This window comes from Mirounga leonina, unplaced genomic scaffold (assembly GCF_011800145.1).
Source record: "Mirounga leonina isolate KUSES-001 unplaced genomic scaffold, KU_Mleo_1.0 Mir_101609, whole genome shotgun sequence".
NCBI classification, from domain to species: Eukaryota; Metazoa; Chordata; class Mammalia; order Carnivora; family Phocidae; genus Mirounga; species Mirounga leonina.
In genome coordinates this window covers 10,725,209-10,797,021 of record NW_023270164.1, presented here as the reverse complement: position 1 = coordinate 10,797,021, position 71,813 = coordinate 10,725,209, and the positions used below count along the sequence as shown (strand labels likewise).

The 71,813-nt window shown below is 43.3% G+C and overlaps 1 protein-coding gene and 1 long non-coding RNA gene across 9 annotated transcripts; one reads left to right on the top strand and one right to left on the bottom strand.

The window, feature by feature from the left end:
• The first annotated feature begins 28,090 nt into the window (after positions 1-28,090).
• ZNF674 (zinc finger protein 674) lies at positions 28,091-57,882 on the top strand. 8 transcript variants are annotated; one of them, XM_035003609.1, is made up of 6 exons: positions 28,091-28,314; positions 29,095-29,198; positions 30,982-31,026; positions 34,868-34,994; positions 35,305-35,400; positions 55,814-57,882. In XM_035003609.1, the coding sequence occupies exons 3-6, from the start codon at positions 31,012-31,014 to the stop codon at positions 57,304-57,306; spliced, it is 1,731 nt and encodes a 576-aa protein (XP_034859500.1). In that variant the 5' UTR covers positions 28,091-28,314; positions 29,095-29,198; positions 30,982-31,011; the 3' UTR covers positions 57,307-57,882. The 8 variants fall into 8 exon arrangements, with proteins under 8 accessions (XP_034859500.1, XP_034859492.1, XP_034859478.1 ...); XM_035003601.1 differs by having other exon boundaries at positions 28,091-28,321; XM_035003587.1 differs by having other exon boundaries at positions 28,091-28,330.
• Positions 57,883-68,285: 10,403 nt separating this feature from the next.
• Positions 68,286-70,864, bottom strand: LOC118009507. The gene is made up of 2 exons (XR_004678953.1): positions 69,985-70,864; positions 68,286-68,544 (listed from the first exon to the last, which is right to left on the bottom strand). It is a non-coding gene; the product is annotated as an uncharacterized LOC118009507 (long non-coding RNA).
• Positions 70,865-71,813: the final 949 nt, after the last annotated feature.

The following is a 71,813-nucleotide window of genomic DNA, read 5'->3' as shown; positions in this document are numbered from 1 at the left end:
GTTTATCAATCTTGTTAATTCTTTCAAAGAACCAGCTCCTAGTTTCGTTGATCTGTTCTACTGTTCTTTTAGTTTCTATTTCATTGATTTCTGCTCTGATCTTTATTATTTCTCTTCTCCTACTGGGTTTAGGCTTTATTTGCTATTCTTTCTCCAGCTCCTTTAGGTGTAGGGTTAGGTTGTGTACTTGAGACCTTTCTTGTTTCTTGAGAAAGGCTTGTATTGCTATATACTTTCCTCTTAGGACTGCCTTTGCTGCACCCCAAAGATTTTGAATAGTTGTGTTTTCATTTTCATTGGTTTCCATGAATTTTTTAAATTCTTCTTTAATTTCCTGGTTGACCCATTCATTCTTTAGTAGGATGCTCTTTAACCTCCATGTATTTGAGTTCTTTCCAACTTTCCTCTTGTGATTGAGTTCTAGTTTCAAAGCATTGTGGTCTGAAAATAGGCAGGGAATGATCCCAATCTTTTGGTACCGGTTGAGACCTGATTTATGACCTAGGATGTGATCGATTCTGGAGAATGTTCCATGGGCACTAGAGAAGAATGTGTATTCCGTTGCTTTGTGATGGACTGTTCTGAATATGTCTGTGAAGTCCATTTGGTCCAGTGTGTCATTTAAAGTCTTTATTTCCTTGTTGATCTTTTGCTTAGACGATCTGTCCATTTCAGTGAGGGGGGTGTTAAAGTCCCCCACTATTATTGTATTGTTGTCGATGTGTTTCTTTGCTTTTGTTATTAATTGCCTTATATAATTGGCTGCTCCCATGTTAGGGGCATAGATATTTACAATTGTTAGATCTTGTTGGATAGACCCTTTAAGTAGGATATAGTGTCCTTCTTCATCTCTTATTACAGTCTTTGGTTTAAAATCTAATTTGTCTCATATGAGGATTGCCACCCCAGCTTTCTTTTGGTGTCCCTTAGCATGGTAAATGGTTTTCCACCCCCTCACTTTCAATCTGGGGGTGTCTTTGGGTCTAAAATGAGCCTCTTGCAGACAGCATATCGATGGGTCTTGTTTTTTAATCCAATCTGATAGGCTGTGTCTTTTGATTGGGGCATTTAGCCCATTTACATTCAGGGTAACTATTGAAAGATAGGAATTTAGTGCCATTGTATTGCCTGTGAGGTGACTGTTACTGTATATTGTCTGTGTTCCTTTCTGGTCTATGTTGCTTTTAGGCTCTCTCTTTGCTTAGAGGACCCCTTTCAAGATTTCTTGTAGGGCTGGTTTCGTGTTTGCAAATTCCTTTAGTTTTTGTTTGTCCTGGAAGCTTTTTATCTCTCCTTCTATTTTCAATGACAGCCTAGCTGGATAAAGTATTCTTGGCTGCATATTTTTCTCCTTTAGTGCTCTGAATATATCCTGCCAGTCCTTTCTGGCCTGCCAGGTCTCTGTGGATAGGTCTGTTGCCAATCTAATGTTTCTACCACTGTAGGTTACAGATCTCTTCTCCCGAGCTGCTTTCAGGATTTTCTCTTTGTCTCTGAGACTCGTAAGTTTTACTATTAGATGTCTGGGTGTTGACCTATTTTTATTGATTTTGAGAGGGGTTCTCTGTGCTTCCTGGATTTTGATGCCTGTTTCCTTCCCCAAATTAGGGAAGTTCTCTGCTATAATCTGCTCCATTATACCTTCTGCCCCTCTCTCTCTTTCTTCTTCTTCTGGGATCCCAATTATTCTAATGTTGTTTCGTCTTATGGTATCGCTTATCTCTCGAATTCTGCCCTCGTGATCCAGTAGTTGTTTATCTCTCTTTTTCTCAGCTTCTTTATTTTCCATCATTTGGTCTTCTATATCACTGATTCTCTTTTCTGCCTCATTTATCCTAGCAGTTAGCGCCCCCATATTTGATTGCACCTCATTAATAGCCTTTTTGATTTCTACTTGGTTAGATTTTAGTTCTTTTACTTCTCCAGAAAGGGTTTCTCTAATAACTTCCATTCTTTTTTCAAGCCCAGCTAGTATCTTTAAAGTGATGATTCTGAATTCCAGATCTGACATCGTACTAATGTCTGTATTGAGTAGGTCCCTGGCAGTCGGTACTACCTCTTGTTCTTTTTGTTGAAGTGATTTTTTCCATCTTGTCACTTTGTCCAGAGGAGAATAGATTAATGAGAGAACAAAATGCTAACAGGGTAACAACGTTCCCAGAAAATATACTCTAAACAAATCAGAAAAGACCTGAAGCAGTGGGAAAAGAAAGGGAAAGAGAGAAAAAAGAAAAAAAAAAAAAAGGAAAAGAAAAAGATAAAGATAAAAACAAACAAAAACAGAACAAAACGAAACAAAAAAACAGAATGTGATCAAATATGGTCAGGCTGGTATATAGATCAGTGCCACACACCAGATTTTGGGTGTATTTGGTCTGTTAGAAGAAAGTGCCTCCCAAAATTTTAAAGAAAGAAAAACTTATATATGTACAAAAATAAGGGTTGATATGATGAAGGGATGGAATATGACTGTAAAGATGGAAATTATAAAAAATTTTATAAAAGGAATTGATAAGTTGTTTGAAAAAAGAAAGAAGAAGATTTTTTTAAAAAGAGAGAAAAAAAAAGGGAGAGAATGTGATCAGGCAGGGGAGTAGAACAAAACCATACAATAGAGATTTAGGGTATATTTTGATCTGTTAGAAGAAACTATCTCAAAATTTTAAAGAGAGAACAACTTATATATATATGCCAAAAATACAGGTAACTACTATGAAGGGATAGAATATGACTCTAAAAATGAAAAATAAAAAAATTTTTTTTAAAAAAAGGGATTGATAAGATGTTGGTTGAAAAAGGGAAAAAGAAAAATAAAAAAAAAGACAGTTTAAAAAAAATTAACTTTGAAAGACTAAAGAATCATGGTAAAAAAGCCATGAATTCTATGTGCCGTAGTCCCCTAGCGCTGCAGTTCTGCCGTTCTCATTGATCGGTAAACTTGGTCTTGGCCGGCTGTTCTCGCTGATCTTCTGGGGAGGGGCCTGTTGCCGTGGTTTCCAAAGGTCTCTGCCGGAGGCGGAATTGCCCCGCCCTTGCCCCCTCCCGGCTAAGTCATCTGCTCGGGTTTGCTCTCCGGGGCTTTTGTTCCCTGAGAGCTTTCCGTACAGCTTTGGAGGCGGAGAGTGAAAATGGCGGCCTCCCAATCTCCGCCCCGGAGGAGCCGAGAACTCGGGGCCCGGCTCCTCAGTGAGCCCCCAGAGAAAAGCCGTCAGTCACTCCCGTCTCCCCGGTCTCCGGCCGCACTCTGTGCTCACCCGGCCTGTGACCGCGCGTTTCTATCTCTGGCACCCGACCCCGGGTGGAGTCTCCAAACCCAGCAGATCCCTGCGGTGCACTCCCGCGCGGCTCCTCCCGGGGGAGGAAGGGGAGTCTCCCCGGATCTGCCGCTTGTTGGGTCCCTGCTGGAGGAGCAGGGGCCCGACGGTGCCGCGGATCACGGTTTATGGCGACCCCGAGCTGAGAGCCCGCGCCTGGGCTCCGCCTCTGCAGCCGGCTTCCCCGCTCCGATCCCTGGGAGCTCTGCCGCACTCAGGCACCCCCGGTCTTTCTGTGACCCCGAGGGTCCTGAGACCACACTGTCCTGGAGGGTTCCACCCCCCGCTTAGCCACCAGAGTGACGTCCCTCGGCGGACCAGACTTTTAAAAGTTCCGATTTTGTGCTCCGCGGCTCCATCACTTGCCAGAAGCGGCCGACGGAGGCCCCTCCCCCGCCGTCTATCCTCCCAAATATCGCCGCAGATTCACTTCTCCGCACGTCCTACCTTCCAGAAAGTGGTCGCTTTTGTGATGAGAGAGTTGTTGCTCTTCTTTTCTTCGATCTCCTGTTGAGTTCGTAGGTGTTCAGAATGGTTTGATCCCTATCCAGCTGAATTCCTGAGAGGAGACGAAATCCAGGTCTCCTACTCCTCCGCCATCTTGCTCTGCCCCCCTCATTAAGAGTCTCTTATGGCTTGTTTCCCTCTCTCCTTTTTTTCTTTCCAACTTCCCATATGTTCATCTATTTTCTTTCTTAAATTCCACATGAGTGAGATCATATGGTATTCGTCTTTCTCTGACATATTTCACTTAGCATAATACACTCTAGCTATATCCATGTAATTGCAAATGGCAAGATTTCATTTTTCTGATGGCTGAGTAATATTCCATTGTATATATATACCACATCTTCTTTATCCATTCATCAGTCAACAGACATATGGGCTCTCTCCATAGTTTGGCTATTGTTAATGCTGCTATAAACATTAGGGTGCATGTGCCCCTTCAAATCTGTATTATTGTATCTTTGGGTAAATACCTAGTAGTGCAACTGCTGGACTGTAAGGTAGCTCTATTTTTAACTTCTTGAGGAACCTCCAAACTGTTTTCCAGAGGGGCTGCACCAGTTTGCATTCCCAGCAGTGCCAGAAGGTTCCCCTTTCTCTGCATCCTCGCCAACACCTGTTGTTTCTTGTGTGGTTAATTTTAGCCAATGACAGGTGTGAGGTGGCATCTCACTGTGGTTTTGATTTGTATTTCACTGATGCTGAGCAATGCTGAGCATCTTTTCTTGTGTCTGTTAGCTATGAGGATGTCTTCCTTAGAAAGGTGTCTATTCATGTCTTCTGCCCATTACTTAACTGGATTATTTGTTTTTTGGGTATTGAGTTTGATAAGTTCTTTATAGATTTTGGATACTAACCCTTTATCAGCTATGTCATTTGCAAATATCCTCTCCCATTTGCCTTTTGGTTTTGTTGATTGTTTCCTTCACTGTGCAGAAACTTTTTATCTTGATGAAGTCCCAGTAGTTCATTTTTGCTTTTGTTTCCCTTGCCTCTGGCAATGTGTCTAGTAAGAAAATGTTATGTCCAATGTCAAAGAGGTTTCTGCCCGTGTTCTCCTTTAGGGTTTTGATGGGCATTTAGGTCTTTGATCCATTTTGAATTTATTTTTGTGTATGGTGTAGGAAAGTGGTCCAGTTTCATTCTTCTGCATGTTGTTGTCCAGTTTTCCCAACACTATTTGTTGAAGAGACTGTCTTTTTCCATTGGATGTTCCTTCCTGCTTTGTTGAAGATTAGTTGGCCATATAGTTATGGGCCCATTTCTGGGCTCTCTATTCTGTTCCATTGATCTATGTGTCTGTTTTTGTGCCAGTACCATACTGTCTTGATGACTACAGCTTTGTAATATAGCTTGAAATCCGGAATTGTGATGCCTCCAGTTTTGTTTTTCTTTTTCAGAATTGCTTTGGCTATTCAGGTCTTTTGTGGTTTCATACAAATTTTAGGATTGTTTGTTCTAGCTCTGTGAAAAATGCTGGTGGTATTTTGATAGGGATTGCATTAAATGTGTAGATTGCTTTGGGTAGTACAGACATTTTAACAATGTTTGTTCTTTCAATCCATGAGCATGGAATGCTTTTACATTTATTTTTTTAAAAAGAGTTCTTTATTTATTTTAGAGAGAGGGAGCATGAGCAGAAGTGGTAGAGGGAGAGGGAGAGAGAATCTCAAGCAGAATCCATGCTGAGCACAGAGCCCAACCCAGGTCTCTATCTCCTGACCCTGAGATCACAACCTGAGCCAAAACCAAGAGTTGGATGCTTAACCAATTGTGCCACCCAGGCTCCCCTGCTATCCATTTCTTTGTGTCCTCTTCAATTTCTTTCATAAGTGTCCTATAGTTTTCAGAGTTCAGATCTTTTACCTCTTTGTTAGATTTATTCCTACATATCTTACTGTGTTTGGTGCAGTTGCAAATGGGATCAATTCCTTGATTTCTTTTTCTGCTGCTTCATTATTGGTATATGGAAATGCAATGGATTTCTGCAGATTGATTTTATATCCTGCAACTTTGCTGAATTCACGTATTAATTCTAGTTATTTTTTGGTGGAGTCTTCAAGTTTTCTATATAGAGTATCATGTCATCTGCAAATAGTAAAAGTTTAATTTCTTCCTTGCCAATTTGGATGCCTTTTATTTCTTTTTGTTGTCTGATTGCTGAAGCTAAGACTCCCAGTACTATGTTAAATATTAATGGTGAGAGTGGACATCCTTGTCTTGTTCCTGACCATAGGGGAAATGCTCTCAGTTTTTCCCCATTGAGGATGATATTAGCTGTGGGTCTTTCATATATAGCCTTTATGATTTTGAGGTATGTTCTATCTATCCACACTTTGTTGAGGGTTATTATCAGGAATGGACGTTGTACTTCATCAAATGCTTTTTCTGCATCTTGTGAGAGGATCATATGGTTCTTATCCTTTTATTAATGTGGTGTATCACGTTGATTGATTTGTGAATATTGACCCAAACTTGCAGCCCAGGAATAAATCCCACTTGATTGTGGTGAATAATTCCTTTAATGTACTGTTGAATTCAACTTGCTAGTATTTTATTAATAATTTTTGCATCCACGTTCATCAGGGATATTGGCCTGTAATTCTCCTTTTTTCTTAAGATTTTATTTATTTATTTGACAGAGAGAGACACAGCGAGAGAGGGAACACAAGCAGGGGGAGTGGGAGAGGGAGAAGCAGGCTTCCTGCTGAGCAGGGAGCCTGATGTAGGGTTCGATCCCAGGACCCTGGGATTATGACCTGAGCTGAAGGCAGACGCTTAACGACGGAGTCACCCAGGCACCCTGTAATTCTCATTTTTGTGGGGTCTTCGTCTGGTTTTGGAATAAAGGTAATCTGCCTTCATAGAATGAGTTTGGGAGTTTTCCTTACATTTCTATTTTTTGGGACAGTTTCAGAAGAACAGGTATTAACTCTTCTTTAAATGTCTGGTAGATTTCCCCTGGGAAGCCATCTGGCCCAGGACTTTTGTCTGTTGGGAGATTTTTGATTACTGATCCAATTTCTTTGCTGGTTATGGGTCCGTTTAAATTTTCTATTTCTTTCTGTTTCCGTTTTGGCTGTTTGTAGGTTTCTAGGAATTTGTCCATTTCTTCTAGGTTGCCCAGTTTGTTGGCATATAATTTTTCATAGTATTCTCTTATTTTTGTTTGAGTTTCTATGGTATTGGTTATGATCTCTCCTCTTTCATTCATGATTTTATTTATTTGGGTCCTTTCTGTTTTCTTTTTGATAAGTCTGGCTAGGGGTTTATCAATTTTATTAATTCTTTCAAAGAACCAGCTCTTAGTTTCGTTAATACATTCCACTGTGTTTTTTGTTTGTTTGTTTGTTTCTACATCATTTATTTCTGATCTAATCTTAATTATTTCCCTTCTTCTGTTGGCTTTAGGCTTTATTTGCTGTTCCTTTTCTAGCTCCTTTAGGTGTAAGGTTAGGTTGTGAATTTGAGAAATTTTTTGCTTCTGGAGGTAGGCCTGTACTGATATATACTTCCCTCTTAGAACTGCCTTTTATGCCTCCCAAAGGTTTTGGACTGTTGTGTTTTCATTTTCATTTGCTTCCATGTATGTTTTTGTTTCTTCTTTAATTTCCTGGCCAATCCGTTTATTCTTTACTAGGATGTTCTTTAACCTCCACGTATTTGTGGTCCTCCCAAAAATATTTTTAAAGATTTTATTTATTTATTTGACAGGGAGAGATAGCAAGAGCGGGAACACAAGCAGGGGGAGTGGGAGAGGGAGAAGCAGGCTTCCCGCCAAGCAGGGAGCTGGATGCAGGGCTTGATTCCAGGACCCTGAGATCATGACCTGAGCCAAAGGCAGACGCTTAACGACTGAACCAACCAGGCACCCCATTTCCAAATTTTTTCTTGTGGTTGACTTCAAGTTTCATAGTGTTGTGTTCTGAAAATATGCGTGGTATGATCTCCATCTTTTTGTACTTTTTGAGGGCTGATTTGTGACCCAGTATGTGATCTGTTCTGGAGAATGTTCCATGTGCATTTGAAAAGAATGTGTATTCTGCTGCTTTAGGATGAAGTGTTCTGAATATATCTATTAAGTCCATCTGGTCCAGTGTGTCATTCAAAGCCATTGTTTCCTTGTTTTCTGCTTAGATGATCTGTCCTTTGCTGTAAATAGGGTGTTAAAGTCGTCTACTATTATTATATTATTATCAGTGAGTTTCCTTATGTTTATTATTAATTGATTTATGTATTAGGGTGCTCCTAAGTTGGGGGCATAAATATTCATAATTGTCAGATATTCTTGATGGATAAACCCCTTAATTACGATATAATGCCCTTCATCTCTTGTTATAGTCTTTGTTTTAAAACCTAGTTTGTCTGAAATAAGTATGGCTACCTGGCTTTCTTTTTACCAGGCTTGCTTTTGATGTTCATTAGCATGATAGATGGTTCTCCATCCCCTCACTTTCAATCTGCAGGTGTTTTTAGGTCTAAAATGAATCTCTTGTCAGCTGGTTAACTTTTTTAAAGTGCAACACTAGTCTTGTCAATTTTTGCCATTCTAACTGGTGTAAGGTGGTAACTCAATGTGGTTTTGATTTTAATTTCCCTGATGGCTAATGATGTTGAACATTTTTACATGTGTCTCTTAACCATTTGTATGTCTTTGGAGAAGTGTCTGTTCATGTCCTCTGCCCATTTTTTGACTTGATTATGTTTTTTGGGTGTTGAGTTTGAGAAGTTCTTTATAAATCTTGGATACCAGCCCTTTATCTGTAGGATCATTTGCAAATATCTTCTCCCATTCTGTGGGTTGAAACAACAAATGTCAGAGAGGTCGTGGAGAAAGGGGAATCCTCTTACACTGTTGGTGGGAATGCAAGTTGGTACAGCCACTTTGGAAAACAGTATGGAGGTTACTCAAAAAGTTAAAAATAGAGCTACCCTATGACCCAGCAATTGCACTCCTGGGTATTTACCCCAAAGACACAGATGTAGTGAAAAGAAGGGCCATATGCACCCCAATGTTCATATCAGCAATGTCCACAATAGCCAAACTGTGGAAGGAGCTGAGATGTCCTTCAACAGATGAATGGATAAAGAAGATGTGGTCCATATATACAATGGAATATTACTCAGCCATCAGAAAGGATGAATACCCAACATTTGCATCAACATGGATGGAACTGGAGGAGATTATGCTAAATGAAATAAGTCAAGCAGAGAAAGGCAATTATCATATAGTTTCACTTATTTGTGGAACATAAGAAATAGTATGGAGGACATTAGGAGAAGGAAGGGAAAAATGAAGGGGGGGAAATCAGAGGGGGAGATGAACCATGAGAGACTATGGACTCCAGGAATCAAACTGAGGGTTTTAGAGGGGCAGGGGGTGGGGGGGATGGGTGAGCCCAATGAGGGTATTAAGGAGGGCATGTATTGCATGGAGCACTGGGTGTTATATGAAAACAGTGAATCATGGAACACTACATCAAAAACTAATGATGTACTGTATGGTGACTAACATAACATAATAAAAAAATTACTTAAAAAAAAAAGTGAAACACTCAATTTGGCCTGCCTCTCTCTTAATCCATTAGTTGTAGCCAATATCTTAAAACCAAAATCCAAGTTAGTCCAGCATTTAAGTACTGTCAAATCTGGCTGGTCAAAGCCATCTTTCCACCCTATTCCTTTGATACCCATTCCTTTGATACCAATTCAGTATTTCCTACACATATGCCCTTCATTCATTTTCTATCTCTGTACTTTATTCAAGCTATTTCCTTTGCCTGCAGTGCCCTTCCCTCCTCTTACCCTCGTTTCCATCTCTGCATGCTAAACCCTGGCCACCCTTCAATGACCTCCTCAAATGCCACTTCCTTTATGAAGCGTTTTCCAGTTTCAGTTGGAAATTCTCTCTTGTTCTTCTAAAGTCCCTGAAATGCATTTATTATCCTCCTGCTTATGTAGCATTGTTAAAATTAGGCCGGTTCCAGTCCCTCTGCTCTACTGGAAGCCTCTCTATGGCAAGAGCATTGTCTTATGCTCAACAGCCCATTGTCTGATTTTTGTTTGTCATAGTACCTGGCACAGTAGTGTAGTAGAGGTGTATGCTCACTCAATAAATATTAATTCATTACCCTGAGCTACCCACCAAGAAAATATAACAGAATTCCTCTTCTCCTACTGCAGTTATGAGTGTCAGTCCTACAAGGACTCTGGCTGGCTTCAAGATACCAGCCAGGAAACGCTCAATAACTCTGCAGAAAATCCACATTACCAAGATTGGGCAAGATGGCAGAAGAGTGGGGACTCCGTTTTAACCAGTCCCCTGAATTTAGCTAGATATCTACCAAGCCACTCTGAACACCCACAAAATTAGCCTGAGATATAAGATTATATGTCTGGATCTCTATGGGGGCAGAGGATCATCAGTCAAGAGGGTGCACCTTGCCTGGATTGTGGTTGATATTTTTGACTGTACATCCCCTCAACCACAACTCAACAGAATGACTAGAAGGAGGAACTCCCAACAAAGAAAAGTCCCAGAGACAATGGCATCTCCCGCCGACTTAATGGATATTGATATAAGCAAGATGTCGGAAATAGACTTCAGGGTAACAGTTATGAAGATGATAGCTAGAATGGAGAAATAGATTAATGGCAACATGGAGTCTCTAAGGGCAGAAATGAGAGCTGAACTGGCAGAACTTAAAAATGCTATCAATGAGATCCAATCTAATCTAGATATTCTAACAGCTAGGGTAAACAAGGCAGAAGAATGAATTAGTGATCTAGAAGACAAACTGAAAGAAAAGAAGGAAAAAGAGGGGGCCTGGGAGAAACAGCTTAAAATCCACAAAAAACAGAATTAGAGAAATAAGTGATGCCATGAAATGTTCCAATGTCAGAATTATTGGGATCCCTGAGGGGCTGGAGAGAGAGAGAGGACTAGAAGATATATTTCAGCAAATAATAGCTGAGAACTTCCCTAATCTGGGGAATTAAACAAACATTTATGTCCTAGAGGCAGAGAGGACCCCTCCCAATATCAAGGAAAACAGACCAACGCCCCGGCATGTTATAGTAAAACTCGCAAATCTTAGAACCAAGGAAACCATCTTAAGGGCAGTTAGGGGGAAGAGATTCCTTATGTACAGAGGGAGGGACATCAGAATAACGTCAGACCTATCCACAGAGACCTGACAAGCCAGAAAGGGCTGGCAAGACATATTCAGGGTACTAAATAAGAAGAACAAGCAGCCAAGAATACTTTATCCGGCAAGGCTCTCATTTAAAATGGATGGAGAGATGCAGAGCTTCCAGGACCAGCAGAAACTGAAAGAATATGTGACCACGAAGCAGGCCCTGCAAGAAATATTAAGGGGGGTTCTATAAAAGGAGAAAGACCCCAAGAGTGATATAGAACAGAAATTTACAGAGACAATCTATAGAAACAAAGGCTTCACAGGCAATATGATGACAATAAATTCATATCTTTCAATAATCACTCTCAATGTAAACGGCATAAATGCTCCCATAAAACAGCACAGGGTCGCAGATCGGATAAAAAGACAGGACCCATCCATATGCTGTCTACAAGAGACTCATTTTGAACCTAAAGATACATCCAGACTGAAAGTGAAGGGATGGAGATCAATCTTCCATGCCAACAGACCTCCAAAGAAAGCTGGGGTAGCAATTCTCATATCAGACAAATTAGACTTTAAGCTAAAGACTGTAGTTAGAGACACAGAAAGACACTATATCATTCTTAAAGGGTCTATCCAACAAGAAGATCTAATAATTGTAAATATCTATGCCCCCAACATGGGAGCAGCCATCTACATAAGCCAACTGTTAACCAAAATAAAGAGTCCTATTGATAACAATACGTTAATTGTAGGAGACCTCAATATTCCACTCTCAGCAATGGACAGATCATCTAAGCAGAAAATCAACAAGGAAACAAGAGCTTTGAATGACACACTGGACCAGATGGACCTCATAGATATATACAGAACATTCCACCCTAAAACAACAGAATACTCATTCTTCTCAAGCGCACATGGAACTTTCTCCAGAATAGACCACATACTGGGTCACAAATCAGGTCTCAACCAATACCAAAAGATCGAGATTATTCCCTGCATTTTCTCAGACCATAATGCTTTAAAACTGGAATGCAATCACAAGAAAAATTTTGGAAGAAATTCAAACACTTGGAAGCTAAAGACCACTCTGCTCAAGAATGTTTGGGTCAAACAGGAAATCAAAGAACTTAAACAATTAATGGAAACCAATGAGAACAAAAACACATCGGTCCAAAACCTATGCGATACTGCAAAGGCGGTCCTAAGGGGGAAATACATAGCCATCCAAGCCTCACTCAAAAAAATAGAAAAATCCCAAATTCACCAACTATCTTTACACCTTAAAGAACTGGAGAAAAAGCAACAAATGATGCCTAAGCCACGCATTAGAAGAGAAACAATTAAGATTAGAGCAGAAATCAATGAATTAGAAACCAGAAACACAGATCAGATCAACGAAACTAGAGGCTGGTTCTTTGAAAGAATTAATAAGATCGATAAACCACTAAGCAGACTTATCCAAAAGAAAAGAGAAAGGACCCAAATTAATAAAATTATGAATGAAAGGGGAGAGATCACAACTAACACCAAGGAAATAAAAACAATTATTAGAAATTATTATCAACAATTATATGCCAATAAATTAGGCAACCAGGAAGAAATGGATGCCTTCCTGGAAACCTATAAACTACCAAGACTGAAACAGGAAGAAATAGACAACCTGAATAGGCCAATAACCAGTAACGAGATTGAAGCAGTGATCCAAAACCTCCCAAAAAAACAAGAGTCCAGGGCCTGATGGATTCCCTGGGGAATTCTACCAAACATTCAAAGAAGAAATAATACCCATTCTCCTGAAGCTGTTTCAAAAAATAGAAACAGAAGCGGGCGCCTGGGTGGCTCAGTTGGTTAAGCGACTGCCTTCGGCTCAGGTCATGATCCTGGAGTCCTGGGATCGAGTCCTGCATCGGGCTCCTTGCCCAGCGAGGAGTCTGCTTCTCCCTCTGACCCTCCCCTCCTCATGCTCTCTTTCTCTCTCTCATTCTCTCTCTCTCAAATAAATAAATAAAATCTTAAAAAAAAAAAAAAAGAAACAGAAGGAAAGCTTCCAGACTCATTCTATGAGACCAGCATTACCTTGATCCCCAAACCAGGCAAAGACCCCATCAAAAAGTAGAAATTTAGACAGATACCCCTGATGAATATGGATGCCAAAATTCTCAACAAAATCCTAGCTAATACGATCCAACAGTACATTAAAAGGATCATCCACCACGACCAAGTGGGATTTATCCCCGGGATGCAAGGGTGGTTCAACATTTGCAAATCAGTCAATGTGATAGAACACATTAATAAGAGGAGAGAGAAGGACCATATGGTCCTCTTGATGCAGAAAAAGCCTTTGACAAAATACAGCATCCTTTCCTGATTAAAACTCTTCAGAGTATAGGGAGAGAAGGAACATTCCACAAGTTCATAAAATCCGTCTATGAAAAACCCACAGCAAATATCATTCTCAGTGGGGAAAAGCTGAGAGCCCTTCCCTTAAGATCAGGAACACGACAAGGATGCCCACTTTCAACACTGTTGTTCAACATAGTACTAGAAGTCCTAGCAACAGCAATCAAACAACAAAAAGAAATAAAAGTTATTCAAATTGGCAAAGAAGAAGTCAAACTCGCTCTCTTTGCAGATGACATGATACTTTATGTGGAAAACCCAAAAGACTCCACCCCCAAGTTACTAGAACTCATCCAGCAATTCAGTAATGTGGCAGGATACAAAATAATGCACAGAAATCAGTTGCTTACTTATACACTAACAATGTAACTGTAAAAAGAGAAATTAGAGAATCAATTCCATTTACAATAGCACCAAAAACCATAAGATACCTTGGAATAAACCTAACCAAAGAGATAAAGGATATATACTCTAGGAACTACAGAACATTCATGGAAGAAATTGAAGAAGACACAAAAAGATGGAAAAACATTCCATGCTCATGGATTGGAAGAATAAACATTGTTAAAATATCTATGCTACCAGAGCAATCTATACCTTCAATGCCATCCCAATCAAAATTCCAATGGCATTTTTCAAAGTGCTGGAACAAACAATCCTAAAATTTGTATGGAATCAGAAAAGACCCTGAATCGCCAAGGAAATGTTGAAAAAGAAAAACAAAGTTGCCTGATTTCAAGCTATATTACAAAGCCGTGATCACCAAGCCAGCATGGTACTGGCACGAAAACAGACATATAGGCCAATGGAACAGAATAGAGAGCCCAGATATGGACCCTCAACTCTATGGTCAAATAATCTTCGACAAAGCAGGAAAAAATACACAATGGAAAAAAGACAGTCTCTTCAATAAATGGTGCTGGTAAAATTGGACAGCTATAAACAGAATGAAACTTGAGCATTCTCTTACACCATACACAAAGATAAACTCAAAATGATGAAAGACCTCAATGTGAGAGAGGAATCCATCAAAATCCTAGAGGAGAACATAGGCAGTAACCTCTTTGACATCGGCCACAGCAACTTCTTTCAAGACACATCCCCAAAGGCAAGGGAAACAAAAGCGAAAATGAACTTTGGGGACTTCATCAAGATAAAAAGCTTCTACACAGGAAAGGAAACAGTCAACAAAACAAAGAGGCAACCCACAGAATGGGAGAAGATTTTTGCAAATGACACTACAGACAAAGGGCTGGTATCCAAGATCTATAAAGAACTTCTCAAACTCAACACCCAAAAAAGAATAATCAAGTCAATAAATGGGCAGAAGACATGAACAGACACTTCTCCAAAGAAGACATACAAATGGCTAACAGACACATGAAAAAATGTTCATCATCATTAGCCATCAGGGAAATTCAAATCAAAACCACATTGAGGTACCACGTTACCAGTTAGAATGGCAAAAATGGACAGGGAAAGAAACAACAAATGTTGGAGAGGTTGTGGAGAAAGGGGAACCCTCTTACACTGTTGGTGGGAATGCAAGTTGGTACAGCCACTTTGGAAAACAGTATGGAGGTTACTCAAAAAGTTAAAAATAGAGCTACCCTATGACCCAGCAATTGCACTCCTGGGTATTTACCCCAAAGACACAGATGTAGTGAAAAGAAGGGCCATATGCACTCCAATGTTCATAGCAGCAATGTCCGCAATAGCCAAACTGTGGAAGGAGCTGAGATGTCCTTCAACAGATGAATGGATAAAGAAGATGTGGTCCATATATACAATGGAATATTACTCAGCCATCAGGATGAATACCCAACATTTGCATCAACATGGATGGAACTGGAGATTATGCTAAGTGAAATAAGTCAAGTAGAGAAAGTCAATTATTATATGGTTTCACTTATTTGTGGAACATAAAGAATAGCATGGAGGACATTAGGAGAAGGAAGGGAAAAAGGAAGGGGGGGAAATCAGAGGGGGAGATGAACCATGAGAGACTACGGACTCCGAGAAACAAACAGGGTTTTGGGGGGGGGTGGGGGATGTGTGACCCTGGTGATGGGTATTAAGGAGGGCACGTACTGCATGGAGCACTGGGTGTTATATGCAAAAAATGAATCATAGAACACTACATCAAAAACTAATGATGTACTGTATGGTGACTAACATAACATCATAAAATTAAATAAATAAATAAATAAAATCTTAAAAAAAAAAAAAGAAAATCCACATTTCCAAAGGAACATTTCCAGAAATGACATGGGTGCATGAATCTTTGCTTGTTTTTTGAGTTAACATTTGTTCAAACTCTGAGACATGCATTCTACCCTTGCTCTTTTGGTTTTCCCACACCAGAGAGTAACCTTAAGGAGAGTCAATGACCAGGTCAGGGTGACTTAGTTCCCGTTGGCATGGACTGGAACTAATGCCAGGAGTTCATGACACCAGGCCTACCTGTCATTCTTGCAAATGAACTTCCTGAGTGGGATGCTTTGTTTTGTTTTGCTTTGCTTTTGTTGAGCAGAACGCTGTGCACCAGTTACCACCACAGGGGAGAATTCCAAACACCTCAGTCCACCACATCTTGGTATTGGAGTCACCAAGGAAAACACAATGCAGCCAAGCACTGGATGGAACAGCGTGTTACTTACATAGATAAAAGACAGAGCAAGATCAGCTTCAATAGTGGGTGTTGGTCCCCCATGGCCAGTGGGTCTCTCCCCACAGCTGAACCAGGGCAATTCGCCTGTGAACACCCTTCTTGTCCTTTCCCCTTGTTGGCCAGCAGTGGGGTTGGCCAGGTGTCATATGACACACATACTTAAGCAGAACAAAGGCACATATATTGAACTTGCAACAGGGAAAGATATTCACATGAGCACATGCTGCATGGGGCTCTTCATCACTTGGTAAGGACGTATTCCAGCCCCAAGACCCATTCTTATATGGCCAGGTGGGAATCAAAAGACTGAAAGATGATACTGCGTGTCCCAATAGTTTTGTTTTTGGCAGGGGACTGGGAAGGCAGAAGAAAGATTTACTATGAAGAGAAACCAGGACTGGAAAATGTCAGTGAACATCATAGACAATATGAAGAAGCTGGCAAAGGCCAACAACACTGAATTCCAGAGGATCTCAGTCACTTTGGAATACTGACAATAATGGCTCATCCTTATACGGTGCTTACTCTGTATCTAAATACAAATAGGCACTGATTTATTTAGATAAATACAGATCTTATCTAAATACAGATAAGGCACTGTTCTAAGTACTTTATTGATATTAGTTCCATTTAGTCCCCACTCAATAGCTCTAAGGAGTAGGTATACTTATTATTCCTATAATAATACAGACGAGAAAGCTGAGGCATGGATAGGTTAATTAACTTGCTTAAGACCACACAGCGAATAAGTGGCAGAGGCAGGCTTCAAACTCAGGCAGTTTGGCTCCAGAGCGCATGCTTTTAATCACTGTGTCACGATGACTTTTAGGAAGACAAGGAACTCATTGCAGTCTGACTGAGACAGGACCAGATCACCAAGATGGAAGAATACCCCTTGGATCTGAGAAATACAGAGACTGATGCCAAGGAGAAGAAAATGAATACAACCCTTGGCTGTGTACCAGTGAGGCTGGTAGTTGGACTAGATGTTGTCAGTGTCATAAATAAGCATTGTTAATATGTTCCTTATAAATGCTTTATTTATTATTTATGTGTGATAGGGAGAAAAGAGAGTGTAGGTCAGGTAGATCTTTTTTTTTTTAAACCTAGTTGAAAGTATTTCCTACTTTTTATGTATTGGTTTTGAGAAAATTCATTTTGAGTAAAGCATTTAATTAGGCTTCCATTTTCATGAGGCTAATTGTCATGGAACTCTAGAGATAGGTACATGGTGTTGGTCTAACAACTTTGGAACTGGGCAAGGGACATGAAGTTGCTTTGAGGTAGCAGCACAAGGATGTTGGGAACTCCTAGAAAGGAAATGTAAGATGTGAGCACTGCAACCCAGGCAACTGAATTAATTATAAAGAAAGAAAAGTATAGGGGTGTCTGGCTGGTGACTCAATCTTGGGGTTGTAAGTTCATGCCCCATGTTGGGTGTAGAGATTACTTAAAAATAAAATCTTTAGGGGTGCCTGGGTGGCTCAGGCAGTTAAGCGTCTGACTCTTGGTTTTGGCTCAGGTCATGATCTCAGGGTCATGAAATGGAGGCCTGCGTCAGGCTCAGCACTCAGCTGGGAGTCTGCTTGAGATTCTCTCTTCTTCTTCTTCCCCCTCTGCCCCTCTCATTTGCATTTGTGCTCACTCTCTCTCTCTCTCTTTCTTTCTCAAATAAATAAAATCTTTTAAAAAATAAATCTTCAAAAAGACAGACAAGTACAGACCAGTATCCCTCATGAACAAGGGATACAGAAATGCACAACTAAATATTAGCAAATCAAATCCAGTAATATATAAAAAGATATATCTTATTTCAGGAATGCAAGGAAGGTTTGATATTTGGAGCAATCTATCAATGTAATGCATCATATTAACATTCTAAAAAAAATGACTTGATAAGATCCACTGATGCAAAACAAATTTGAAAAAATTCAACATTCATTTATGATAAAAGTCCTTAGCAAACTAGGAATTCATCCTTTTGACGAGGGCTTGACTTGTGTTAGATGATGGAGGCATTTGACAATGATATGAGAGGGACTGATGAGAACAAAACAAAACAAAACTTGCCTTAGAAAAAATTCTCTCCTTCAGGTTCCTTTCACAGGCTTTTCTTCTTGTCTGTTTATCTGGACTCACAATAGAGCCCATGTACTCCAGTGGGTGAGGATATGAAGTCACACCATTTTCACTCATAGGAGGTTACTGTAAGGGAAAGATCTCATTGATCACTGAAAGTCTAAAGAACCCATCACTTGTTCTTCAGTCTTTAACTCTTCTAGCCTTCTCTTTCCATCATTCCCTTGGCCCTCACTCCAGCTCCAGTTTTATTACTTCCTACCATCATCCATTCCCTCCATCTCAAAAGCATCATACAGCCTTGATACGTAATGTAATAAAGCATATAGTATATGCAATAGTGTGCCTCTCAGATGTCTCCCCCTTCAGAATTAAGTAACTCATTCTCTCAGGTAGCTAATAACTCTCATCTGAGTCTCTGTCTAGGCACTTCCTAGGATGAAGAAAGTTACTGACCAAAGTTATGTCCCATCTCCAAGGGCATTCCACCTCCAAATAACTGGTAGATGTGGGGTTCAAGGTCTGGCCCCTTTGCCTCAATTAAGGATAACATTGAAGGGCATTTCCAAATCCATGAAGACTTTATACTATTCACCAATTAACATAGGGTTCCAAAGCTTGACAATTCAATTCAGAAAATGTATCCCCTTATATCCGAGCTGGATATTTCTCTTTGCTTCTACAGATCCACTCACCACCTTCTCTGTCCTGCCTGTGTGTCTAAGGAGGCTGGCCTCTGCATCTATCAGGCTCTCTTGCCTTCTGGTTTCTAGTCGGATTCAGCCAATGGGGGAACCATCCAGAGAGGCTACATGAAAGGCAGGAGGGAGTTGAGAAAATGGGAATCCAAAAGCAAGTATTAACAGAGTAGGAACATGGGAGATAGTAAAAAACTCCATCTCAGAGAAATTTTTTTTTCATTAAAAAAGCTCTCTGTGCAGTTATGAGCCTGAATTAGACCTGACATCCCTCTTTATTAAGGTCATAATGAGATTTCTGCCGTGAGAAGATAATTAAGGCACTGGTTTGACTGTAGTACTTAAAATCAGATTAATTTTTCTTAAAGATTTTTATTATTATTTATTTATTTGACAGAGAGAGACACAGCGAGAGAGGGAACACAAGCAGGGGGAGTGGGAGAGGGAGAAGCAGGCTTCCCGCTGAGGAGGGAGCCCAATGCAGGGCTTGATCCCAGGACCCTGGGATCACAACCTGAGCCAAAGGCAGACGCTTAACGACTGAGCCACCCAGGCGCCCCCTCCGTGACTTACTTTATAACTGGAAGTTTGTATCTTTTGACTCCCTTCACCCATTTTGCCTAACTCTTACCCCACATCTGGCAACCACCAATCTATTCTCTGTACTGTGAGCTTGGTTTTTTGTTGTTGTTGTTGTCGTCGTCGTCATCATCATTGTTTTTATTTATTTATTTATTTTTAAAAGATTTTATTTATTTGACAGAGACACAGCGAGAGAGGGAACACAAGCAGGGGGAGAGGAAGAAGCAGGCTTCCCGCGGAGCAGGGAGCCCGACGCGGGTTTCGATCCCAGGACCCGAGCGGAAGGCAGACGCTTAACGACTGAGCCACCTAGGCGCCCTAAAAGCAGATTAACTTTAAGGGTTACATATTTAAGATATTACTTCTCAAATGCACAAATTTAAGACAAGGTATAAAACCTCCCATTTATTTATCTAGTCATTCAACAACTATTTATTGAGCATCTATTATGTTCCCAACAGTATTCTAGGCACTGAGGTACAAAATATACAAAAATCCCTGTCCTCATGGGGGCTTATATTCTACAGAAGTGGTGGAGAATAATAGCATATCCATGCCTGAAAAAGGCGACCTTACCAGAAGATTTAAGGTGTGTTTTTGTAATTGTTAAATTAAAATTTAATTCACATAAAATTCACCATTACAAAGTGTTCAATTCAGTGGGTTTTAGTATATTCACAATGTTGTGCAACCATCACCACTCTCTTAACTCCCAGAAAATTTTCACCACTCTCAAAAGAAACTCCACACCCATCTGTTACAGGTTGAATTGTGTTTGTCCCCCAGATTTCATGTTTAAGGCCCTAATCCCCAGAAAGCAACCTTATTTGGAAATAGGGTCACTGCAGATGAAGCTAGTTAAGATGAATTCACAGAGGGGTAGGGTTGGTCCCCAATCCAATATGACTGATACCCTTATGAAAAGGGACATTTGGACACTGAAACAGACACACACATAGGGAGAACACTAGTGAAGATTAGATTTAGGCTGTCACAAGCCAAGGAACTACCAGAAACTAGGAGAGAAGTCTAGAACAAATCCTTCCCTAGTACCTTCAGAGGGAGCATAGGCCTTGGTGACACCTTGATTTCAGACTTCTAGTCTCCAGAACTGTGAGACAATAAATTTCTTCTTTTTGTGTGAGACAATAAATTTCTGTTGTTTATGCCATCCAGTTGTGATACTTTGTTATGGTGGCCTTAGCAAACTAATAAACCATTAACAGTCACTCCATTTCCCCTTCCCCTCAGCCACTGGCAACCACTAATCTACTTTATGTCTTTAAGGATTTGTCTATTCTGGATATTTCTTCTTTTAAGATTTATTTATTTGAGAGAGAGAGAGAGCGCACGCACGCTCGCACGCGTGGAGGGAGGGGCTGAGGAAGAGAATCTTCAAGCAGACTCCCTGCTGAGCATGGATCCCAGTGTGGGGCTGGATCCCATGACCCATGAGATCACGACCTGAGCCGAAATGAAGAGTAAGACACCCAACGGACTGAGCCACCCAGGCACCTCTATTCTGGATATTTCTTATAAATGGAATCATAGAAGGGGTACCTGGGTGCCTCAGTGGTTAAGCATCTGCCTTCGGCTCAGGTCATGATCCCAGGGTCCTGGGATCGAGCCCGCATCGGGCTCCCTGCTCTGCGGGAAGCCTCCTTCTCCCTCTCCCACTCCCCCTGCTTGTGTTTCCTCTCTCACTGTGTCTCTCTCTGCCAAATAAATAAAATCTTTTAAAAAAATAAATCTCAAAAAAAATTAATGGAATCATAGAATATGTGGCTTTTTGTGTCTGGCTTTTTTCACTTGTGATTTTGTCAAGGTCCATCCACAATTGTTTATTGTATCAGTACTTCATTTCTTTTTATGATTAAGTAATAATTTACTGTATGGATATATCACAATTTGTTTATTCATCACTTGATTGACATTTGGTTTATTTCCACTTTTGGTTACTAGGAATAACACAGCTATAGACATTCATGTACAAGTTTCTTTCTGTGTGAACACGTTTTCAGTTCTCTTGGGTATACACCTGGGAGTGAAATTGCTGGGCCCTATGGTAACTCTATGTTTAACTTTTTGAGGAACTGCCAAACTGATTTCCAAAATGGCTATACCTTTTTACATTCCCACCAGCAAAGTAGGAGGGTTCAAGTTTCTTCTCAGTAATTTTTTTTTAATTTACTTAAGAGAGAGAGAAAATGTGAGAGCATAAGAGAGAGAGAGAGCACAAGCAGGGGCAGGGGTAGAGGGAGAAGCAGACTCCCCACCGAGCAGGGGGCCCAATGTGGGACTTGATCTCAGGACTCTGGGATCATGACCTGAGCCAAAGGCAGACACTCAACTGAATGAGCCACCCAGGCACCTTCTTCTCTGTAATTTTAATGCAATGATTGTTATGTTACCATGTGATTAAAAATATGATGATGAATTTGTTTGGGTCTTAATAGATTTGAGGTGTGAATTTGATTTCCGAGCATTAAGTGCAGTTGGCAGCAGGAAATGTAGAATTAGAGCTTAGAAAAAAGTCACAGTTAGAGATACGGATATGAGATTCATCACACTTCCCCCTCAAATATGAACTTCCTTTCTTCCACCTTTGAAACACAGTGTACCATTCCAGAGAAAAACAAAACTAACTTCAAAATAATTACGACTTTTTTCTTGTTCTGTGATTTGCCTCTTCATACTCTTCATCCATTTTTCTATTTGTATATTCCCTTTTACATCAGAGTTTGTGGGGACATTGTTTATCAGGGATACTAATTCTTTGTCACAAATGTCGCAAATATTTTCCCTGATGTACAGTTTGTCTTTTGAGTTTTTTGTGGCATATGTTCTCTTTTGGATTTTTATAATGTTTGTTCTATTTGGATATCAGAAATATCCATGTTTATTTTAAATTTTTTTTTGAAGTAATCTCTACACCTAATGTGGTGCTCAGCTCAAACTCACAACCCCAAGATCAAGAGTCGGATGCTCTACCGACTGAGCCAGCCAGGTGCCCCTTCTTTTGGATTTTAAAGAGGTTTTATTTATTTATTTATTTATTTATTTATTTATTTATAAGATTTTATTTATTTGTCAGAGAGAGAGAGAGAGAGAGCACAAGCAGAGGGGAGTGGCAGGCAGAGGCAGAGGGAGGAGTAGGCTTCCCGCTGAGTAGGGAACCCGACATGGGACTTGATCCCAGGACCCTGGGGGAACCCGACATGGGACTTGATCCCAGGACCCTGGGATCATGACCTGAGCTGAAGGCAGACACTTAACCGACTGAACCACCCAGGTTTTCCTTAAAGATGTTTTAATGAAGTCTAGGATTTACTTTATGGCTTCCAGTTTGGTTTTGTTTACCCAACACTTTTATCATATATTATCATCCATATATGCATGAATATACACTGGACCTCTTCTACTTTTTTGTCAGCCATTATAACCTAGCATTAAGTAAATTTATAGAAACTTTATAAGTCAAATTCCCCTCTCAATTTCTTATTTTTTCACTCTTGTTAGCTAAACTTGAGACTTTTAGTGTTTCATATACTTGATTCTGATTTCTTATTCTATTTCAGTGATCTCTTTAATTCTGCTCTACACCACATTTTATATTTTTAATTTTTTTGTGTGTGTGCCACGTTTTATTTAGTGTAGTTTATAACGGAGTATAATATAAGTCTTCCCTTATTACAACTATCCTCAGAATACTCTTGGCTGTTTTCATATATATATATTTTTTCCCTGCCAATTAAAATAAAGATTGTCCTATAGGCCCTCCATCCTACTGAGGATATTGATTCAAATTGCCTGAAATTCATGGACTAGATTTATGGGCAATTGGGTTTTTCCAGTATTGCATTTGCATTCAGAAATACAGTTTATTTTCTTTTTTTAAAGACTTTATTTATTTATTTGACAGAGAGACACAGCGAGAGAGGAAACACAAGCAGGGGGAGTGGGAAAGGGAGAAGCGGGCTTCCCACTGAACAGGGAGCCCGATGTGGGGATCGATCTCATCATGACCTGAGCTGAAGGCAGATGCTTAATGACTGAGCCACCCAGGCTCCCCTATTTTCTTTTATATAGATGATGTGCAATCTTCTTAGGTTTATTTAGAGTTGTATTTTTGCTTTTTGATGTGCATCATTCTTCCTAGTATATATATTTTACTCATTATCACCAACATGTACCTGATGGCTAATCTAGATTCTACAAAGTCCCTAGTTGGTATCTAGCTAGGAGGTCCATGCATGCTGAGAATGACACAATTTTCATTTCAGAAAAAAAAAAAAGTGACAATGCAAAGGTTAATTTGAGAAGCAGAGGGGAAAAGGGAAGCATTTCAGGTAAAAGAGAGTTATCCATACTAAAGAAAAACACTGAGAAAAGAAGAGGCAAATGTAACTGGTGAAGGTTTCCATTTGACGTCAGTGGTTGTTAAACAAGAGCATTTTCACAAAAGGAATTAGAGAACCACAAGAGTATACGTATGATCAAAAATTCCCAAATAAATTTAGTTACAGTAAAGCAAGCTGCTTATGCAAAAGAAACCCCCTTGAAATGAAATGGACGTGAAAAGAATTCTACTCGTTGGCTCAAGGACAGAGATTGTCTTTTGGAGAAAAGACAGACTTTTATGTAATGCTTAGACTTTATGTAACATCAGAGAATGCAGAGAATTCAGAGAGCACAGAGAAAGCCTACGATTTAAATCAATTCGCAAATGCATTTAGTTCTGGATTACAATTTATTCAGCATTAGAAAATTCATACTGAATAGAAACCTTGTTAAAGTTAGGAACATGAAGGGGCGCCTGGGTGGCTCAGTCAGTTTGGCATCTGCCTTTTGCTTGGGTCATGGTCCCCAGGGTCCTGGGATCGAGCCCCGCATCGGGCTCCCTGCTCCGTGGGAGCCTGCTTCTCCCTCTCCCTCTGCCTGCCGCTCCCCCTGCTTGTGCTCTCTGTCAAATAAATAAATAAAATCTTTTTTAAAAAAAGTTAGGAACATGGAAAAGCCTTAGCCAATACCCACAGCTTACTCAACATAAGAGAATTCATTCTGCAAACGTGTTGAATTCGCCAATCCTCACATCTTACTCAACATGATAGCATTCATACTGAGATGAATATAAATGAAATAAATATATATAAATATATAAATGATGTGAATGAGGAAAGGCCTTTAGACATGACTTTGCCCTCGTCAATGTGAGATAGTTCTTGCTGGGGAGAATCCTACAAATGTATTATATTTGGGAAATCCCAAATACAGACATGGTTGCACTGTTGGCAAGCATTAGAGAATTCATCTCGGAGAAACCCCTATGAATGTAATAAATGGAGAGAGGAAGGAATGTGTTCATCTCCTACTCAGCACGAGAGAATTCATATAAAATAGAGATAATATGAATCTATGGTATGATCTTTTACCCAAAGCTTATACTTTAGTCATCAAAAGCTAATTTATTATAGACAACAAAATAAAATTAAAAAAATTATAATTCATGGGTCATCCCTGGCTTAGCATGGGAAATTCACACTAGAGATGGCTATTAAGAATTTTTGTTCCATGCTTCAACATTAATCAATAGGAAACCCATATAGAGATAACCAAAGCGGGTAGAAATGTAAAAATCTACTTGATTGTAGGCAATAACTTTCTTATACGAACCAGTATTACACCAAAAGTTACCTACTGAAAAGACGTCTGGCAGAAACAACTGATAAAGTCACAGCAGACAGTGACTTCAACAGAGGAGGGGACTATAAAGCACAGATGAGTACAGGGACTGGCCCTGAAGACCTTCATTTCTGACTATAGCAGCGCCACTCACTCTTGGTCCGCTCCTGCCTGTGCCAATCTGAAGGGTCAGTCGGAGAGAGGGCAGGGCGGTCTAGCCAGGAGAATGCCTGCAACTGCCCTTCCATTCTTGACAGCGATTCATGCAGTTCAAAAAGCAGAATACCATCCAGGCATAGTTTGCCAGGCCTGTCACCTGGGCCATTGTGGGGAAGAACTCCAGGAAGAGGCAGGTACCGGGGATCCTCGGCAGAATGCAGCAAGAAAGCAAGCTCGCGCAGCTCCTGCTCAGGCAGGGCACGCACCCAGGACCTGTTTCTGAGCGATGGAAAAGCACAGCCGCGCCCTCCGGATGCCGCTGCTCGGGGCTGCGACCCGCCTATTGCCGAGGGCACAGTCGAACTGGGTTCAGAAGGTCCACTCCCGGGATGGCCCAAGCACACGGTGGAGCGCGTACCCCTCTGAGCATGTGCAGCAACGCGGGTCTCCAAGACCACCCGCAGGCTGGAGGATTCCCTAGGACTCGAGCGTCAGAAGAGCGCTTCTACTTCTGAGTCCCGGGAGGCCTTCTGAGCGCTCTGCTACGCGGCTAGGACTTCTTGCAGGGCGAGCGTGCAGAGTGGAAGCAGTAAAGGGAAAGGGGGCAGGGGGGAGGCCCCGTAGCAACCAGGCCCGCCACGGCACTCGTTTCCTCCCAAAGGAGTCCCGCGGTCAACGCTCCAGTCGGCCAGGACTCCTGTGCACCCAAACCTGCGACGCGCGGCGAGCCAGGGCAGCCCACCCAGGCCTAGGGGCCAGGGGTTTTCTTGGAGGTTCTGCGAGCATGCAGCATCCCTGTGAGGACTTTAGCTACTCAGGCCACAGCCCTCCAGATGTCAAACTGATACAGCACGGCCCGAGGCCGCACACACACAGAACCAGATGTTCACCTAAGTCACACTGTTTGCATAAACCACCGGGCCAACTTGGAACAGCGACGCTTGGAACACAAAAACCCTCCCACCAGGCAGAACGTGACAGGGGCTTAGTGGTGGTCTCCCAGGAGCCAGACAAGGACCAGTCCTCCTGAAACGGGATTTTCGGGGGCATGGACAGGCCTTGAGCAATCCAGGCCTCCTAGGTTTACCCTTTACAATTCGTTTTCACTTAATGAGAAGGCTTAGTGGCCGACGGAAAAAATGTTTTCCGTTGAGTATGAGCGGTAATCCTGGGTGAGGTTGGAACCGGGCACGGGCACAATCGTGCAAGGAGGCGGCAAAGGGGGAGCCCACACTATGGGGAGGTACAGCAACGGCCCGAGCACGTTCCCGAGTGTGTATGAGAAAACAACGTGAACCGCCACCACAGACCGGGAGCCTGCCCTGGGCTAAACCCTGGGGGCTCTAAGATGCACCCTACATCAGTCACAACAGCCCTTTAGGCAGGTGGTCTTCAGCTATGACCCAAGGGGCCAGAGAGTGGTGGGGACAAGCCTTCTCCCCTGTGGATTGATACATCCGAACAGCCCGGGCAGAGGATGGACTGGAAGAACACCTCGCATGTTTCTCGGTTCCGAAACGACCAAGTCACACTAGAAATGCTGGCGTTGTAGGACTAACAAATCTGCGTCCTTCCCCGGGCCCCACCCAAACCGTCAGGTCTTCTCCTTCTCGGCAAGCACCTGTCCCTGTCTTACCAGGATCTGGGGAGAGTCCCACCAGGGCCAAAGACCAGGTATTTCTGCAACGGGGGGTTTCTCAATCGTCCCTGGGACACTAGCAGACTAACTCTACTAACCTCCTCCTGCCTCCTGATCGTGATCTCCGAAAAGAAGGTTAGCAGGTCACCTCTCCTCTAGAAACGAACAGGTAGCATCTCCAGGCCGGGCCATCACAAACGCACGAAGAATGCATTCGCAGTGGGGAGCAGTACCCACTCACACGCCTGAGGGAGAACGGGCTCTTCTCCCGGGACTCCTACTCAAGGCTTGGACAGTCACTTCCCAGAACTCTGCGCCGGAGATCTGGGCTGCGAATCATCCAAACCACCCGGGGAATGTTAGTTGACGCACAGAGGGGAAAGGGAAAGAGAGGGAGAGAGCAGTATGTTCCAAATGGAAGCCTCCACACGTGTATGGTGGACTGCATGAGGGTTTTTGTCACAGGCTTCTCTCACAGTGCGTGGCACCTGCTGGCTCTAGCTCGGAAGGAATTGGGTGCATCTGAGCTGAGAGCCGACCACGCACCGCCCGAAGGGTTCTGCTTGGTGACCACGCAGCTACAAGGGCAGCACACACTTGGCCTCTTTTTCCCCAGACCCTACGGAAACACACACGTTCCCCAAGGGCACTTGCAGGCTTTTTTAGCAGGCCAAGCTACCAGGGGCTGCCACTGTCAGAGACCCAAGATTCTCTCGTTCTCTAGGCAGTGTCGTCAGAAAGCAAAACCACTCTCCCGGGACGCCCGGGGTCCCCGAAACGGGAGCAACCCGATTTATTTCAGGAGAATGAGGCATCGGCCTTTCCTCGTCTGTGGGTGTGACCGGCCCTCCGGCCCGGCTACTAGACCCTCCTCGGGGCCACTTGCCCCGCCTGGGCCGGACCGCCGCTCTCTGACCCCTGGGCCTGGGAAGGGCACGGGTCCCAGGGAACGGCCCCGCCCCCAAGATGGCCGCGCCCATGTGCCGCTGAGGACCGCAGCAGGCGCCGCTACCGTTCCTTATTGCGACGAGCTGAAGGGAGCGGAGAGCGCGGCTTTGCGGGACGGAGGGTGCGCAGCAGAACGGCGCGGGAGAGAGCGCCTCGGCCTCGGAGGCGGCGGAACCGGAGCCGCTGAGACCCTCCGCGCGCGCCTAGCCGCCCGGAGACGCCATTTCCGTCCCGCCCCGCCCTCACCCCCACCCCCACCCCCCAGCGCGCCGCCGTGATGTGCGACTCGTCGCGGGAAATATTCGCACGCTCTGGTCACTGCTTCGCGCCTCGGCCGAACCCCGGCCGAATCACTGTCCGCGACACGCGCCATCTTGCCCATTGACAGTGGGGACCGCCCCCCCAACCCAGTGGCTCGTGCGCGTGCGCCTCGCTCCGACCTCGGGCTGCGCGGCGACGGGAGCGGAAGTGGTCCGCTGACCCGGGGGCGGTGCGAGGTCCCACCGGTGGTTGTTCTCCGCCCCGACTGTCGGGTTGTGGGAGGCGAGGGCCGGGAGGCGGAGCGGACACGGGCTGCAGGGGAGGCCGGGGGTGGTGGGTTCGCGCCTCTGCGGGCTCGCGGCACTGGGCGGCCGGCTGAGTGTGGGCAGCGGGATGCGGGCGACGGCAAGTGAGACGATCAGTGAGTTTGCTGAGTGCCTAGTAAGTGCGAGGCGCCCCTGGGGTTCCCGGGCATCTTCCCGATGGCCTGTGAGCAGGTGCTACGATGATCTTCATTTTATTGCGAGGAAGCAAGAACAGAAAGGCTCGGACAGCTGTCCAAAGTCACACAGCTAGTCAACCCCGGGGGATCCTTCCGTCTTCCCCCCCCCCCCCGCCTAGCACTTAGCCTTTCTAACTAACGTTCCCGAAATTGATCAAGTTTGTGCTTGCTGTCGGCCTTCCCTGCTCGAACACAGCTCCACAAGGTCGGGGACCTCGGATTGTTTTGTACCCTGATGTATCCGCAGCCCGTAGGACAGGCACATAGCGGGCCCTCAGCATTTTCACTGAATGAATAAAAGCGACAGAGCAGGCAATCCGTTCGATTCCGGAGCGGGCAGTGCTCAGCTCCTTGTCTGCTGATAGCTGGGGTCCTACTAAACGTTACTCTTCAAACTCAGAGGAGGCCTTGTGCTTCCTTCCATAAATTAAAACATTTGAGTTTTCCTCAACTTCACTCCGTCACAGGGGCTGCTAATGACATCTCCTGTGTGGTCCTTCTTTCCAGGAGCAGGGTGCGTCACTGAGACCACTGCTCACCAACTGCAGATTCCAGCTCGCCCGCTCCTGGGCTTCCTAGTCTACAGAAGAGCCAGTGTGCAGCCTCAGAAGGTGAGTCCCCCTGGGTCAGAGGCACAGACATGGTGCTGCAGGGATGGTCTGGCTGAGATGGGTTTGTCTCTGAATCCTTTGGTCCTGCATCCTTAGGAACTAGAGAGCTCTTATGAGGGGCCTGGGAGGAGGAGCCTCAGCCCGGGGCAGAGGATGCAGGGTCCCAGGTCAGATCCAGAACCCAGTGCAGGGGGTGCAGACTCCCGGGACAGACCCGGACCCCGGGGCAGGGGGTGGAGGCTTAGAGGACGGCAGGTCCAAGAAGGGCTGGACCCGCAGCAGCCTCTGTCCCTCCTCCAGCTGCGAGACCCCATGCCCACTGTGTGACCGTGGGCAGTTGGACCGCATCGGAGGAGAGAGATGAAATGTGCAGGTGGATGGAGGGATGCTGCCATGAGGCAGTGGCCTGCCGCAGTCCTGCAGGGGCAGGATCAGGGTGAGGAGGATCACTGCCAGCCTGGAAGGACTCTGTCCTGTCCTGCCACGCCTGTGTGCACGGCATATGCCCGCCTCTTTTCCATCGGCTGTTTCTGGAGTTGCGTCAGCCCTAGAGCGTGAACATGCCACCCACCTCTGCACAAATGTTGAATCTCCCCCTAGTCTGAGCAAAGTGCAGAGCACTTTTGTTTTCTTTTTGCCTCGGTAAAATTTGCAAGTAGCCTGCAGGTACGCTGTCTTCTGGTTCTGCTGCCTCATTTCGGTGCTACTGTGACGGGGCCTGAGAGCAGGAGACGTTAAGCTGCATGGAGCTGAGCGCTGGTGTCCGAGAGGCTGCCGCCGGGGTGGCTGGGGCAGGAGCTACTCTGTAGAAGCTCCTGGCGGAGACTTTGCTTAGAAAACTGCCAAGCAGGGGCGCCTGGGTGGCTCGTCGGTTAAGCGTCTGCCTTCGGCCCAGGTCATGGTCCCAGGGTCCTGGGATCGAGCCCCGCGTCGGGCTCCCTGCTCGGTGGGAGGCCTGCTTCTCCCTCTTCCTCCCTACCTGCAGCTCCCCCTGCTTGTGCATGTGTTCTCTCTCTCTCTCTGTCAAATAGATAAATAAAATCTTTAAAAAAAAAAAAAAGAAAGAAAACTGCCAAGCGGGGAAGAGCAGGCAATTGAATGGACATCCTGGGAAAGGAGGAAGTCACGAGCCGGGACCGGGGGGAGGCGGGCAGTGAGGGACAGTGTGTGCAGGGTGACAAGGTCAGTGGCTTCCAGCTCCTCGTGGAATGACCAGTGCTGGGCTCTTCACTCCCTTCCCGCTCCCTGCTCCTTCCCCAGCCCTGGTTTGTCTCCGTGCTGCAAGCCACAGCCAGAGGTCCCCGTCCTCCAGACTCTGCTATCTGTCGGTCACCTCTGGGGCTCCGTGTAATCAGTTTTCATTTCCATTTTATGAGTGATAATGTTCACATTCAAAAATGCAAGTAAAGAAAAGCAGCAAACTGAATCAGCAGTCAGAGAAAAGCAGTGTCAACATTTTAGTAAACGCTCTGGTACACTGCTGATCCTCAGTGTGTACGTACAGGTGAACAAATGAGCTTGCGCTGCCCTTGTGTTTTTGTGATCTGCTTTTAAATATGTTGAGAAATGCAACAAGACTCATTTGGGGCAACTTGGAGGCCCGCAGACACAGGTCCTGTGCAAAGCCCACACGAGCCTATCCACGTTGCAGGGACCGGGCTGGAGCTCCCAGGCTCGTTGCATATCATTCTCCCCAGGTGCAAGGGGGATGGTCATCAGGCTGGTGGGGACGGTCTCATGGCTGAACGCACTGATCTCGACCCCCCTCATTCTGTCTTCCTAGATCCCCGCCCTTTGTCCGGGGCAGAAGAGGATGGCCGCGGCCCGGGTGAGTTCCTGATTTCCCCCCTCCCTTGTTTCCAGGGAACTTGAGGCAGCTTTGGGGCACCTATATCGTAACCTTGACAATCGGTCGCTCCCTTCTGCCTGGCTGTTTTCCATTCAAGCTGTAATCCACCTCCGGGTCCTCCGATCCTTCCACTCGCCACAAAAACCCAAAATAGAAAACAACAAAAGAGAGAAGGAAAGTGACTGTTCTCATCTACTTCTTCCTCTGGGAAACGCACCTCCTCTTTGTTCTTCTGCTTCTCAGGGAAGCTCGTTGAAGCCCGTAGACTCGCTTTTTCTGTGTCTTTGCTTCCACCTCACTGTTTGCTTTTTCGTTATATGCAAATAATGAAAGTAAATCCATGCTTGATGTTCTGTGCACTGAAGAACAGTCCCAACATCCCTGTTTCTTCGGCCCCCAGTGCCACGTTTCTCCTCCGAGTGCCCCCTGGTAACAGTGCGGGGATGGTGTGGGGTGGCTGCGTTTCTGTGAGCTTCCTGAGCTGACCACAGGTCCGTAGGCTGTGGTGGGTGAGTGTGCACGGATGCCGAGCCAGCCCCGCTCCCGTCTTGTTTTTCCCGCCTGGTTCTACTCTGCGTGGTGTTGCTCCTCAGTGCAGAAAGAAGACTTCCGTTTCCATGCGGTGCTCTGGATGTTTCATTCAACTGTGGCTCTCTTTGTGCATAGTCAGCATTTGGATCTTCTTTTTCTGTTCTGTACGGTGCCTCTCGGACGACTCTTTATGTGTGTGTTCAATAGTGCGGGTATTTAAGGAGGATTCACCTAGAAGTTGGATTTTGGGGTCAAAGGTATTCATACTTGAATTGGCTGTCCCAAATCCTAGACTAATTATGACTCTCCCCAAATGTTAAAGACCAGATAATTTCTGTGTTCAGCTTTTCCAGGCTGTTGAAAGTTGAAAAGGAAACCAGTTGGTTTTATGGAGCCACTTATCTTTAAATTTGATAAAGATATTACAGCAAGTAAGTTATACACCTGATTCACTTGAGACTATGGATGTCAAGATTCTAAACACATAGTCTGAACAGTGTTGATATGTTGAGTCGAGCACTGTGAAAAATGATGTGTACGTATGGTAAAAAATTCAAAACAAAAGCTTGTTTAACAAAAGGTGAAAAGTCATTCTCCCCGTCACCCCATGCCCCATGTCCTTCCTTGTTTCATACGTTCTTGGCGAGATCACGTATGCACGTGTCTTCGCACCTAAGAATGCCATTCACTTTCGAACTCTTCCTTCTTCACATATTCCAGCACATTCTGGACTTCCCCACGACCATTCCGTTTCACTGTGTGTTTGAACCACCCCGGGTTTTTCCACCTGGGCACGCTTGACATTTGGGGCCAGGCAGTGCTGTGTTGTGGAGGGCGGCTGTGTGCCCTGGACGCGATCTAACCGTCCCTGCCCCGGGCTCCCCTGATGCCAGTGTCCCCACCTCCTCCCCCTCGTGGTGACAGTGAAGAGTTTCTCCAGACATTGCCACCCGTTCCCCGAAGGGCTAAATCACCCCCAGGTGGTACCCCATTTACAAAAATGGCTCTGTGATATTCCACTGGCTGGAAATACCGTCCTGTATATTTGCCTTCTGCCAGGGCTGAGCATTGAGAATAGTCTTGTCTTTTGATATCATAAACGATGCAGCGACACTCAGCCGTGTACGGTTCCGTTTGTTCCTTGTGAGCTTGTCTCATCTGCAAGATAGCTGTCTGGAGGTGAGGATTCTAGGTCGGGGGCTCTGCGCATCGTGAATTTTGACAGCTGAGGGCCTCCGAGCCAGGTGTTCCCCTGCGCTCCCCAGTGTGGTCTTGGTCTCCAGCACCTGAGCTGTCACTTGGGAGGGGTGACAGGAGGGGTGTCTGCTCTGAGAGTCCCACCTTCCTGTCACTGTTCCTGCTGCCCAAGGAGTGTCCCGGCTCGTCTCCCATCTGTAGCGCTGAGTAACCGGCTGTCCGGTGAGGCCTGTTGGGGCCCTGTGGGTGCCACGTGTCTCCCGGACTGAAGACCGGCCAGTGGGGGGTGGGGGGTCAGGAGGAGATGCAGGTGTCAACGGGGGGGGGGGTCCTGCTCTCTCTCTGAGAGGAATGTGGGCACGCAGAAAAGTGAGCATTTGTTTGGTGCCGACAAGACCAAACACAGACCCTTCCTTCCTTACCTCCGTCTGCTGACCAGGTCAGACTCCCACCCTCCTGCTTCCTGTTCCCTCTCATGGTGGATTAGGCACGATTAGCAGTCGGGTGACTGTGCAGCCGCCTTCTGGAGGGAAACAGCCCAGTCCTTGCCTACTGTGTCTTCCCTGCCTGCTTTTCTCCAGCGTGTCTCCTCTGCCCTCACACAGAACACTTTATCTCTGACCCTTCTGGTCACCAGATGTGGAGAAGGTTCCCGCACACCACACAACTCGCTGCCGCACCAGATGGGTGTCCTACACGTGACTCAGCTTTGACACTGGCTCCCTGGAGATAGCATCGGATCCCACAGGTTAAGGGTTCAGTCCCACCACACGGCCACCCCCGGGCCCCCCGTCAGATGCCAGCCCCGAGTTGCAGGCTTTTGACCAGCGGGCTAGAGGTCAGAGGTCCAGTGACGCCCTCCTTGGATTCGATTATTTGCTAGAGCGTCTCCTAGGACTCGGGGACACGCTGACTTAACATTTACCAGTTTGTTAAAGAATATGATGAAGGATGCACACGAAGAGCCGGATAAACTGATACGTAGGGCAAGGCCTGGGAGGGCCCTGAGCGCAAGAGCTTCTGTCCGTGTGGACTTGGCAAGCATCATCCTCCCGGAATATGGATGTGTTCACGCGCCGGGAAGCTCCCCGAAACCCATGCTCTGGGGATTTTATGGCGGCTTCGTAACGCAACTCCGATCAGTGGTTAACTCCATTTCCAGCCCCTCTTCCATTGCTGGAGAAGGGTGGGTGGGTCTGAAAATCCAGAGCTTGCAGTCACAGCTTGGCCTTTCTGGTCTCCAGCCCCATCCGCTCACCTCGAGTCACCTCGTTAGAACACGAGATGCTCCTCGTATTCTTCTCACGTGGGGATTTGTGAGGGTTTTAGGAGCTCTGCAACAGGGACCTGGAGCCAAGAGCAGTACTTATCTCCTATTACCTCACAGTCCTGACCGAGGAGCTGTGTTCAGAACTGTTGTCATAGCTCTATGTCCCCTGCGAAGCCTTCTCTGCCCGCCCCGAGCAGAACTGACTCCTTTGTAGGCTCCGTTCCCTATTCTGCCTCTGCCATTGCCCTGGGAGGACAGGCAGCCCGCCCTCCTGCCCCCCTCCCTTTCCTGTGTGCCTTGGTAAGTGCGGCGTTTCTCCCTCTACGAGGGGAAGCGCCCTCAGTTCAGAGAGGGTGTGTTTGTTTTTATCATTCCTTATATCCTCTGGACTTAGCAGCTTGATCTGTGTTCAGTCAGGGAGCTAAAAGATTGCATTTCCAGAGGAAGCTCTCTTTACCGCCTCTTCTGTTCTCTATAACGTTTAAAATAATTTAGGGGCATGAACATTGCATCCACTACACGGTCTCAAATTGTGCGGCGAACAGCAGGGAACAGTTGTGTCGAGAAAGGCGGGGCAGTGTCGTGTTGAAAGACGTGGGTGTGGCGAGCAGAACGCGTGCATTTTCATCCCTCTGTCCTCGCTGTGTGACCCTGGGCAAGTGACTTCCCACTGTGCAAAGCCAGTCTGTCCTCCTGCGTCCGGGGTGTCCCGGGGCGGGCGCCAGATTGAATCTCTGCTGCGTGTGGAAGTCTGAGGATGGGGCACAGGGTCCCGATCCCCGAGCCCAGCACTGCGGGCTCATGAGGAATGTGCCATTGCAGGAATCCTTGACCTTCAGGGATGTGTTTGTGGACTTCACCCTGGAGGAGTGGCAGCAGCTGGACTCCGCTCAGAAGAACCTCTACAGGGATGTCACGCTGGAGAACTACAGCCACCTGGTGTCCGTGGGTGAGGGACGGCTGCGCAGCGTGACTGGGACACGCGCCCTCGTGTCACCTCAGCTGCTGCCCGCTCCGGGGCCTCCGGAGCCCGGAATGAGCTGGGGCCTCAGGCTCACCGCTGGGAAGTCAGAGCCCGTGTGCACCCCGCCCCGGATGTCTGTGCTCTCGCCCTCTCGGTGACTGGTCTGCACTGAGGGGCACAGAGCCGTCCTCGGGGCCCGCACCGAGGCCGGACCGTGTCGGTTGGCAGGGAGAGGCCCTGGTTCTGGAACACGTCTGGCATTACTAACGAAGTCTGTGTCGTTTCCCCTCCTCAGGATACCTCGTTGCCAGCCCGGATGAGGTCTTGAGATCGGGACGAGGAGAAGAGGCCAGGAGGGCAGAGGGAGGGCCGTCGGCGTGGAACTATCCAGGTGAGCCCGCACGCGGCCCGTTGGGCCAGGGCAGGGGACCAGGAGGTCAGCGAGAGCTGGGCGTCAGGGGCAGGCCTAGGGGCTCTTGTCAGAGTCCCTAGACTCGGGGACCTGACTTGGCTTCGATGAAACCAGCCGCCGTGGTGGGCACATGACACACCCCCCCCCGCCACCCTTCCGCAGCCCCCTTGTTCTGCTTGGGGTTCAGGTCCCAAGTCCACGTCCCGGTATCCTGGGTGGCCTTCCGCCTTTCCTGCTCCCCCTCCTTTCTGGAAGCTTTGAGGCTGTTTCTCCTCCCGTGGGCATTTGCCTTTTCCTCAGAAGAGATGTGCTGTAGGTGTGACGCGCCCTCTTTATCTGTCGTCCTGTGGGCCCTTTACATCTAACGCTGGGAGTCCTCTTCAGCCTCGGGGAAGTCATCCCGCCTGGCTTGCTGGAGCTGGTGGGGACCAGAAGCTTTGCTGGTGGCCTCCAGCTCGGCCGGGCCGGGCAGCCTTCGTGCTCTCTCCGTGCTTCTGTCGTGCTCAACCGCGTCAGCCTTCATGGGTCCCAGTCCTCGCTTCTCAGTCCCCCCATCTCTTCCAGATGTGACCCAACTCCGCCTGTTGTCAGCTTCCTGCTCTTACCACTGCCTGCCTCCCACTCACCTGTTTTGTCCTCCGTGTCATCTCTGTCTTTCCCCAGAACACAGGGGACCCGGAGAGGACATCCCTCGCGGGCGGCCTGCTTCAGTGAGCGCTGCCTCCGTCCTGGGCACAGCGGCTCTTTGCCTCCTCCGTGGGTTTGGTTGGTTTGGCTCTGGGCCCCTTGTGGGGATCCACACACTCTTCAGACGCCGGTCTTCCTCTTCTTCTGGCGCGCTCCCAGCGGCCACCCCGACGGCTTCCCCACAGCCCGCCTCTGCTGGGCTGTGCACCCTCTCTCTGTCGGGGCCTCCTGGGCTGGCCTGCACCTGCCTCCCCCACGGCTCTTCGGGGGTACGGTGTCCTCTTTGTGCTCCGTCAACCCCATACCTGCTGCCGTGTCCAGATCCATCAGCATTTCTGCTCTGCTCGTGGCCTGCTTTTTCCTGCTCTGGGGTTTCCAGGAATTGAACTGGCGGAGTCTCGTTCTCAGTTCAGTGGTGCCCTGGAAGGAGGAAGCGCAAGCTCAGAGGCGCAGCCCCCTCCCTGAGTCCAGTAACCTTTCGTGAACACCTGTTCTGTTGGAAGGAACCGGACCCACGTTGGGTGTGCGTGCAGGGCAGTCCGGGATCCAGGTCATGTCAGCACATTCCCAGCCACACCTCCACGTTCTGCCTCTTCTCGGGGTTTCTCTTTATAATTCTGCGGATGGGTACCTCCTGGGTCCCGGGAATCCCTTCATACCTGCATTTCTGGAGATTTCTCTTTTATCTCCCCTCTATGAAAACTCAGGATTTATCTCACTTCCACCTTGGCCTTCTCCTCAGCTCTGCACAATGCTTGTTAAGTTATTATTTGTAGTTTTCCTGATGGTTACATTTGTAAGTGTGAATAATAGAGCTCAGCTTCTATGTCTGCATTCCATTTGGTAACTCCTTCTAAACCTAGCTAGGTGTCTGTGGCTTATTCTCTGCCTAGAACACAGAACCCCAGAGAGAATGCCTGCATCTTATTCTTACTGTCCCGGTGTGGGGCTGGTGGAACCTTCCCTAAACAATCTTTCCTTTTGGAGGAGGGCAGAGGAAGGAGATTCGGTGCTCATCCACAGCCAGGGGTCACTGGCTCCGGCTTTGGAGCTCACAGCCCAGACTGGATTTCTGGCTTCTTGGCTCACTAGCTGTCCCTCTGCACCCTCGCCTCAGAGCCTCTTTGCCTGCTTGTAGAGTGGGGCTGATGCTAGAACTTACGGGGTTGTCAGAGTTTAATGAGTGGATGAATGTAAAGCACCAGAACTGGTGCCTCGACCCCCGGGAGCTTTCGGTAGTGGGCATCACTCTTTTTATTGTTGTTTTTAATAAAACATGTCTTACTACAGTCTTTGTTAACCCAAAGCATTCACATAGTGACCTGTGGACCCCGCAGGATCCTCACTGTTAGGCCCCACCTGATGGAAATCGTTCCAGAAAGCCCCGGGTGGTCCTGGTTCTGTGCACTGTGAGGGACACTGCAGATAGCCCGACGCCCATGGCCAGGTAGGATCCACCGTTTTAAATATCCCCTGCGAAGAGTTCAGAGGCTCGGGAGACACGGCCAGGCCTCACCGAGGAGCATGGGGTCGGGCGGAGGAGACGACAGGAGCAGGTGGACAGCTTTTTCTCTTCCGCCATTCCTCCAGACTTCAAGCTGCTTCGGGACTGCATATTCCCCTGGGCCTATAGGAAATTTCTGGCAGGTCCCAGCAATTCTCTGGTTGTTCTGATGGGGCTCCTGGGTGACTCCGTCAGTTGGGTGTCTGACTCTTGATATTGGCTCAGGTCGTGAGCTCAGTGTCCAGGGCTCCAGCCCTGCATCGGGCTCTCCGCTCAGTGGGGAGTCTGCTTGTCTCCCTCTCCCTCTGCCCCTCCCCCTGCTCACTCTCTGTCTCTCTCTCTCAAATAAATAAATAGATCTTTTAAAAAAATTCGCTGGTTCTTCTGAGAGAAGTCTTCTAGGAATGGTTAGTCTCAAGAGTGGCCTCACTCGAGTAATCCGAATTGTCCAATCCCATGGAGTAGGGTGAAGTCTGAAGTTCATCAAAAGGTTGTTAAGCTTTTCACGGAAAGGTCTTTGCCTTTGTGAATTTTCCCTGTCTCTTGTTTTCCGTTTTGTTCACTTCTCCTTTTACCTTTATTTCCTTTTTCCTACTTACTTTGGGTTTACTTTGCTGTTCTTTAGCCTTTCTCCCCAACATTTTATTATAAAAATTTCACACCGAACAAGTGAAAGAATTATAGTTTGAACACCCACAGAATTCCCCCTGGAGTCTACAATGAACATTTTGCTGTATTTGCTTTTTCTTCTGTCTGTACTGATTCCTCTGTCCTTCCATCAGTCCTCTTTCTTTTTGTGGTGAGTTTCATAGTAAGTTTCAGAGATCGGTACCCTTCACCCCTAAATACTGCCAAAGGCATATCATTAACTAGAGGTCACAACTTTTTAATATTGTTTATTCTTAATGCTTAATAGGTATTTTAATAAAAAGAAATTAATAAGTAGCACCATATGGCATTTGGTTGTATATAATATTTTAATATAATTCACATTTTCATGTATTTTCATTATACGTTTATGCAGATGTGACTGTTCTTTTTTTAAGTGAGGTTTATTGAGGCATAATATATATACCCTGAACTTCACCTTTGTTAGGTGTATGATTCTATAGATTTAACAAAGATTTAGTGATGTAACCACCAACAGCATCAACATATTGGACTTCTTCATTCCCCTAAAGCATCCCTTTGTGCCCCTTTGTAATTAAAATTCTCACTTACATATCTGGGATTTGGATTTGGATTCTTCTCATTTCTATTCTTCTAGTTTTATTCCTTCTAGAATATAAGTGCATTTCATAGTAAATAACTTTATGTGTCTTGCTTCTTTCACTTACCTTAACACTTTTTAGGTTCATCCATGTTTGATATATGTCAGCATTTTGTTCCTTTTTGAAGGTAAATAATGCTATATTTGTTTATTCACTAAGCAGTTTACACACATTTGAATTTTTTGAATTTTTGGTTATTATGAAAGAAGCTGGTATGAACATTCATGTCCAGGTGTTTGTATGCACACTTATTTATCTTCTTAGGTAAATATCTGGATTGGGATTGCTTGGTCATAATGGTGAATGTATGTTTAACTTCCCAAGACAACATCACACTGTTTCCCAGCACGGCTGTACCATTTTTGTTGACCATCAACAACATGAGAGTTCTAGGTGTTTTGCATCCTTGCTAGCACTTGGTATTATGAGTATCGTTAGTCTTTCTTTCTAGTCCTTGTGTTGGAGCATCTCATTTTGATTTTAATTTGCACTTCTCCAATAACTAATGTTTAGCGTCTTTTCCTGTGCTCACTAGACTCTCTACTTCTTGGGTGAACTGTTTGTGGTAACTTTTTGCCATTTTTGTTGCTGTCAAATGGTTAAGAGTTCTTTATATATTCTGGATGCAAGTCCTTTAGCAGCTATGTGTTTTCCATGTATTTACTCCCAGGCTGTGGCTTGTGTTTATCTTAATAGGATCTTTCAAAAAAAAAAAAAGACATTCTTTATTTTGATAATGCCTAGTTTATCAAGCTTTTCTTTTATGATCCATGCCTTTTGTGCCCTATTAAACAATTCTCTTTCTAATCCTAATCCATGGTAACAAAGAGTTTCTCATATGATTTCATTCAGAAGATTTACAATTTTTGGCTCTTATATTTAAGCCAATGGACATAATGAGAGAAGTATTTTTTACCTGGTGTGAGGTAAGGATCAATGTTCTTTCTTTTGCCTATGCATATTCAATTATTCCAGCAGCTTTTCTGAAAATACTATATTTCCTCTATCAGTTTACCTTGGCTCCCTTGTTGAAAACAGTTGAACACATATGTGTTGATCTATGTGCCTGTTCACATCAGGTGCTATGAATCTTCCAGCTTTGTTCTTCCTTTTCATAATGTCTTGGCTATTCTAGGTCCTTGATAGTTTCATGTAAGTTTTAGAATCAGCTTGTCAGTTTCTACATAATAGCCTGTGGGGATTTTGTTTGGGATTGCATTCAATCTGTGGATCATTGAAATACCAATATTGAGTCTTCCAATTCATGAACGTGATGTATCTATATATTTAGGTCTTTTAAAATCTATCTCAGTAAGATTGTAGTTTTGAATGCACAGGTCTTGCATAGGAAGTGCAATTGCAATTTACTCTATTTTCAGTATATTTACTTTTTGTCAATATCTCTGTATTTTTTTAGTTTAATAGTTGCTCTAGGGATTAAGATACACAGTTAATCTTTTAAATTGTACTTGGGCATATATTTTATTTTGCTTTTTTGTTTTCATAACTTTTAATTTTGATATAGTTTCAAATTTACAGAAAATTTCAAAATCAATACCAGAAACTCCTATAGACTCTGCCCAGATTCACCAGTTGGTTGTATCTTGCCCTGTTTGCTTTGTCGCGTTATGTATCTATGTCTGTCTATTATCTATAGGCATGTATTTATATTTAAATGCACTTTTCTGACCCATTTAAGACTGGAGGTGCAATGCCCCTTCACCCATAACACATCACTGTATATTTTCTAAAAACCAGGATTCCCTTTTATAACCCACTGCGGTTATCACAATTGGGAACTTCCACATCAATACACACTGTCCGTGTATTCAAATGTCACCAGCTGCTCAAGTGATGTCCCAGTGGGCGGCCTTGGTAACCAAGCCGGTTGCCAAGGCAACAGATTCTTGCAGCCTTGTCAGCGGGCAGCAGCTCAGAAGGAGCTTGGCTGTGCCTCCTGGGGAGCAGCCTGGGGGAGGAGGGCCCAGAGGGGGCGGGAGGGCAGCCCCCACTAGGCTTGGAGATGGTCCTTGCCCCAGGGTCAGAGTTAATGGAGCCTTGGGGACCACACAGAGTGAAGTTCCTCCTGGCTACTTAGACTTATGTTTTAACATTTCAAACAATACGTAGAAGCTTTAATATAGGTCCCTTTACCTTATCTCCTTTATATTACAGTTTTCAAATGCATTATATGTACATACATTTTAATCCCCCCCTCCGACATTGTTACCATTTTTGCTTTCAACTACCATACATATCTTAAATAATTCAAAAGGAGAAAAATGATGTTATACTTACCCAGATATTTTACCATTTCTGCTGCTCTTTATTTATTCCCGAAGTTCTGTGCTTCCCTCTGATATTATTTCCCTTCACTCTGAAGATCCTGTGTCATTTCTCTTAGAACAAATCTACCAGTGACAATATCTCTTCGTATTCCTGTGTGAATTTTTAAATTTCATCTTCATTCTTGAAGGATATTTTTGCTGGATACAGAATTCTGTTGACATTTCTTCACCTTTAGTATTTTTAAGATGTTCCATTATCAGTGCGCCTGGGTGGCCCAGTCAGTTAAGCATTCGACTCTTGATTTTGGCTCATGTCATGATCTTGGGGTTGTGAGATCAGGCCCTGCATGGGGCTCCATGCCCAGCTTAAGATTCTCCCTCTCCCTCTGCTGCTTCCTGCCCTCCCTCTCTTAAAAAAAAATTCTGAAAAAAAAAGATGTTCCATTATCTTCTGGCCTCCATTATTTCTGATGACAACTTCACAGACATTTGGATCATTGTTTCCTCATACGCAGTGTGCTTTTGTTCAAAGTTTTTGGTTTTTTTTTTTTTTCCCCTCAACTTTGCTTTCCAGCAATTTGATTGTAGTGTTTCTGGGGCTTTCTTTGAGTTTATATTTTTTCTGGTGTGCTGAGCTTCTTTTTTTTTAAGATTTTATTTATTTGTTTGAGAGAGAGAGCAGGGGGAGGAGCAGAGGGAGAGGGACAAGCAGACTTTGCACTGAGCGCAGAGCCCAACGCGGAATTGGATCCCATAACCCTGATATCATGACCTGAGCTGAAACCAAGAGTCAAGACACCCAACCAACTGAGCCACCTGAGCCACCTAGGCTGTGCTGAGCTTCTTGAATCTATAAATTTATATCTTTCTCCAAATTTGGTACCTTAAAAATTTTTTTTTTAATTTTTTAAGTATTTTTTCAAAGATTCTATTTGAGAGAGAGTAGAAAGAACATGAGCAGGGTGGGGGTAGAGAGAGGGAGAAGCAGACTCCCTGCTCAGCAGGGAGCCTGACACAGGGCTCAATTCCAGGACCCTGAGATCATGACCTGAGCTGAAGGCAGATGCTTTACTGACTGAGCCACCCAGGCGCCCCCAAATTGGAAAATTTTGGGCCATTACTTCTTTCGATCTTTTTTTTTTTTTCTGCACCAGTCTGTTCCTTTGAGGACTCTAGTGACATGAATGTTGGATCTTTTGATATTGTCCTACAGGTATCTGATACCATTTTTCCTTTCTTGTTTTTCCCAGTCTTTTTTCTCTCTGTTCTGCAGTTTGACAGGTTGGATCATCTTTGTCACTTTAACTCCAAGTTCATTGACTCTTGCCTCTGTCATTGCCATTCTGCTAAGTCCATCCCATGAGTTGGTTTTCTAATTTCAGATAATTGTGTTTTTTAGTTCTAAATTTTAATTTCTTTTTTACAGTTCTATAATCTTGAGAATTTCTATTTATTCATTTATTTCAAGTGTATTTACCTTTATCTCATAGAGCTTAGTTATAATAGTTGCTTAAATGTCTTTGATAATTCTAGTACCTGCGTGATCTCAGGATTGGCATCGGTTGATTGTCTTTTCCCTTAAGAATTGGTCAGATTCAGGGGTGCCTGGGTGGCTCAGTCATTAAGTGTCTACCTTCGGCTCAGGTCATGATCCCAGGGTCCTGGGATTGAGCCCTGCATCAGGTTCCCTGCTAGGCAGGAAGCCTGCTTCTCCCGCTCCCACTCCCCTTGCTTGTGTTCCCTCTCTCACTGTCTCTCTCTCTGTCAAATAAATAAATAAAATCTTTAATTTTATTTTATTATGTTAGTCACCACACATTACATCATTAGTTTCTGATGTAGTGTTCCATGATTCATTGTTTGTGTATAACACCCAGTGCTCCATGCAATACATGCCCTCCTTAATACCCATCACCAGACTAACACATTCCTCCCTCCAAAACCCTCAGTTTGTTTCTCAGAGTCTGTAGTCTCTCATGGTTTATCTCCCCCTCTGATTTCCCCCCGCCTTCATTTTTCCCTTCCTACTATCTTCTTTATTTTTTTTATTAACATGTAATGTATTATTTGTTTCAGGGGTACAGGTCTGTGATTCATCAGTCTTACACAGTTCACAGCGCTCACCATAGCACATACCCTCCCCAGTGACCATCACCCAGCCACCCCATCCCTCCCACCCCCCTCCACTCCAGCAACCCTCAGTTTGTTTCCAAAGATTAAGAGTTTCTTATGGTTTTTCTCCCTCTCTGGTTTCATCTTGTTTCATTTTTTCCTCTCTTCCCCTATGCTCCTGTCTTGTTTCTTAAATTCCTCATATCAGTGAGATCATATGATATTTGTCTTTCTCTGATTGACTTATTTCGCTTAGCATAATACCCTCTAGTTCCATCCACGTTGTTGCAAATGGCAAGATTTCAGGGTTTTTTGATGGCTGTGTAATATTCCATTGTATATATATACACCACATCTTCTTTATCCATTCATCTGTTGATGGACATCTAGGTTCTTTCCATAGTTTGGCTATTGTGGACATTGCTGCTATAAACACAGGGGTGCACGTACCCCTTTGGATCACTACATTTGTATCTTTGGGGTAAATACCCAGTAGTGCAATTGCTGGGTCATAGGGTAGCTCTATTTTCAACTATAAATAAAATCTTAAAAAAAAAAAAAAAAAAGAATTGGTCAGATTTTGCTGGTTGGTTGTTATATTGAATAATTTTGAAGATTTTATTTATTTGAGAGAGAGAGAATGAGAGACAGAGCATGAGAGGGAGGAGGGTCAGAGGGAGAAGCAGACTCCCTGCTGAGCAGGGAGCCCGATGCAGGACTTGATCCTGGGACTCCAGGATCATGACCTGAGCCGAAGGCAATCACTTAACCAATTGAGCCACCCAGGTGCCCTATATTGAATAATTTTGGATTCTATCCTGAATAATGGAGATTGTTGTGTTGTTTTTAATCTTTGTTTATCACATAATACACCTGGTTAGATTCAGGCCACCAGTTTTGTCTCACCTTCTATGGGTGTTAATTCTATTCAGTTCAGTTTTCAAAGCCTTTGCCATTTTTCTTTGCATCTTTCCTGTGTATGCACCATTCAGGGGTTAGTTTGAGACTTGAGTGGTGATTTAAGTCTTTGTGCAATTATCAAAGATTTGCTTTCCTACTTCAGGTCTCTCTCAAGCATTTGTTATTCCGGTGTTACTCAGACTTGACCTGTGGTTTAAATCTTAGTTTAGTTCAGTTCTTAAAGCTTTGGTGTGAGGCTTTCCTTACCCCTGCATGCATAGTCCTTGGATGAGCTCAGAACTTGTGGAGGTTCATAGGCCATGGGAACAGAGTCTTGCAAAAATATGAGGGGGGACAAAAAGGAAACCCACTGTATGAGCTGCTTCTCTACCTTTTGACTCCCCCTCAGAGTGCCTGCTTTTGTTTTTCAGAATCCTCAAGTAATTGCTTTACCTATTTTGTCCAGAGTTTTTCGTTCCAAGAGCAGAATCAGTAGGAGAGAGAGGCTACGGTAGATCTCCTCCATTGTGGCCAGTAATGGAAACCTTGATTTTATTCATTCTTGCTTTTGTCTTTGTTATTTCTGTCCTTCTGCTAGTTTGAATTGAATATTTTCTCTTTTCCTTGTTTCATAAGGTAGAAGCTTAGGTCATTGCTTTAACAGCTTCCTTTTCTAATGTAAGCACTGGGAAAGCTTTGACTGTCTCTGAGTACTGATTTAGCTATTTTCACCCCTTTATTGTGGTATAATTAACTTATAAGAAATTGCATGTCTTTATAGTGCACAATCTGGTCAGTTTTGACATGCACACCCATGAATCCACCACCACAATCAAGATAATGAAGTCATAGAATGAACTGGGAAGGATTTCCTCCCTTTTCAGTTCTTTGGAAGAATTTGTATAGAAGTTGGTATTATTTCTTCCTTAAATGTTCGATAGAATTCCCCCGTGAAGTCATCTGGGCCTAGAGTTTTCTTTGTAGAAAGATTTAAGCTACAGTTTCAATTTCTTCAGTAATATCTATTGAACCAGTATCTGGTTTATTCATATTATTTCATCTTTTTTTTTCTTTTGCATACAGTCTTTTTTTTTTTAATTTTATTATGTTATGTTAGTCACTATACAATACATCATTAGTTTTTGATGTGGTGATCCACGATCCATTGTTTTCGTATAACACCCAGTGCTCCATGCAGCATATTATTTCTTCTTCAATGAGCTTTGGTAATTTGTGTCTTTCAAGGAGTTTGTCTGTTTCACCTAAGTTGTCAAATTTCTTGGCATAAAGGTGTTCATAATATTCTTTTATTATCCTTTTAATTTCTGAGGGTCTGTGGTAGCCTCATTTCTAGTTTTAAAAGTCCAGTCACATGTAGTCGTGAAAACTATGAACTTTATTGAAAGGGAAATCTCTCCCCCAACGAATGCCTGCTTCACTGCTTCAGGCTGGGCAGTTTTAGTGGTTAAAGAAGCATGCTCAGCTTTTTCTTTCTTTACTCTCCTCACTAGCTCTTCTCCCTTTTCCTCGTCCCCCACTCGACAACTAGGCCATCTCTGGCTCCGTGGCTCCCTGGCTGAAGCAAGTGAGGAAGGAAGGAGATACAAAGGACAAAAATAGTTTGACCTGACTGATAAAGATGTAATTAGATATTGGTGCCCTCTGCACATGGCAGATTCCAAAGACCAATTCTTCTTCCTGCCCTTGGCACTTTAAGGTTTCCTTAGAGATGCCTCGGCTAGGGCCCTGATTGCAATTTTCTCCTTATAGGCAGTGTCTCTACTCCAAAAAGGCATTTAGCATATCTCCTCCCTGTTTAGCAAACCTCCAGCCCCATGGCACACCTCCAGTCTCTCTTTGCTGAGGTCACCTTGATGCTAGCAGGAAGCCCCCTGTCCAAAGTAACCTGCCTGTTCACATCTAGAAGGGCCATATCTGCCTTGTAGTGTGTGTGTGTGTGTGTGTGTGTGTGTGTGTGTGTGTCCCTGGCACCTTGATCTCTTCACCCCCTATGCAACCTCTTTGCTGCCACAGACTACCTCAGCCCACCCGGCACCTGTAGTTTTTCTAGGTGCAGATTAGGTGCCAAGTCCTCTGTGTCCCCCAAACTCTAGCAGACATATATCAAGCAAGTTGTCTCCTTGAAGTCCTTACTAGATTAGGGGTCAGATGAACATACTCCTCCCACGCCTGTTGTTGGAGAGAGAAGATACTACGGTTTTCCCACAGCTCTCCCAGAAGCAGTCTTCTTCCTCAGCTTATTCGACCTTAACCTCTTAGACTTTTAAGGTATATGTTAGTGCTGAGGGACATGGTGGTTTTATGAGGGACATAAATGGTTTTGACCTGCTCCTTTTAAGTCCTGCAAGGGTCTCTGGACTGGAGAAGCACTTGATAGGATTGTATTACTAGCCTTTGAAACAAAAAGTGCGCTTTTTTTTTCTTGTGATAAGAACTTTTAAGATTTACTCTCTTAGCAGCTTTCAAATATATAATACAGTATTATTATTAACTATAGTCAGCTTGCTTTACTTGGGTTTTAATATCGTGTTAAACCAATTCCCTAAGAGTATGGGTTGCAGCTGGGTGGGCAGATAGAGCTTCCTGAAATATCTGCAACTTGAGGTTTGGAACAGGAAGCATCGATCGATGTTAAAATGCAAAGCTCTGTAACATTATGCGGCCAAACTGATAGTACAGACAGGGTGTGATTTAGATCAGGGCCGCCTAGTAGAACTTTCTGCACTGATGGCAGTGTTTTTTTCTGTCTCTCTGTGAAATTGTAACATGGGCACACTCTTTCCATTTTACTAATCTGGTAAGTGTGAATTGGTGTCTTACTGTAATTTCCATTTCCCATTCTAGTAAAGGTATTTATCATTTCATATGGTATTGACTCTTTGGATTTCCTCCTCTGTGGCTTGCCTGTTCACGTCCTTCGTGTTTTTGATGGGGTGTTTGTCTTTTTTTTATTCATTTAAATGGCTTCTTCATATATTCTAGATTCCAATTTTGTGTGTAGTCAGTATCTTAGTTTGGGCTACTGAGGTGTTTTTCAAGTAAAAGTTTTGATTGTAATGTAATCACATTTATCAGTTTCTCGCTAGTTGGTGCTTTTTGTGTAAATTGAAGTAATTTTTTTCTGGTTGAGGTCATAAAGATGTTATCACATAATATTCTCCCAACACTTGAAAATTTTGCTTTTTTTTTTTTTTTTTCTTTTTTACTTTCTTACAATCTGCTTGGAATTTGTTTTTATGTAACTCGTGAGGAAGGAGCTCTTAGTTCACCTTTTTTCCCCACGTGGACACCCACTCATACCATGCCATGTCTGGAACTCTTTCCACGATGGTAGGTGACACCAGGTCAGTCAGAGGTCAAGTTGCCCAGATGCGTGGGTCTATGCCGAGGCTTTCTCTTTTGTTCCATTGGTCTGTTTGTCCCTCTGCCACTATCATTATTCAAATGAGTTAAAAAATATAAAGCCCTTAAAACCGCCTGACACTTAGTGAACAGCACGTAAATGTCAGCTGCTGCGCCATTCTTACCGTTGCTGATGTTGGTAATAGCTCGTCGGATGACTCCCCCTTATGTCCTTTGACTCCTTGGTCATTCATATAGGAATTTTAGGATTGGTTTCTCAAGGTCTATGGAAAACCCTGTTTGGGATCCCTAATGCAATTGCACTGTGTCTGGAGATGAGCTGGGAGTAGATTGGGGATGGGCATCTTGACACTATTGAGTTTTCCTGTCAGCGAACTCTTAACTCAGCTTCTCTTTTCTGCCATTCAGTAGTGTTTTGAATTTGTCTTCAGGAAGTGCTTGCATATCTTTTGTTAGATTTATTTCTAGATATCTCTTAGTTATTACAGCAATTGTGATTGAGATCTTTTTTTTCCTATTACATTTTCCAATTGGTAAATACTAGTGCATGAGAATGCTAGTGATGTTTATATATTCAACTTGTGAACAGAAACCTTTCTAGATGCTTTTCTTAATAGTTTTTAGATTCTCTTGAGTCTTCTGTGTAAACAGTTCTCTTCATAAAAACAATTTTGTCTTTTCCTTTCCAATTATACATTTTCCCATTGACTGATGAATGGATAAAGAAGAGGTGGTGTGTGTGTGTGTGTGTGTGTGTGTATGATGGAATATTAGCCATCAAATCTTGATGAAATCTTGCCGTTTGCAATGACATGGATGGAGCAAGAGGGTATTATGCTAAGTGAAACAAGTCAGTCAGAAAAAGACAAATACCATATGATTTCACTCGTATGTGGAACTTAAGAAACAAAACAGATGAACATAGGGGAAGGGAAAGAAAAGAGACAAAGGCAAACCTTAAGAGACTCTTAACTATAGAGAGCAAACAGAGTTGCTGGAGGGGAGGTGGGAAGGGGGACGGGCTAAATGGGTGATGGGCATTAAGGAGGGTACTGGTTGGGATGAGCACTGGGTGTTATATGTAAGTGATGAATCACTAAATTCTACTCCTGAAACCAATATTACACTACATGTTAACTATGATTTAAATTAGAACTTAAAAAAAAACCCCAATTGCACATTTTCTTTCTTTTTCCTATATTAGTCAGGGCCTGTAGTATAGTGTTTAATAGAGGTAGTGATAGTGAATTCCCTGTTTGTTTCTGATTTTAATGAAAATAATGGGGACGGTGATAGTAATATAATGATAGGGAGTATCTGAGTGTTTGCTATGTTCTGGATGCTTTGTACATACTTAATCCTCTGAACAACCCTATTAAGTAGGTTGGTTGGTATCCTCATTTTATAGATGAGAAAACTGAGGCACAGAGAGATGACAGAGCTCCTCCAACTCACCATAAATATATTTGCTGGGGTATGTTGAAAGCTCCCTTTCATCAAAAGCTTCTTTTATATTCCTAGTTTGCTAAGACTTTCTTAAAAATCGTAAGGGGCACCTGGACGGCTCAGTTGGTTGAGCATCCAACTCTTGATTTCAGCTCAGGTCATGATCTCAGGGTCATGGGATCAAGCCCCAAATCAGGCTCTGTGCTCAGTGCAGAGTCTGCTTGTCCCTCCCCCTCTGCTCCTCTCCTGCTCGTGCACTCGCTCGCTTGCTCTCTCTCTCTCTCAAATAAATAAAATCTTTTAAAAAATCAAGAATGGATGTTATATTTTCTCAAATGCTTATTTTCTGCATCTATTGAGAAGATGATTTTTTTCTCCTTAATCTGTTAATGTGGTGGATTATATTAATAGATATTAATATAATAGATAATTGAACTGTGGGGCGCCTGGGTGGCTCAGTCGTTAAGCGTCTGCCTTCAGCTCAGGTCATGATCCCAGGGTCCTGGGATCGAGCCCCACATCGGGCTCCCTGCTCCGCGGGAAGCCTGCTTCTCCCTCTCCCACTCCCCCTGCTTCTGTTCCCTCTCTCGCTGTGTGTCTCTCTCTCAAATAAATAAATAAATAATAAATAAATATTATACACACACACACACATATATATATAAAATTGAACTGTTCTTGCATTCCTGTGCTTAAACTCTACTTCATTGTGAAGCATTATTTTTTAATTCATTGAAGTCAGTCTACTCAAGTTTAAGAGTTTTGCATTAATGTTTAGAGATGAGTTAGATTTCCTGGCCTTGCGCCGGCCTCTTACTCTCGTAGACACGGTTATACTGGCTACATAAAACAGACCGGGTACTTGCCCTTCTTTTTCTAGTTTCTGAAACTGTATTGACTAAAGTATACCTGTTCTTGTGAGGTGGTATCAATCATCTACAAAAACATCTGGATAGGATGCCCTTTTTTAGGGCAAGACTTTTGATTACAGAGTGAAGTTTATAATTTTTAAAATAATTACTGATTTATTCATGTTTTGTACATCTTCTGTCAGTTCTGGTCATTTTTCTAGACAATTATGTTTCATTTGAGATTTCAAATTTACTGACTTAAGGCAGGATTCTCTTGATGAAAAGAAAAATAGGTTTGATTTTATCAAAGTAAATCTTGGCCAAGGTTTAAAGAATAAAATAAGTGTGGTAAAACTATAAAGAAAGTCAAAGGCATATAAACATAAAATTCAGGATAGTGATTATCTAAGAAGAAAGAAAATGAAATGGACACATCAACTTCAAAGGGAACAATAATTTGGGGGTTTTTTTTTTGTTTTTTAAGTAGGCTCCACACCCAACATGGGGCTTGAACTCATGACCCTGAGATCAAGAGTCGCATACTCTACCAATGGAGCCAGCCAGGCGCCCCATGATAATTTGTTTTTTTAACAAGTGGTGGATAGGCAGGTGTTTTTTGTATCACTGTTCTTTATAATTTACTGTGTCTTCAAATAATTATGTAAAATTTTCTGCTACGGAAGATTGCTCACCTCACTGCCCCTGCCACTCACACACATACTCACACACACAGACTTCTGGTTCCCCAATGTTCCCGATATGGTTATACCACAAATTTGGTTTCCGACAGTACTGTTGCTTACGACATTGACTGTGTAAACACTGGACACAGTTCATTTAGCTTTCCTGTATAACTTTTTGTTTCCTTTGGTTAATAATTGTTTTGTTTCTTTTATTTGCTTCTTTCTCTCTGTACTTACCACCAGTTCAACTTTAATACTCCATATCCAGCTGTCTAGAGTGACTCTGAATGCTTCCAGAACTATCAAGGGTTCCATCAGTGTTCTTCCCCTGAGTTTGTCTGGAGCCATCTGACCCTCTCCCTTCTGGGTGGATTATCCTCATTCCTGCTCGTGCCTCTGCCATCCTCACATCCTTCACCATTACTCAGGGGATTCCCGCTACTTTCTGCATTGTTGGAGTCCCCATTTGCTTTATGCCATGACTTCTTCCATATTTCATTGCAGCACATTCTTCCAGTACCTAACTAAGAAAGAATGTAGGTCCATGGGAGGTAAATTTTTTGAGATTTTTTTAAATATCTACACGTGTTTGTTATCCTTGTCCTAGATGGAGACTTGAGCTTGGGGTAGAGTTCTAGGATGGACATTTCTTTCCCTTAGACTTTTGAAGGCATTGCGCCATTGTCTTCTGATTTTCAGTTCCTTTTGAGAACTCTGAATCTATTCTGATTATTGATACCTGGTATCAATTTTTTTCTTCTGTCTGTAAGCTTAACCCCCTCCTCCCCTTTATCTCATGCTGTCTGACTTTTCTCCGTGTGCCCTGATGTGGGATCATTTTCACCCGTATTGCTGCGCCCTGGGGTAGGAGATAAATCCCCACAGGGATGGTTGCTCCGTTCTCGTGCAGAGCCAAGATGCTGCAGAGCTGGACGGCTACATTTCAAGTCAAGTGGCCAGCACGGTGTTTTAAAAAGCCCTTTTCACTTTGTGGAACGTTCCAAGTTGACCCAGTAGAAATAGGCGCCTCAGGCCAAAAAATCATCAGCCTCTAATGGTCAGGCATCTAGGCTCCCAGAAGAGAACAGGCGTTCAGTGCCCCAGGCCGGCAAAATAGTCTTATCAACATAGGGAACGTTCCGAAAGCTGAATTCCCAGACTTGAGCCAGGCGCGTGGCTTGCTGTGTTAGCACTTGCCTGCCTACTACCTTTACTGGTGCTCTTTATTTCTTCGTGTGGGTTTGAGTTCCCATATTGTGTCCTTTCTTTCTTAGAGCGGAGCTCCAAGTTAGGTCAACAAGTGAGGATGGGGCTTTTGATGGAGGCCCCAAACACGTCAGCCCCTCAGGCTGCTGGGAGGCTGCCAGTTTTCACTGCTTATGGGCCAGAGTTGGGGAGCCGGTGGCTTGGGGTAGGGGGAGAAGAGGTGAGTAGCACCAAGTGAAACACTACAGATTTGGCTGTTCTCACTGGTTCTTCTTGAGTAAATGCTTCTTGATCCCTTGTATGCCTTTGGTTGATTTCCAAAGTCTTGAAAGGATAGATATTGATAATTTTGCCAGTATTTTCATTGCTTTCGTGGGGGAGATTTACTGAGATCCTCACTGTCTTTCCAGAAGTCCTGCCTTAGGGCATTTCTCTTAAAACTACAGAAAAGTACAGAAAATCATCATTGTAACTAATACCTGGGTACTTACCTCCCAGAAGTAGCAAATGTCAATATTTTGATACTTGCTGGTGGTGTTTTCTTTAATAAAAGAAATAGAGGTTTACAAATAAAGGTCAAGGCCTCTTTTCCTTTCCTGAGGCCTGTTCCTCTCATTCACTCCCCAGGCAAACAGTATCATGAATTTGGTGACTATCCTTCTAATCGATGTTTTTATACTTGCAGTACATAGATTTGTATCTGTAATCATATAGTGTTCCTTTTGTAAATTTACCAGATTACTGGGCTTGAACTGTAAGGTTTTTTCTAAAACTTTCTTTCTGTATTCATTGTTGCCCTTTGAGCTTCACCTCTGCTGATACATTACATTTAGTTCATTCATTTTAACTCTGGTATAGCATTCTAGCATCTGAGTATTGCAGTCCATCGATCCTTACTTCCATTACTGGGAAATTTCATTGTTTATATTTATTGCCATTCTTGTACATGTATCCTGGCCCACACTTGCAGAATTTTCTCTGTGGTGAAACTACAAGTGTAATACATAGTAAGGTATGTACATTTTTAACATTACTGGATGTTGTTTACCTTTCTTCTCTCCCATCCATAGAATCAGTTTGCCTTGTATATTTAAGAATTCTGCATCTGTTTGGGGCGCCTGGCTGACCCAGTCAGTGGAGCATGTGACTCTTGATCTCAGGGTTGTAGGTTTGAGCCCCGTGTTACAAATAAAATCTTTAAAAAAAAGAGTTCTGCCTCTACTTAAGTGAAATTGCTTTGTAATATTCTCATATTCTGTTCTTATTTGCTTTTGGCATCAAGATCATTCAGTTTTATATAACATAAGCATTGTTTTACCACCTGTGTTTTGGTTGTTAAGTACCAGGTACATCTCTTCCCATAATTTTATTTTCAACATTTCTCTCTCATTTTGCTCTAATTATCTTTGGAAAACATAAAGCTGATTTTGAAAAATACAATTTAATATGATTGACCTTTGGGGCACCTGGGTGGCTCAGTTGGTTAAGCGACTGCCTTCGGCTCAGGTCATGATCCCAGGGTCCTGGGATCGAGTCCCGCATCGGGCTCCCTGCTCTGCGGGGAGCCTGCTTCTCCCTCTCCCACTCCCCCTGCTTGTGTTCCCTCTCTCACTGTGTCTCTCTCTGTCAAATAAATAAATAAATAAATAAATAAATAAATAAATAAAAATATGATTGACCTTTAACTAATGGGGTTAATATATATTTATTGTGCTATTACTATGTTAGTATTTCTTCTTTTCTTGTATTGTCTATATATCCTGCTTTTTCTTTACCTTTTTTTTTTTAAAGACTTTATTTTAGAGAGAGCAAGAGAGCGAGCAGGGGTAGGGGCAGAGGGAGAGGGAGAGAATCTCAAGCAGACTCCATGCTGAGTGCGGAGCCCTATACGGGGCTCCACATGACCCGAGCCAAAATTAGGAGTCAGATACCCAACCTACTGAGCCACCCAGGTGCCCCTCTTTACCTCTTTCTTCCTGCCCTTATTGCATTTTTACACCCCTCCCCCTGACTTTTTCCCTTTGGTTATTTTCCTCCTGAAATATTCAGATATCAAGCATTATTGTTAGCCAGGCTTTGTGTGTGATAAATTTCTTGCCTTTTCTTGTCCAAAACCACTTTTATATGTCACCTTTCTTTGTGATAATTTATCTGGGGATAGAGTTCTAAGATAACATCAAGCTTCTCTCAGGACTACGAATACACTGGTTAATCTTTTGGCTTCTTTTATTGCTGATGAAGTCTGATGTTGATCTAATTGTTTCTTTGTAGGTGATTTAAAAAATTTCTCTATGGTAGCTTTCCATACTTAACTTTCTGACTTAAAAGTCTTGTGGTTCCCCTAAACTATGTCCAGGTTCAGTTTCGCTTTTATTTACCACACTCAGGACTCTGGACATTCGGTGGTAGGATGTGTACCTTTCTTCCATCTAGAAAACTATCAGTCATTGTCTCTTCAAATACTGCCTAGCTCAGGGGTCCCTAAGACCACTACCATATTTAGAGATTTTCGAGAAGGACTCATGGGACTCTACATAGAGTTGTATCTATAGCTACGATTTATTAAAGCAGGGTAGTAAGGATAGTCTACTAGATCACAAGGGGAAAAGACACTAGCAGAGTCTGGACGAATCCATGTACAGGATTCCTTATGCTCTCGGGTCACACAGGGCACACTTCTCCCAACAGAGAAAATGCAACAACATGTGTGCCCAGGGAAGCCCCTTGGAAACTCAGTACCCTCGGTGGCTCTGCCTAGCACATACCAAAATTCCAGACTCACAGAAGGAAAGGAAATGTTCAGCATAAATCACATTGTTTGTACAAGCAGCCTTATCAGTTAGGGAATAGTGGAGACATTCCTGCACTCCAAATTCCCAGATGTCAGCCAGGGCCCAACCTTGCAGGCTAGCCTTTCTAAGTATGGCAGTCTCAGGGCTGCTCTATGAATCCTTTTCTTGGCATATTGCCCCTGTCCCTTTCTCTCTATTCTTTCCATTTGGATTTTCTATTAAACCTATGGTGGAACTTACATTTTTCTCTTTGTCTTACCCTATTTCCATTTTGTTAGCTCTTTATGTTACATTCTGGGTGACTTCCTAAGGTCTGTCATCTGATTCATTAAATCTGTCTTTATCTGTGACTAGTCTGCTGTTCAACCTATTTAGAGTTTTAATAATATCTATATTTTCTATTTATATGTTTCTTTTTTCAAATGTTCCCTTTTTTACCCCATAATATAGCTCTTACTCTCTTTCTTTGAATATTTGAAATTTTAAAGTCTAGATTTTTCTGTTAGCTGCAGTTCTAGGAATGGGGTATCTTTAAATGTATCTGCTGATTAACTCTCAAGATGGTTCATTTCCTTGTGAGGTTTAAATTATTTTACTGTGAACTCTTCAGTGAGAATTGGTTTTCCATAGAAGTTCTGTGAGTCCTAAGCTGTAAAAACATAAGAATATATCTTTTAGCGTTTGCCACTCCTAGGAACCTACGAATAACAGGACCAATTTTTATGTTAATTTTTCAGCTTGTGGGCTCTTTACTAAAACTATGATATTTTCAGATTGAGTTACATTACTAGGCCTTTGCTTTCTTATATATTATATCTTTCTTTCCAGTTTCCTTGACCAGTGGGGAGTCTTTTTAGCTCCCCACTAACAAACATGGAAGCCCCTTGTGATTCCAGCTGTAAGTGGGAATTACATACCAGTTTCCTGAACATTTTTGCCCTGTGGTCTGGATTTCACTGCAAATCCTCAAACTTCAGTTTCTGTTCACCCCATCACTTTAAATTTCCACTTCACTTTTGACACCTAATACATTTCTTGGTTTTGAGCTTGACTATGTATTAAATTACTTTTGTTAAATATGGGCCAGCATTTCTTTGTGTTTACAGTCAGAGGAGGTGGTGTTAGTGAGGCATGGAGGGAGCCCATCCACATCAGCTCAAGTCCTACTGATAGGAGTTCACAGCAAGATGTTTATGAACTAATATTATCCCATAACATTATAGTAGAAATGTTTACAAGTTTGATGAGTTCTTTGCAATTTTTTATAGAATTCTGGCAAGTTGATGACCAGATAGACAACCACAAGGAAAGCCAAAACCAACTTCTGTGGCAAACTGCATTAGTAGACAAGGAAACACAGAAGGATCAAAGCGGCCAAGAATTCACAAGCTTCAGAAAAATCATTTATCCAAACACAGACTTTGTTTCTATAAGACAAAGACTCCCTAAATATTATTCCTGGGGAAGGTGTTCAAAACATAATTTAAACTTTCTTTGTCAAAATAGAAGCTATGTAAGAAAGAAAGATGATGAATGTCACGCACATTGGAAATTATGCTTCCATTCTAATCTCAATAATGCTCAACCTGCAGAGAAATTTTTTGAGCCCAATCAACGTGGAAGAGCCCTCCACCAGAAGCAAGCACTTAATAAAACTCAAAGAATTCAAACTAGGGAGAAACTCTATGAGTGTTCTGAATGTGGGAAAGTGTTCATCCAGAAAGCAAACCTTGTAGTACATCAGAGAACTCACACAGGAGAGAAGCCTTATGAATGCTTTGAATGTACAAAAGCCTTCAGCCAGAAGTCAACCCTCATTGCTCACCAGAGAACTCACACAGGGGAGAAGCCCTATGAATGCAGCGAATGTGGAAAAACCTTTATCCAGAAGTCAACTCTGATTAAACACAAGCGAACTCACACAGCAGAGAAACCATTTGTATGTGGTGAATGTGCAAAAGCCTTTAAGAGTTCATATCACCTTATTAGACATGAGAAAACACACATTAGGCAAGCATTTTATGAAGGAGTCCACTTTGGTAAGTCCAGCCTTATGCATCAAAGGACTCATAACGGTGAGAAACCTGAGTGTAATAAACATGGGAAACCCTTTGATGAGAAAGCCAACCCCATTAAACACCAGAGATCTCACACAAAAGAGAAACTTTATGAGTGCAGTAAATGTGGGAAAAGCTTCAGGGGAAAGTCACACCTCTCTGTTCATCAGAGAATTCATACAGGGGAGAAGCCTTATGAATGCAGCATATGTGGGAAGACTTTCAGTGGGAAATCACACCTCTCTGTCCATCATAGAACTCATACAGGAGAGAAGCCTTATGAATGCAGAAGATGTGGAAAAGCGTTTGGTGAAAAGTCAACCCTTATTGTACATCACAGAACTCACACAGGAGAGAAACCCTATAAATGCAATGAGTGTGGGAAAGCCTTCAGCGAGAAGTCACCACTGATAAAACATCAGAGAATTCATACAGGGGAAAGGCCCTATGAATGCAGTAACTGTGGGAAAGCATTCAGTAGGAAGTCAACTCTCATTAAACATCAGAGAATCCACACAGGGGAAAAACCCTACAAATGCAGTGAATGTGGGAAAGCCTTTAGTGTGAAATCCACTCTCATTGTACATCACAGAACTCATACGGGAGAAAAACCCTATGAATGCAGGGACTGTGGAAAAGCCTTCAGTGGGAAGTCGACTCTCATTAAACATCAGAGAAGTCATACAGGAGATAAAACCTATTAAGATACTTGAGAGTGAGAGAATGTCACTATTCGTTATACCTCATTATGTATCACTTCATCCTGGGGAGTAACCTTATAAATGTCAAGAATGTCAGAAAGTCTTCAGGTATTATTTAATGTTCCTTTAATATAATAAATGGTACAAAAGCATAATTCCAGAAGCATGTAATAAATGTGATCAGTTTTTTACCCAGAATTCTTACCCACGAGTGGAAAATTGTACATCAGAGAATTTGGGGAAATGTTTGTGGTAATCTGTTAAGTGAAAAAACGGATTATAAAACAATATACCATATGGTTCATTGTAAAAAAAAAATAGGAAGGATAGGCACCATTGTATCAGTGATTCTGGGTGGTAGAAAAATGGCAACTTTATGATGAGTAAAATTGTATGCACATATATATTTGTGTTATATTTATATCTATTTTAGGTGTGTGTATGTAGGTAGGTAGAACAAAAAGCTAGGAAGGAAATATACCAAATTATTAAGCAAATTATCATTTGGGTGTTGGGAAATTGATTTTTAAATGTTTTGAGCATAGTCTCCAGAAACTATCAATAAATTGTTTAAAGTAATCCTGTGTATATTTGATTCTGTCTTCCCATCCATTTTCCTTTTCAGCTTTGTCTTTGGTTTTGAGAATGTATTTTGCATGTTGAGAATGGGTATCCTGTGATTTTAATATCTGTATATGATTTTTTTATAAAAATAAAAATACCTCAGGGGGTGCCTGGGTGGCTCAGTCAGTTAAGCATCTGCCTTCGGCTCAGGTCATGATCCCAGGGTCCTGGGATCGAGTCCCACATTGGGCTCCCTGCTCTGCGGCAAGCCTGCTTCTCCCTCTCCCACTCCCCCTGCTTGTGTTCCCTCTCTCGCTGTGTCTTCTTTCTGTCAAATAAATAAAATCTTTAAAAAATATAAATAAAAATAAATAAAAATACCTCCATAGCTCACCAAATCCTGTGACATAAGTTATTAGCTAACAGATTTTTACAAATGAGATGTAGTGAATGGTCAAAGATAACCACAAGTGACGAGATGAAACTGACTTCTGACACCAAATACAAAGCTCATTTCACTGTGGTATCTGTGAATGCTACTTGCTCACATTACTTCCTTCTCTTCTTGTCCTATTATCAGCACTTGTATCGGGCACATCCCAGGTGACCCCAATGAATTGTGCCCTATATAAGCCTCTCCCCTTGAGTTTGGGTAGAACTGAGACTTGCTTCTAGACAACAGATTATGGTAAAAATGATGTGATGTCGCTCCTGTGAGTATGTCATATAAACTCCATCTTAGCAGACTGGAAAGAAACTTTCCTTGCTGGTCTGATGAGGTAAGCAGCCATGTGGAGGAAGCGCATGGGCCAAAGAACTGCAGCTGGCTTCTAGGACCTGTGGGAACCCTGAGCTAAGACAGTAGGACTGGAGTGGCAAAGCCTTGGAGACAAGAGAAGTGAAGAAAAATAAGCCCAATAGAGCTTTTTCCCACAAGGAGCTGGTCGGTAAATGGTGTAAGATAAATTCAGAGATGCACAACAGCCAAGTGCCTGAGGTACCAAGGAGCGCTTTCAGCAGAACCATGTACCAAGGTGATCAAACTTGGACTTCAGATCCCACCAGTGATGAAGGGCCCTGGTAAATGCCCCAAGACTCTCAGTTGGAATCTCTGAAGGACTTCAGGAATTAGGAGGAAGTAAATATAAACCAGAAAACCAGATCTTTAAAAGATTGATACCTCAGCTTGCATGAGCTCACTAACTGAATTAAGGTAATTTATATAACTGCCTGTCAGGAACTAGATAGAGCTCATCTAGAGTTTATACAATTTCTCACGCACTGTGGTATTCGACTGAAAATTGCCAAGCACACCCAGAGTCAAGTTAAGAAAAAAGTGGACAGCAGAAAGCAGACCCACAAGTAATTCAGGCATAGGAAACACAAGTCATGGTCTTTATTTTTTTAAAGATTTGATTTATTTGACAGCACAAGCAGGGGGAGCGGCAGGCAGAGGGAGAGGGAGAAGCAGGCCCTCCACTGAGCAGGGAGCCTGATGCAGGACTCTGGGATTATGACCCGAGCCAAAGGCAGACGTCCAACCGACTGAGCCACCCAGGCGCCCCAAGTCATGGTCTTTAAAATAACTGAATAATATGAACAAGAAAATATAAAATGAAATTCTTAGGGAAATGCAAATTATTTCCAATAATTATTTACTTTTTTGCCTACTGCTTTATTTTCCTGGAGTTTCTAATTGCCCCCCCCCTTTTTTTCATTTTTCCAGGGTCACAAACATACCGTCCAATCTATGGAGGTTTTTTCTCTGGTATTAGAATTCAGGGTATTTATTTATTTTTTTTTAAGATTTTATTTATTTTTTTGACAGAGAGAGACACAGCGAGAGCAGGAATACAAGCAGGGGAAGTGGGAGAGGAGAAGCAGGCTTCCCACGGAGCAGGGAGCCCGACGCGGGGCTCAATCCCAGGACTCCGGGATCATGACCTGAGCCGAAGGCAGACGCTTAACGACTGAGCCACCCAGGCGCCCAGGGTAGTTATTACCTGAGGGGGATGGCTGAGAAAGGGCAGAGGGAGGAGCCTCAATGCAAGCTAGAAACTTTTCTCCAAAGAATAGTTCCTGCAGATGGTGTTGCTATACTCCCAAATCCTCATGGACTCTACTGTGACTCTCATACAGGGACCTTCCAGAGGCTCCATCCATCATTTCTACATGCCATAGCCTCTTCAAGCACCATATGATATGCTAGGTCATATAGCCCAAGAGACAGTGCACATAGTAGACCAGACCTATTTCAAAGTACATTCTTGCTCTGGGCCATACTAAAAATCAGCATTTTGTGTTATTCAGTAAATGGTCTGGAGCAGTGTGACAGAATGGGGTTTATGGTGTCTAACAGGGTCCAGCAGTGGTTCCTCAAAAGGAGTATCCTCGGGGCGCCTGGGTGGCTCAGTCGTTTAGTGTCTGCCTTCAGCTCAGGTTATGGTCCCAGGGTCCTGGGATCGAGCCCTGCGTCAGGCTCCCTGCTGGGCGGGAAGGCTGCTTCTCCCTCTCCCACTCCCCCTGCTTGTGCTCCCTCTCTCGCTGTGTCTCTCTTTGTCAAATAAATAAATAAAATCTTAAAAAAAAAAAAAAGGAGTATCCTCTCTTGCAGGTGCCACGGCCTCCCTCCAAAGTCTCAGGGACCTGAGTCTCACACTGCAACTTTTCCCACCACTGACACCCTTGACACCATAGGGTCAGCCAGATCATGGGTCCAAGCAATAAGCCTGCTTGTGCTACAGCCTGGACTTGCTACGGTCTTTCCTGCCTTAGGCCCCCCTCAAAGCTGGCAGCCTTCTGTCACCCGGTACGTGGGCCAGAGAAGTACTTCTAGGTATGGAATACATTCCCTCCAGATTCCAAAGAGGCCTGTATTTCTCTTTTGTGAAGTTAAACTTTGTGTGTTTGAGCTTGTGGTAGTTTAAACCCATTATCCCATTATTCTAACTGGTTTTTGCAAGGGTCACAATGATGAATTAAACAGAGATATGATTAAGGACCACTAGATCCCCTGCATCCTTTAAGCCTTTACTAGTGGCACTGATCTCCATCATCCCCTAGGGTGCAATATTTGTTTCAGTTTACCATCTTGGTTGGTGGGGGAAGGAAAAAGCAAGAGCTTTCCATTTTGTTTTCCCCACTATGAAGGATCTTACTATACAGGCCAAGGACCCAACATGGACATTAATCCAACAGCTAAGACTGGGAAATGACCACTGGGCATGTCTGCAGATGCAGGGGGCCACTGTGAGTTGGACTTAAGCTAGGACTCAGCCCCCACACTAATAGGAGGGCCATGATGATGCTTTGAGTGTCTGGGTATTCATGTGAACTCAGAAAGCTATGTCCAGCAGTCCTAAAAACATCTGGGAATTCCCCCTTTTCTCAGTGTATAGTGACCCAAATAAATGGCCATAGGTTCGGGGGTGGGGGGACTAAGATGAGCAATATATACCTGCTACAGTGCTCTAGGGTCCTCCTTTGAGGGACGTGTGCACCTCTCCAATTGGTTCCAGGTCTGAAATTTGGCTCAGATCTGGGAACTGAGCAAGGGACCCTTACTTTTTAATGAAGCAATTGCCCTCGGACTCCTGCTCTTTGAATTTTGCCCTTTTCCGATCATAATGTTAACAGCATTCCTACTGACTGCCCAACAGTTTTACTTCTAGGGATGCCAGGCTTATCAGCAGAGTCAATACAGATGAGGAAAACTTAATGAGCTTGAGGGATAGTATTTAGGCTTTGCCATTTAATATGATGTTGGCTGTGGGTTTTTGTAGATGTCTTTTTAAAGATTTTATTTTTAAGTAATCTCTACACCCAGCATGGGGCTGGAACCCACAACCCCAAGATCAAGAGTCACATGCTCCACTGACTGATCCAGCCAGGGACCTCTGTAAATGTCTTTTAATAGTTTGGGGAAGTTCCTTTCTACTTCTAGTTTACTGAGGTTTGTTTGTTTTTTTTTTTTTTTATCATGACTGTATATTAATTTTATCATGTTATTTTCCTGTAACCATTGAGATGATGTTTTCCCTTTATTAATGTATTCAGTTAACATTGAATTCTGAATGTTAAACTTGTGTTCATTTTCATGTATTCTTGGATTTCAGCTGCTAATATTTTAAGGGTTTTTGTATCAGTCTTCATGAGGGTTATTAGTCTGTACTTATCTTTTCCTGTAATTTCTTGGTCCAATTCTGGTGTCAGGGTAATGCTTGTGTGAAAAATTCACCGGGAATTATTTCTTCCTAATTTTCCTCAAGAGTTTGTATAGGACTGATACTATATCACTGTAAAGGTCTTGGAGGACAGTCTTCATGAGACCAACCTCACTTCTGACGCTAGTTGAAAGTTCAGGGGTTCCCAGGGTCACTGAGTACCGAAGTTCAATAATTATATAGAAGGACTCACAGAATTCACTAAAAGTTGTTACACTTATGATTATGGTTTGGCATATCTGAAGGATACAGACTAATACCAGCCCAGGGAAGAGATACATAGGGCAAAGTCCAGGGAAGTACCAAACGTGGAGCTTCCAGTTCTGTCCCTGTGGAGTCCTGGACAGTGTTACTTTCCTGGCATTGATGTCTAGCAATAGGCACAGAGTACTGCCATCCAGGGAAACTCACCTGAGCCTTGGTGTCCAGAGCTTTATTGGGGCTCTGTCACATGAGCATAGTTCACTGCCCACATGGCCAATCAGTCTCCAGGCCCTCAGGAGGTTGAGCTGATACATGACCCAAAGGCCACACCCTAAAATATGTTGTTGGTGTGGCTCAAAGCTCCTACCCTAAATCATGGTGTTACTATCTGCCTGGCCCAAGGCACCCAAACAAATAAAAGCACGCCTATGGGGCCTAACAATCCAAGAGCTTAGAGATTACCTCCCAGGAGGCAAGGGCATAGACCAGACCTTTCTTTGGGCAAGGTTCAATTCTTTACTGTACGATCATCCTTAAGTGTAGCTAAGATTCACCACTGAGATTATCTGGGCCCTGAAGTTTTCCTAGTAGGAAGATTTAAACTTACAAAGCCAAATTTTTTGATAGAGGGCTATTCAGATTTCCTATTTCTTTTTGGGACAAATTTGATACTTTATGTCTTCCAGATAACTTGTTCATTTCTTATAAATTGTCTAACTTATTGACACAATTGTTCACATTTCATGTTATTTTCTTATACATTTAATAGGTCTCTAAGATGTACTTCTTTCATTTATTATATTGGTAATTCTATCTTTTCCCCTTTTTTGTCAGCCATCTGGCTAGAAGTTTATTAAGCTTACTGCATCGGGATGCCTGGGTGGCTCAGTCAGTTAAGTGTCTGCCTTCAACTCAGGTCGTGATCCCAGGGTCCTGGGATCAAGTCCTGCATCAGTCTCCTTGCTCAGCGGGGAGTCTGCTTCTCCCTCTGCCTGCCGCTCCCCTTGATTGTACTCTCACGTGCTAACAAATAAATACAATCTAAAAAAAATTTACTGCATCATTTCCAACATGTTTATCTTCCATTTCTTACATAGTCATGTTCCCTTTCAATCCTCAAGTATATTTATATTTCAACAGGTGTTATATATATATTTTTAAAGATTTTATTTATTTATTTGACAGAGACAGAGATAGCGAGAGCAGGAACACAAGCAGCAGGAGTGGGAGAGGGAGAAGCAGGCTTCCCCCTGAGGAGGGAGCCCGATGTGGGACTAGATCCCAAGACCCTGGGATCATGACCTGAGCCAAAGGCAGATGCCCAACAACTGAGCCACCCAGGCGCCCCTCAACAGGTGTTTTAAAGTCTACCATATTTATCCTTTTTTGGTCTGTTTCCATTATCTGATTATTTTTCTTGGCTATGAATCACATTTTCCTATATCTTCACATCTTCATATTTGATCGGATGCTGGACATAGTAAATTTACACCACTGAACGCTAGATTTTGTTATATTCCTTTAAAGGATGCTGGACTTCATTTTGGCAAGCAGTTAAGATACTTGAAGATCAAATTAATTCTTTCAAGGCTTGTTTTCAGCTTTGTTATGGTAGGTTTATGGTACCCTTTACTCTAGGGCTAATTATCCCCACTACTAAGACTTGCCCCCACCTCCCCATGTCTCCACTGATTGCTTAGGGTGTTTAACCAGAATTCTCCACTCTGATCTGCCAGAACTCACATATTCCAGTCCCGTGTGGCCTGGGAACCCCTCAGCTTATTAGTTTCCCAGTTGTTCTTTTCCTGGCCTTGTGGAGTTTCACTCTCTCTCTATATATACACAGCTTAGTATCCAGTTAAAAACTGATGGGGACTTCCTATTCCTTTTTTTTTTAACAGGAGAAAATGCAATTTAATAGGCATTAGTATGGGGAATCCACACAGACAGAAAATTCCAAAGACGATGAGGCAACAAGAAGCTTCTATGAGCTAAGGAAAAAGGTAGGGGCCTGAGGACACAAAGGGAAGAAAACTCATTAGCAAGAAGGTGAAAGGAGAGGTTTGGAAAAACAAGATTGTTCTATTATGCAGATGAGCTCCTTTGGTAAAGGGGGCCTCTGTTAATACTTCTTTTCCTGCAGACTCTTCTCTCCAGTGTAAATTTAGGCAGTTATGGGGGAGGCAGAGCACCTTTCCTGCATCTGCTGGGTTTTTATTACTTTTAACTTGAAACAATCTTTATGCCAAAGTGGCACATTTTGCGGTGTCTCATCCTGTACCCCTTTAGTTCCCCCATCCGGAACTTCCCGGGAGGTTCCCCATATTAAAAGTTGTGCTGGTAAAAAGCTGGTCTCATTGAGGCAGGCTTAGTCCTGACAATAGGTTCATTTAGTTAAACTCATTTTAAGAGATGATAATGCAGATGTGTTTTCAAAGTTGGGCCTCTGGTTCAGGAAATCAGGTATTCAACAAGAGGCATTTCTATGGAAACAAAAGAAAAACAATGGTTAATGATTAGGTCATAAGTCAGCCGTTGAGTCCTGAGGATAGCTGGTGGAGATTTCTAGCTGTCAAGTTGAAACTTCCTCAGATACAGGGAGAGTAGCAGTGGCAGCCGGACAGATTTCTCTGGTTTGCAGTTCACATGTCTCGATATTGCTCCATGTCCCACACAGCAGCATGCACGAAGATCGCCACACACGAGTGGTTGTGGTGATTTCTCTTAAGTTTACATCCAGTTCATGTAGTTTGCAAGGCTTCAGGAAAAAGGGCAGCTTTCGTTCTCAAATGAGACCAACTCAAAGGTGGGAGAAAAATAAAAAATGTTACTTGGAGAGTTGCAGTCAGGCACTAGAAGAAATCAGGATCTAGTCCAGTTTATAATAAACAGTATTAGGGGGCACCTGGGTGGCTCAGTAGGTTAAGCAACCAACTCTTGATTTCAGCTCAGGTCATGATCTCGAGATCGAGCCCCTCATCAGGCCCCGCGCTCAGTACAGTCTTGTCCTTCTCCCTCCGCTGCTCTCTCTCAAATAAATAAATAAATAAATAAATAAATAAATAAATAAATAAGTAAATAAAAATCTTTTTAAAAAACTTAGAATCTAATATTTACTCGGTTATGTTATTGAAACATTTTTTTTCTCTATAATCACCCTCAGTTTTACCAGAGATAGCCAAATTCACATTTGTTTGTAAACAAGTCTAGTTTTAACAACTTGGCCTAATAAGTATTTACGGAAGCTCGGCAGGAATACTGATTGGCCATGTAGGTTCTTTTAAATCTGCTTTGATGGAATTTTTCATAAGGAATTTCTAGATTGAACTTTAAATAGTGAGGCCAGAAGCCAAGCCAAAACGTGCACCAAATGCTTGCCAGACCTCGCCTGCAACACCTATAGATTTGGGCGAATTCCTCTCTCTTCGAGGAGGGGGCCTCCCTACTTCTGTTGCTCTTTCTTGTCAGTAACTCTGTCCTCTGTACTACTGTGCCCTGAAACTTCTAGTTGCCTCAGCCTTCCTGAGCACTCATCTCTTTCTCCTCAACTCCATGAACCACCAAACTCTTCTTGGGATCCCCTCCCTACATCATATTTTGCTACTGTCTCCCAGCAGGAAGCCAAGGCCATCAAAGGGCCTTTGTCCTCAATGGTCTTTTCGTTCTCAGCTTTACAATCCCGCATGGCCTTTGCTCACTGTATGAAAACTGTGAGCCTCGTATAGTGTATCTACGATAGCTAGTTGTTTACGGTAGGTAGGGAAGTTTGGTCCTGGTTACTCCATCACGATTGGAAATGGAATGGTGTGATTTTATTACTCTTGCTTGGGATTCTTAGAGCTTCTGGACTCCATGGCTTGATCGCTTTCATTGACTTTTGTAAATTTAACCACTGTTTCATAAATATTCCTGCTCTAGTTATATGTGCTTTACCTTTTGGCTGTTTCCCAAATGCCTCTCACAATTTGCTTGCAGTTGTTTGCCCTTTTTCCCTCTCTTTGGGACAAGTCTATGGTCCTCAAAGGCACTAATCCTGTCTTCTGCTGTGTCTAATCTGCTGTTAAACCCATACACAATGACTTCTTGGTTACTGTGGTTTTTTTTTCAGTTGTAGCATACATGTTTTATCCATTTTTAAAGATGACAACAATTTAAATCCTCTTTCACCCATTTTGTCTTTTCCTTTATTTCTGTTATATTAATGGTTAAAGTACTTTTTGCTGAGTCCAATATCAAACTCATTTGGATTTTCTGTGTTAGTTCTCTATTGCTGCTGAAACAAATTACCACAAATGGTGGCTTAGAACAGCACCCATTTATCAATTCATAGTTCTGTAGGTCAGAAATCCTGGTGGGCTTAGCTACTTTCTGTCTCAGAAAGTGGGAATCAAGGTATAGGCTGGGCTGGGATCAAGGTATAGGCTGGGTACAGGCTGTGGGGAAGGACCTACTTCTAAGTTCATTCAGGTTGTTGGCCAAATTCAGGTCCTTATGGCTGCTGGACTGAGGCCCTCATTTTCTGGCCGGCTGTCAGTCAGGGGCCACTCTCAGATCCTAGACGATGCTCGAAGATCCTTCCCCATGTCAACAACAGAGAATCTCTCGTGTTGAACCCCTTCCATAGCTTCAAATCTCTGACTTCCTCTTTGGCCACCCAGCTGGAGGAACTGCCTTTAAAAAGCTCCTATGAAAAGATGAGGCCCACTCAGATCATGTCCTTTTGGCCAAAGAATGTAACATAACCAAAGAAATGGTATCTCATCATATTCATAGATTTTACCCACAAAGGGTGTGGGGGGGTAGATTATAAAAGAGAGTCCATGGGGGTCATTCTTAGAAGCGTGCCTACTACAGTTGTTCATTTTGTTTTAACAACCACATCTTTCTGCCTGTTCTCATGTCTAGTAATCTGTATCAGACACTGTATATTAAAAAACTGTGTAGTTTGCCTTTTCCTCTATTCAGCAGATCAAGTCTGGGACTGAGCACCTCAAACCAATCAGGGTTGTATTGCAGTGTTAAGATAACCTAGCTCTCTTTGGCTGTTCCTCAGGCTATCCCTTCTGCACTTTTGTTTGAGAGCCTGTTGGGTCTCTGTCTCCCCAGACCAGAGACTGCTTGAGATTTAGTTTCCCCCTTCATAGATACTGAGCTGAGCTCTTGCAGGCCTTTGGTTCAACCTGGACTGTTTCCAAAGCATGTGACACCGCACAAGGGCTCACTTTGCCTTTCTGGCCCAGCCCACTAACCCCCCTACACCATCACAAACTCAGCAAACATCCTATGGACAAAACTAGTCATGCTCCTGGAGCTCTTTTCATTTCTAAGTCAGCCCTATATAACCTCTAAAAGCTCTTCTAGATCTCTTTCCCCTTGTAAAGTCTGGCAGCCTGGGCCAAGCCCATCCTCAGCTCACACCCAGAATCAGCAAATACCTCCAGATAATGGACAGCAATTGTCTGGTCACCTAGAAAAGGCACTTTACTCTCTAGAATTTTAATTCATCTAGTCCTCATTGTTTCCACAGCTCTGCAACAGCTCCCAAATATTTTTTTTTCCATTTATCCCGTTCCCCCCCACCTAGTTGTTGCATGATTGCTGGCCTGGCAAGACCAACTACAATGTCCATGGAAATGCAAGTCTGCTTATTACTTTCTATTAAACATTTAAATCCAAGACAAAAGTGAGACAGTAGTAAGTAACCACATACGATATTCCCACCTTTCTTCCACTGGGTGAGGTCTGGAAGGATGAAGGGCCTTGTGGAAGAGCACACAAATGGGCTTCACAAAGGAGCCACGGACTGTGACTCAGAGTAAGTGGCTAATGCTTGCTATATGGCTTACTAGCTCTGTGTCTTAAACACACTCCTTATGATTGTTTCCTCAAGCTGTGAAACATCAGGATACGTGTTTGCTTGGGGGGCGTGGGACTGTCATTATCCTTGCTTATGAGTGTTACTGAGAAGCAGAAAAATCCATTAATGTACTATTTTTATGAAACAAAAAAGCCTTTACTTATGTAAAGAAAGTTTAAATTATGTTTTGAACACCTTCCCCGTGAGTAATATTTAGAGAGTCCTTGCCGTAGAGAAACAAAGTCTGAGCCTGGATAAGTGATTTTTCTGAAGGTTGTGAATTCTTGGCCACTTCGATCCTCTGTGCTTCCTTGTCTACTAACGCAGCTTGCCACAGAGGCTGGTCTTGGCTTTCCTTGTGGTTGTCTATCCGGTCTCCAACTTGCCTGAATTCTAGGGAAACAAATGCAATGAATCATCATTTCTGCTATATATCGTGTTATGGGATAACAGTAATTGATAAAAGCCCTGCTGAGAACCCCTGTCACTGGGACTTGGGCTGATGCGGATGGGCTCTCCCTGTGCTCCACCACCGCCACCTCCTCCAACTGCAAATACAGAGAAATGCTGGCTGATATTTAACAAAAATAATTAACACTCAGTCAAGCTGAAGATCAATGAAGAACATGATGTGACAAAAATGAAGAGGAGATTTAAAGTTGGGGTGAACAGAAACTGATGCTGTATGGCTCTGCAGTTGGGGGTTAAGGCTCTAACTCATGAGCGGAGTAGATTCTAGGTCACAGGACACAAATGTGCAAAGAACTAGAACTGAGCTACCTCCTAAAAGCTGGAAGTCATAAAGGACATTGCAGCTTTAAAAATGGGAACTAGAAAGAGGTCACCCCCTGGGTGATGAAAACAGAAGAATCGGGAGTTATTTACAACAAATTAGAACTCTAGTCCTGTACCACAGGTAGGCATGCATGCCAAATGGACAACTGAAGTAGAATACAAAACCTAGGAGTTGAAAAATCCCCCTAAACAATTGGTCCTGCATTAGTGAAACCACTGGGCCCCACTTAAAGGAGTTCACAGTAGGGGCGCCTGGGTGGCTCAGTCGGTTAAGTGTCAGACTCGATCTCGGCTCAGGTCATGATCTCAGGGTCATGAGACTGAGCCCTGCGTTGGGCTCTATGCCAAGCATGGAGCCTGCTTCAGATTCTCCCTCTCCCTCTGCCCCTTCCCCCCCTGCTTGTGCATGTGCTCTCTCTAAAGTAAATAAATGAATGAATAAATGAAATAAATAAATAAATAAAAGGAGCTCACAGTAAAAAAATTAAAAACCTTAAAAGGAAATGAGCCATGAGTTGAAACTTCAGTCCACAGAAAAACTTGCACGTGGAAATGACAGCTTCATAGCGGCTTTATTCACAATGTCCCAAACTGGAAGCAGCCTAGAAGCCCTTCAGTAGCTGAAAGGATGAATGAACTGGTACATCCATACAAGGAATATTGCTCGGCAATAAAAAGAAATGAGCTACCAAGCTACAGAAAGACATTGAGAAACCTTAAATGCATATGGCTAATGGAAAGAATGGTTAAACTGTGGCAGATCCATTTAGTGAATACTACTCAGTGACAAAAAGGAAGAAACTACTAATACAAAAACTAGATGAATCTCCAGAGAATTATGCTAAGTGAAAAGAATCAATCCCATAAGACTACATACTATATGACTTCATTTGTATAATATTCTGGAAAGGACAAAATTATAAAAATGGAGAACAAATCAGTACTTGCCAAGGTTTAAGGAAGGGTAAGGGCAGGGGTGGGAAGAAATGGATATGGCTATAAAATTCCTTATGGTGATGGAAATGTTCTGTATCTTACCTGCATTCATGTCAATATCCTGGTTCTATTTTGTATTATAGTTTTGCAAGATGTCACCACTGGGGGATACTGCAAAAGGGTACAGGAAATCTCTGTATTATTTCCTTATCAGTGCATGTGAATCTAGTTATCTCAAAATAGAAGTCTAACTTAAAAAAATAACCAAATATTCCAAGGAGAGGAAAGGGGAAGCAAGACAGTAACATCAAAAAAGAGAGGACAAAAAGAAAAGTAATAAAATTACAGAGTTAAATCCAACAATATACATAATCACATGATATATAAGACTAAGAAAAAACACAATCATATTAATTAATCCATAAAAGCATTTGCAACATTCAATACCCAGTCATGATAAAAACTCTCACAAAACCAGGATTAGAAGGAAATATCCTCAACCTCTACCAGGCATCTATGAAAAACCCTACAAGGTAAATTATACCTAATGGTGAAAGAATGAATGCTTCTGGCCTAAGATCAGGAACAAGGCAAGGATGTTGCTCTCCCTATACATAGCCAACATTATACTGAAGGTCTTAGCCAGTACAATAAGGCAAGAAAAAGAAATAAAAGTATCCAGATTGGAAAGGAAGAAATAAAATAGTCTTTTACACAACTACAGGATTGTTCATGTAGACAATGCCAAATTATCGTCAAAAAAGCTACTAGCACTGATATGTGAGCTGAGGAAGGTCCCAGGATACAAAGTCAATATAGGAAAATCAATAAAACTTCTATAAACTAGCAATGACCAATGGAAAAATGAAATGCAAAAAAATGAACACACACAACACAAACCCCACGATTCATGTTGTAAGAATACACAACAGGAATAACTTAAAATATGTGTTAAGACCTGTCCATTCAAAACTATAAAATATTACTGGGGCACCTGGGTGGCTCAGTTGTTAAGCGTCTGCCTTCGGCTCGGGTTGTGGTCCCAGGATCCTGGGATCGAGCCCCATGTCCAGCTCCCTGCTCTGCAGGAAGCCTGCTTCTCCCTCTCCCACTCCCCCTGCTTGTGTTCCCTCTCTCGCTGTCTCTCTCTCTGTCAAATAAATAAATAAAATCTTTAAGGAAAAAAAAAAAAAAGAAACTGACAACCTGATTCTAAAATTTATGTGAAAATAGCGAGGACCCAGAGTTGCCGAAATAATTATGAAAAGAACCAACAAATTTGGAAGACTCAAACTACCTGATTTGAGCACTCAATATAAGGCTATAGTAATTAAGGCAGTGTGGTATAGACATATAGACTGATGCATATATATTCAACTAATTTTTGAGAAGGGTGCTAGGGAAATTAATTGAGAAAGAAGTCTTTTCGAAAATGTTACTGAAACAATCAAGGACTTTCCAACATGGTGGAGGAGTAGGAGACCTTAGTTTTGTCTGGTTCCAGGAATTCAGCTAGACAGTTATCAAATCATTCTGAACACCTGTGAACTCAACCAGAGATCTAAGAAAAGAATTGCTGCAATTCTACAAATAGAAAAGCGACCACTTTCTGCAAGGTAGGAGGTACGGAGACGTGAATACAAGGTGATATATCAGAAGATGAACTGCAGGGAGAGGGAGCCTCCATAAGCCAGCTATGATACAGCAGCAAAGCACAAAATCAGAACTTGGAGAAGTCTGCTCAGCTGAGGGACGTCCCTGTCTGAAAGGTGCTCAGGTGGTGAAACGGAGCAGAATCCTAGGTGGGACAGTGTGGTCTCAGGATCCCTGGGGTTACAGAAAGAACGGGGGTGCCTGAGTGCGGCAGAGTTCCCAGGCACTGGAGCGGGAAAGCTGGCTGCAAGCAGGGGCCCAGCAAGCAGCAGAATCAC

Coding starts and splice junctions, on each gene's coding strand:
- ZNF674 (XM_035003551.1), top strand. CDS start 29,064: ATGACATCTCCTGTGTGGTCCTTCTTTCCAGGAGCAGGGTGCGTCACT. Junction 31,027..34,867: donor AGAGGATGGCCGCGGCCCGG/GTGAGTTCCTGA, acceptor GTGCCATTGCAG/GAATCCTTGACCTTCAGGGA. Junction 35,401..55,813: donor GTCGGCGTGGAACTATCCAG/GTGAGCCCGCAC, acceptor AATTTTTTATAG/AATTCTGGCAAGTTGATGAC.